At 36.0% G+C, this 63281-nt stretch overlaps 3 protein-coding genes across 5 annotated transcripts; 1 reads left to right on the forward strand and 2 right to left on the reverse strand.

The window, feature by feature from the left end:
* Positions 1-3542: 3542 nt before the first annotated feature.
* Positions 3543-7452, reverse strand: LOC126817421 (probable RNA-binding protein 19). Its single transcript, XM_050544384.2, has 2 exons — positions 7360-7452; positions 3543-6573 (listed from the first exon to the last, which is right to left on the reverse strand). Exon 2 carries the CDS (start codon positions 6481-6483, stop codon positions 3769-3771), a length of 2715 nt encoding a protein of 904 aa, XP_050400341.2. The 5' UTR covers positions 6484-6573; positions 7360-7452; the 3' UTR covers positions 3543-3768.
* Positions 7453-7527: 75 nt separating this feature from the next.
* On the forward strand, positions 7528-14481 carry LOC126817422 (methylthioribose-1-phosphate isomerase). 3 transcript variants are annotated; one of them, XM_050544385.2, is made up of 5 exons: positions 7528-7725; positions 9800-10035; positions 10727-10896; positions 11493-11894; positions 13309-14481. In XM_050544385.2, the coding sequence occupies exons 1-5, from the start codon at positions 7588-7590 to the stop codon at positions 13512-13514; spliced, it is 1152 nt and encodes a 383-aa protein (XP_050400342.2). In that variant the 5' UTR covers positions 7528-7587; the 3' UTR covers positions 13515-14481. The 3 variants fall into 3 exon arrangements, with proteins under 3 accessions (XP_050400342.2, XP_050400344.1, XP_050400343.1); XM_050544387.2 differs by lacking the exon at positions 7528-7725 and adding an exon at positions 8364-8558; XM_050544386.2 differs by lacking the exon at positions 7528-7725 and adding an exon at positions 8640-8791.
* Positions 14482-22038: 7557 nt separating this feature from the next.
* LOC126817946 (uncharacterized) lies at positions 22039-25647 on the reverse strand. The gene is made up of 4 exons (XM_050545119.1): positions 25626-25647; positions 25481-25513; positions 24256-25243; positions 22039-23080 (listed from the first exon to the last, which is right to left on the reverse strand). The coding sequence occupies exons 1-4, from the start codon at positions 25645-25647 to the stop codon at positions 23077-23079; spliced, it is 1047 nt and encodes a 348-aa protein (XP_050401076.1). The 3' UTR covers positions 22039-23076.
* Between the last annotated feature and the right edge of the window lie 37634 nt (positions 25648-63281).

The raw sequence follows: 63281 nt of genomic DNA on the forward strand, positions 1-63281 counted from the left end.
TCACCAGTAAAATCCTGAGGAAAAACATCGAGATTGAACAACATCGAGATTGAACAACCCGAGCCCTCTACGCTTGCGATCCAGCGCCTAAATCACTGAAACTTAAGACAGACACGACAAAGTTAATATGTTTGGTTCTTTTTTTGGAGACCAAGTGGGAACTTGGACTTCTTTTTTTAAACACGAAAGCCTTGGTGTAGACATACACTTGCCATTGACAATACCTTAAAAGACATATGCCCCATTCTTTGGAACCTTAAAATAGGCGAAAATAGGTCTGAATGCACATACTGATATATATGAAGGTATAGAAAGTGATTTATATTCAACTTTTACATTTTTTAATGTAATACCTAATCAATTATGTTTGGTGAAATACGGGAACAGTCCAAATTGAACGTTTGAAGAAAATATTCGAATATATAGATCGTGATTTATCTGTTTTATTTCGAAATAGATCAGTAATAAAATTCCCGTCAAAATATTTGAACAGAGAGCCATTTAAACTGGCAATTTCTTATCAGCTCTTATCTCTATTTATTATTTCGAGGAAATTAGCTTCTATGTGGCAACAATTTTTATGATTTTCTTTCTGTTATTCAATCATATTCCCCTCGCTCGAGGAAATATTCTATTTATTTAACTCAGGGACTAATCTTATTTTTGTCTGAGTGAATTATCTGGGCAGCACAAATGAAATTCTAGAAATTCAATTAGCTCTGTGATACACCAAGCGTTTTCAATCAATATTCTGTTGCCGTAGAAGGTTTTTTTTAAAAGTTCTCAAAACAAACGCTTCTCGCTTCGATGCCGAAATGATTAGCTCACTCGTGGAATTTGTGAAAAACAAAACCATCGAAAAAAAAAAGCAACGTTAAGTTGTCATTTAATCTCCCTTGTATTACATGGTGGATATTGCATTCCCCTCTCTCTATCCAGATAACAATCGATAAAAGTGAATGAATTTATGAGTGAATGGTCGGTTAAATAAGTCAGTTTTATATTTATCATTATACAGATCCGAGTCAACACAGACGAACCTATTAAATCTTGAGAATATATAGATCATATATTTTTATGATTTATATTTTCTTTTGTACTGAAGCTTTATTTTTAGAATGTAACATATAGTGGCTAATATGGTGGAAGATCGTCTATCAGAAATAGTAAATTAAATAGCCATCGCTCGTTACAGAAATGGACACTGATCACAAAGATTTCGTTCTATTTTCCTTCCGACGTAATTTCAAGCCTTACATGATTTTCGTCCATGAATACATTTTGGTTCCTGGCATTCCTCCGGGGATTCGTAGATTAAACAAATAACTTATAATTGAAAAGTAAATCATATTGAAACACATGTAATTTAAAATTCGGAACTTGTAAATCAAAACCATTAAGTTAGAAATATAGATTTAAGTAAATGTTGTTTTGGGAAGGTAAAAATTAATTATAAGAAAAAAATGGAAATGAAAAATGTAACTTACCCATACTTATTGGTATGAAAACCAACTGAAGAATCAGAATATATTCCATTATTGGCACCGCCACAACTGAACTTTAAAATGTCTATTTAAAATGCTAGCATCAAGTGTGAACACACTTAGAGTTGGTTCTAAAGAATATCGCCGTGGAATCCATCGCCTCAGCTAGTCGCACAATCAATATGAATTGTCGGATTTTTATTGCGACTATGAAGCCCCCTGTCTCAACTGAGGTCGTTAATTCTTGTAGCGGCTTCGATTCTCCATATAAAATAAACTGACATCCCGCCTCTTGTCTGTATACATTGTATATATAGTCGAACAAGGCGATTTTATTTTGTTTTGCGAAAGAATATTTACAGAAAATAAAGAAAGATATTTTAAAGTATAAGAAGCTGGGTGTCTGTAATGAAGACGTATGACTGCCAAAATGCCTGTCAGATTCCTGACGTCCAGTGACAATCTGCGCCGTTTTGAAGCAGATCCTAAGAATCTTTTTGTCAGATTTGGCCCCGCCAGACTTTCACCTGTTTCTAAAAATTAAAAAGGAACTAGCCGGTCGTCATTTTCCTAGTAATGATGACGTCATGTCAGCTGTGAACGACTTTTAGGGTGGCTGCAGAAAATTTCTTCCTGGCCAGCATCTAGACCCCGAGTTAAACATGCATTATGCAAGAGCTAAATCTGTCTATTGAAGGTCTTTCTTTGGGCCTGAAATGTTATCTAAATTATTAATTAACCTATCCAGACCATAATCAACTCTAGATGGCATCGCTAGCCTGCGAACTTTAGTGGATTATGAGCCGATTTACTGCATAACTTTCCTTCACGATATAACGATTAACTGGATAATCGAGACTATGCTGTTTATCGTACTGACTTTAGTAATGATGATCAAGGCTAGCCGGAAATTTCAACCGCTTAGTTCTCGGTTCATAGTGGATCAATTTGAATGAAATTTTCAGCAAATTGCCTTTACATTATCTAATTTTTAACTATTATAGTGAGAACTGCCAACTCGTTATCGAATCTCCCATAATGTATCTTTAAGCATTCTTAGACTTATGTTAAGAATTTACTCAAAATTGTTCGCCTTATTGAACTAAAATATAGTCCTTTGTAAAACTTTTGTTGTTTTAAAGTATCAAACAAAGTTTCGTGTTTCTGGATCAAAGATATTGCTCATAAACAGTGAATACAAGTTGAGCAAATTTTAAACTTCAGTCTGAGAATGCATTATGACCTCGGGGCTAGGCAGTGCAACATCGTTGCCAAAAGTGTCTACATCTAGAAGGGGACTTTGTAGAAAAATAAATGGAAACCACCGACTTTAAATAGGTCTTTCACAGACCGGCTTAGAACTTTCTCGGTTCATGAAATTCTTATTATTCTCTCTACCATACCACCCCTCTTTTTAGTGGCGATTTCTATTGAATGTTTGGCCTAGAATCAAAGAAGATGGGTTGAATTGACATTTTCTCTCGGGTTTTGGTGAACATTCATGATTTAGAAGCGAATAACAGAGCATGATTGTAATTGTTTGCTACTATGTTATTTCCAATATCCCTGACCAACCCCATCCATACAAAGGGCTGGACAAAGAGTTTTAGTATACTTATGTTAAAGTAAATACTTTATTAGTTAGTTATATATTTTCCCAGTTAAAATATATAAGTAGTTATGTTGGAAGACAGTAAAAAAAAATACTAATGAATACTCTATAATTAAATTGAATCAAAATATCGATCTCCTCACTATAAAATCAATGATGCCTATTTTGGGCAGGGTTTTCAAAAATATTTATTGCATCAGTTATAGACCTACATAAAATTTATAAGAACGTAAATTTAAGTAGTTTTCTTTTTTTCTAGAAAACTAATTGATGCACTACAAGGTTTTCGTCGAGCTATCGCATTAATTTATTCTCTCCATTTTTTTCTTAAAGGAGCTAAACCTCTATTGCTATATAATTATAGACGAACTATAAGATGGTGAAAAGTAAATGGTGGTCTGCCTTCCTATGCCAAATAGAGTTGTCTCCCTTTAACTAGCCAGAGGTTGGATTTTTATTTGATTTATTCACATGAATATACATGTGCATTCAAATTTACATTATATTTAAGATTAGCAATGTTTATTTCATTAATTGTCCTGGAAGTGTATACGGTAGACTAATCTTAAATAACAATTAATTCAAATTCCTCAAGCAGTCACAGTACTTTTCACAATTTGATAAATAGGCTAAAGATAAATTGAAGGAAAACATAATGGTTACTTGCACTATTTAACCAGTTCGTTCTAATTTTTCAATAAATGTAGATTTTTTCAGTTTTTTGGCCACAGGTTCATCATAATATTGTTCTGCAACTTTGCGCCGCAAGTCATCAATATTCTCTTCTGTGTCAGCCCACTCTAACACCAGACGACGACCGTATAAATGAGTACTGTGACACAGGGCATTAAAAGCTCTCTTAGCATCCTCTTTACTCAGAAAATCTACAAAACCGAAACCTCTATGTGTTCCAGTTCCACTTAGTTTTTTGGGCAGACGCACAAATTTAATCTCCCCAAACACTTTAAATAATTCTGATAGTTCATGAACCTTTGCTTCAAATGGGATATTTCTCACAAGGATTTTTGTTGTGGCTTTTTTATCCTTTTGTATTTTTCTGTCTTTGATATTGGAATTCTGTGTGGCTCGATTGGATCTTTTTAATTCTAATTTATGACCGTCCAATTCCACATTCTGCAATTCTTTCAGAGCTTTCTCTAGGGAAGATTTCTGCTGGAATTGTACAAAACCGAATCCCATGGACAACTGTTTACCTGGATTTTTTACATCCATTTTTTTGGCAATGTTGGCTTTAACAACTTTACCACATTTTTCAAACACAGCAGAAAAGTCACTATCTGTAGTTTCAAAATTCACATTTTTTATAAAGAGTGTTGCACCTTCTTCTGCTTCGTTTTCAGAGTCCTCAACTGCTTCATCTTTCTTGCTACTGCTTTGTGCCGATTCATCTGCCTTGTTACCGCTTGGTGCAGTTTCTATGTTACTTTCTTTGATGGGTGAAGGAGAGGGTTTAAACACTTCCACTGGCGCCCATTCCAAATATAGCGGTAAGTGATGAAACTTTGAATAAGCTAATCGAGTAAAAGCAGCTCTGGCATCATTAGGCTCCAAGAATTCTATTAAAGCTGTAACACAACTAGGAGGTAGTAACAAACGTCCAATATTACCAAACTTAACAAATAATGTTTTTAGTTCATCAATTTTTGTACCTGCTGGTAAATTTTTAGCTAATAAAACAGTTTTACTTCTTGGTGCATTAGCTTGACTAAAACTATCCAAACTAACACCATTTTCTATTAAAAATTCACGTGTTTCTGCAACGATTTGGGTTTCACCTAAAGCCATTCTTACACCAAGACTGGCTTTACCTTCAACATCTAAAATATTACCTTTACTGGTTCCATATTTCTCTGCCATTACATCAGCTACAGCATTGGCACCAAGGAATAAAGAATTCCAATTATGGGAACTTTTAGCAAGCTTCTTTTTCTCCAGCTCCTTCTTCTTCTTATAGGTGAGTCCATCTGCATCTTCAAACTCTTTTTTCTCTTTACCAGGTATAATGTGTAACATGCGTCCCTGAAAGATACTTCCATCTAATTTACTGTAAGCAGCTACTGCATGCTCAGGCATCATATATGTAACTAAGGCAAAGCCTTTTGGTTTATTCATTAATCTGTCCACTTGTAAACTCACTTCAGCTAACGGACCAAAAGGCTTAAACACCTCCTCCACTTCTTCTTCAGTACAAGAATAGGCTAGATTTCTTACAAACAATCGACCACTCTCTGCTATTCCTTCTTCATCTTCTGTTGTTTTAAAATTCTTTATTTCCCATGGCCGAGGTTTTTTCACTTCCACGTCCACCATTTTTTCTCCCACTTTCTTTATGATTACTTTTTTGCCATTGATGAAATTTTTACTCCTTTTCTGTGCTTGCTCCATGTCTTTCAAAGTAAAAAAATCAACATACGCAAAACCAATGTTCACACCATTTTCACTTTTTTTAATGTCTATTTTGCCAACTTTAAGCGGTTTGAAGAACTGGATAATAGTATTGGCACCACAAGCTCCTTTAAGACCTTTGACTAGAACTGTGTATCTTTTTTCTTGTGTATTTGATGGAGCATCTCTTGTGTCCATGTTCTCCCTTCCTGTCTGATTTTCATCTTCTTCCACATGTTCTTCATTGATCTTGTCCTCCTCCTCATCATCACTTAAATCAGACTTGGACATCTTTGCTTTAAGGTAGTCCATATCTGATATTTTAGCTTTTGACAGTTTATTTTTTTCTTTTTTTAAGGATTTGTCCTTTTTCTTTTTTTGAGGAGATTTAGTTTGTTCCTCATCTTCTTCTACATCTGAGACATCTTTTGTTTTATCAAGCTTTACTTCTTCTTTATCCTTTCTTAGTGGCTTTGACTTTGTTCCAGCTTCAATGGTGTCATTTGTCCAGATAGGTCTTTTGTCAGCATTGTCATGCACTTTGAGAAATTCTTGAAAACCCTCATCATCTTTGAGGTCACCCAATAGATCATTTATTCTTCCAGCACGTTCTTTTTTCTTCAATTCATCATATTCCTTCTTAGCCTTTTCAATATAAGCTGGATCATTTCTTTCGATACGCTGGAAAGCTGAACTGTCTTGTGAATATTTACTCCACGCTCTGGGCTTTTCTTCATCATTCACTGTTGTTGCTATGCTAACCTCAATCTGATCGGTATTTAAAAAACTTCTGTCTAAAAAACGTTGTGCTGCCTGAGCTTCTGCTTCTGTTTTATAGCCAATAAAAGCAAATCGTCTAAATAATCCTTCTCTAGTATATTTAAGTGTACAGTCTGTTAGAGTTCCATGAGCACCAAATAGTTGACGCAATTTACTTTCTTTAACCCGTTTAGGGAGATTTTTTACAATTAATCGTGACATTATTACGGTAATTAAAGTTTAATGTTTATAAACATGATTGAACTAGTATAACAGCAAGGGTACTTTCTTCCTGGGTTAGGATAACTTGTTCTGCAAGAAGACAAAAAAAGAAAATTAATTTCAATTTATGGTATCTTAAACATGACAAATTTGTACTCTGAAAAATATGGTAGAAATACATTGTATTTGTATTACCATTCAAATAAAGATACAGTGACTTTCTCTTACAAGTAGGCCTACCATTATATGTAATTCAGAACCAAGATCTGAATGTGACCACCTGTGACAAACATCGGTCAGTGAATAACGAAACACAAGGTCAATATTGGTAACCTCAAATTCAACTCATTTTTCAATACAAACATGACTCAATGTAATCAAACAATTGTAAAATCAGGGCAGTAGTAAGCGATACAGCATAAAACCTTAACAGACAAGTGTGGCAATTTCACTATCTTTTAGTTAATCACCCTAAGTTACTAAGTAACTAGCACACTTTTTCAATTCAGTCTAAAGTTTGTGACATATTTTATTGCCAATATATATCTTCCTCAATTTATATCTATCAGAGTTGGTGTGAAAGTTTGACTAGGAACTGTCCAGTTCCTTGTGCATGGTACTTATGTGAAAAAGCATAGTTACTACGTAGGCCTATGTATCTATTTTATAACAACTTAGAATTGATTTTTCATGCTGCTAAACTCTGTGAAAAATATTAGAAGTTCAAGTGCCAGTGGGGTTTCATCTCTATCATTCAATTAAGTGTAGTACTAGTAGGATAATAATTGATAAATGAGCCTTTTATGATGTTTTAACCACCTGTGGTACAAAACGGTTTGTTCTACGTATATATTATATATCATTTTTTATACTAACCTATAGAATCTAGATAGTATCGTATCTAATTCGGTCAGAAGAATATTAATATAACTCATCTAACCGGAAGATATGGATCCACGTGTTTGGATGTTTCCGGTTTATGTAGTCTTGAACATCGAAACATAAAATCTAGAGAAATAATGAAGGGGAGGACAATCAAGTCTAGTTTACAATACAGGTCAAGGTCGATTAACGGTACACGCGGACAATCGATGTGGTAGAGAAATGGCAGGTGCTTTACAAGCTATTCATTATGAACGGGGGAAATTAGAGATTTTAGATCAGTTACAGTTACCAACACATTCTGAATATATCCCCGTTCAAAATACAGAAGATGGATGGGATGCCATCAAGCAAATGAAGGTTGTTGAATGCTTTTTTTGAATACCACTCTCAAGTGGTGGCCCGGTCCACACGAAAGATCTGGTAATAAGTCGTCCATACAGTCCATACAGTCCATACTATCGTTGGTGGAGTCGTCCACACGGCATCGGTTCACTCCTCCACACGACTTAGTTAATTTCGGGATGTAGAAATACATTGGTTAAGTCGTCCACACGAGATTGTGTAATGTTACGGACGCAAGAATTATTCATAGTCAGTATAATATGAGTGTTTGATATGAGTATAATTTTCATTATGTCAACTGGCAGACTATCGCCAATCCAGAGAGGTCTCATTTATAAATAACAAACAACAAAACAAATCACTTTATTCAATAAATATTCAATAACAATTTCATTAATAAATACCGTCACTACACAACCACTAAACGACTCAAGAGGTGAGTCACGATACACTTTTCTTCCTCAGTTCATATAATTCCCATTTTATAAATTTTTTACCATGTCTAAAGCATACGCTTTTCTAGTTACTATACTTGTAACGTTAAACTGTGTGTTTAACGTTACAATTGATACTGATACAGTCTAAGACTCCTTACGCAAGTTCAAATAGGTTCAAACGCACAATTGTCCACACATATCATTACAGTTTGTATTGGAATAAGTAATTCTATGACAAATAGTGAAGACTGGACCACTAAAATAGTTACCGAACAGTTTTTCTTTGTGGTTATGCGTTCTACATTTGCATAGAGATGTTTCTTGTAATGACGTATTACGCAAGCCGCCATGACACCGGCCAGTTGAAATTTCGCGTACCAGTTGGGTTTCATCAAATCATATAATTATGCGGTAAGGCTTCACCTTTATTTCAATGGGAATTGATTTATTATATGTTAAGCTATGTGCAGTACTGTTTTGGGTCAGTTTATGTGTAAATTAAGGGAGCTATAGGCCTGTAACCTTTTTGTAGTCATTTGACTAAAAGACTTGCGCAAAGGAACTCCGTAGGACGAGCCACTACTGTGGCTGGAGTAAGGCGGAAGACATCAGTAGTGGAACCATTTCTAATGCTTTTCATGCAGGTTGGTTTCACTTTAACAGAATTGCCCCGTGATATAACAGATCAAAGAATAAAATTGCATGTAGCCACTTGTTATCTTCAGTTGTTCAGACTACCTGGCACCTCAAATAACCCAAGGTTAAAAGAAAGGTTAAAAGAAAGCATGCAGTGTCCACCTTACAACAGGTTCCATTGATTTATGATTTATTTTAGACCCCTATGCACAAGAGAATTATTGAAACAAAATTGAACCATATGTTATTACCAAAATGACCTAGTTTGTGTCGAGTGAATGTTAAAACCGATTTTTCTTTCTCTCTTAATTGAGAATCATATTGCCAAGTATATAAAGTTCAATAATAATAAACATAACAGAATAAAACATTTCAAAGAACGAATAGTAATAATAATAACAAAAGTCAAACATATAGATGTTACACATATTTGAAATCAGTGAAGTACATGTATGCTACATATTTTGATAATACAATTAAATATAAATGAATTAGAAATATAAACATTATTTACATAAATCATTCAATAAATGGACATGAAGATGGTTATCTACCCTTATAAAAACGAACGCAAAACGAAGGTTGTTTCATTAATAAGCTGGTTTGTAAACTGTTTTTTGATTGGTTCGTAGAGTTTAGCTACAATCAAGACCAGGGCAGATAATTTGAAATCGTGGAAACCCTATAGATTAATCCAGGGTATAGTGAAGTAAAACGGAATGAGACCACTGGGGATACAGAGGATGATTATTGGGTAGAATACTACTGTTTTTAAAAATATATATCGGCCCATTTTAAGTTGTCATACAAAAACAGAATATATAAACGGTAGATCATAATTATATCCTTTATATAGATAAAGATTCTGGAATGATTGTTGTGTGTCTAATGAATCCTGATTATCAAAATAAATGATCTTTTTAATATCTAATTTTTAAATCATGTAGATCTGTATTGTTTTGTTAAATTCAAACACAATAGGATCAAAGTACTGTAATATGTTTATATTATTAAAGGTACGAGGAGCTCCAGCAATTGCTATTGTAGGATGTCTTAGTTTGGCTGTAGAGTTATACTACATGGACTTTAAATCACGGAAAGAGATAGCAGAGTATGTTTCCGATAGATTGAAATATTTGGTAACAGCTAGACCAACTGCTGTTAACATGGACGAGGCTGCTACAAAAATATCATCAATGATAAAAGATATGGCAGAAGAAAGCGATTTGTCTATCAATGATTTCAAGGAATTGTAAGCAAAAATAACTTTGATTCCACTGTGTCCCTCCCTCCGGGTATTCAAATATATTATCAAATGAACTAACATGTTTAGACAGATACTGATGTTTAATTACTAAATTTTCATTTATTCAGCCCAAAATGTCTCTGCTTCAACAATAATATTGGTCAGTTGTGTAAATGGTTACTGGCCTGCGTCTCACTATTTGTATTTACAGTTCATGCAATAGCTTCTTGGAAATGTTTTAATTCACCAGTTAACAATGAATTGTTCATACTTCCAATTTTTGTTGACTGTCAGTTTTCTTCACAAATATTTATTAGATGTACGGAAAGCTCTGTATGATCTTTAACAATATATAGACAATTCATACTAGTTGGCCCATCGAACTAATATTCATGGGAATCAAAAGAGGTAGTTTGGGGTTTTTGGCTGGCATGATCATGTCTAAAACTTTATGATTTTCTTTGCGCAATCAAACTAGACACATGGGCTTCTTAATGGTCAATTTGGCTATTCTATGCAAGGTTGGAGATTTAGGTAGTTGAATGGTCTAAAGTTTGTACAGCAGATAATATGATCAATCCCATGTTTGTTTGTGAGATCTTCTCTGGTGTAACTTTCTAGCCTAGGGTCTCACCAAGTCTAATTCAACACTGGTTATAATCAACATGGACCGTAATTATATAAGTTTGTATTTCAGAGCCATAGAAGCAGCAGAAATAATGTTTGAAGATGATGTTACTATTAACAAAGATATTGGATTTTATGGGGCTGAGCATATCATCAGCAATACAGAAAATTTAAACGTTCGTATTTTAACTCACTGTAATACAGGTTCCCTAGCAACGGCAGGATATGGTACAGCATTAGGTAAATAAATTGAATTTTGGAACATATTATATACAAGTATGTGACAGGATTGGTGGGGATTAATATGTGGACTACTTCTAGTATCTAGTGCTTCCACTTTCACCATTTCAGTTTTATTTATTTAAAAGCATATTGAGATTATAGGTTGGCATTAATTTGATCAAACATAGGCTACTGTTTAAACTGGTACAAGGATAAACTAGGTTAACTAAATGACCAGTCCATTGTTAAATTCTCTTGGTTTGTATGTTAATGAGTACAGTTAGTATTAATTACTTGAGATTTTATCTACAATAAAGTAATAATATCATAATTTTGATTGAAACGTAGCCCAAACATCATATATACTACTAGTTAATTTGACGTTATCTTTTTGATTTGCTCATGGGTGTCTTTAAATGCAGTTGTCTCCCTTTAACTGCTGCCAATGTGGGTTCTTGCTACAATTACTGTACAAGGGTTTTATTATGTCTTAAATCCACCACCAGCCACCAGTTGTTTTGTCCCACTTGAGAGAGCTGTTAATTTTATGTGTATATATTTCTCCTCCTGCAATTTTATGCTTGATTTCAATACATATTTTTGTATTTTCGCAGGAATTGTTCGAGCACTACACGAAAGAGGCAAGATTGATCATGTTTATTGTACAGAAACACGACCCTATAATCAAGGTGCTAGATTAACAGCATATGAACTGGTGCATGAAAATATTTCAGCTACGTTGATATTAGACAGTATGCCTTCCATGTTGATGGCACACCATGATGTAACAGCTGTTGTGGTTGGTGCTGATCGTGTGGTTGCCAATGGCGACACAGCTAATAAAATAGGAACATTGCAGTTAGCCATTGTTGCGAAATATTTTAATGTGCCTTTTTATGTAGCATGTCCTGTAACAACATTTGATTCGTGCAAAGCTTCTGGGAAAGAAATAGAAATTGAAGAACGTCCGCATCATGAAATGGTTTCTATCAAAGGGCAAAAGATAGCGGCAGAAGGTAGGTCACAGTGAATTTCCCACAGTCATAAGATAGCTACTGTCTGAGCAATAAGCAATTCCAGAGCCACTACCAATTATTTTGTGTGCACAGCAGTGCTTCCACCTCCTCTTCGTAGAATTCCTACTGTCAAGCTTTCATTTACATGTAAGCCATATTAAACACAGGTTCCTGAAGCAATGACTGTGAGTTTTACGTTATCTCCCTTTACTGCAGACATGCGATCATGGCGATACAGACATAATCAAATCAAACATTGAATTTTGCAACTCGATTATCACAGGTAGACATTTTAACTGAAAAGTGCGAGATTTGGGATTTGCGATGATATTTTCTATCAAGGAATCAAGCCAATTGAAATTAGTAATGCAGGGTATTATGTGAAGGGCTTGATAACATGTACAAAGTTAAAGGAGCTAAATCGCTAACATTTGGGACCTTGAAATTGACACAAATGGGTCGCAACACATATAATAATGTAATATGAATGTATATAAACTGATTTACATTCAATCATTTCCGATTTTACTCTAATTTCAAATCAGTTATGTTCGTCAAAATACGCCAGAAGCCTCAATCGAATTGCAATCTCTAGCGTCTGGTTAGTCCAGTCTACACCGATAGTATTTATTGCGCATGCTCTCCAGTTAAGAATATGGCGTCACCGTTTAACACAACTTGTGGAATATGTCTAGCCTCACTCTTTGAGTGCCTTGTTTCAAATGTCGCTGAAACGCATTATGGTACACAATTACACAATTCGTGTACCAATGATAAAATGTTTATTTTGTCTTAGATATTGGTTATCATAAGCCCATCTTTTCTCAGTAAGATCACAACATCAATGTTGATTTAAATTGACAGATAATTCATGTTTGCAATGTCAAAGACTCTGGATGATACTGAGTTAGAGACTTTAAAGTGAGTTCAAGCCTCAGTTTTTCACCCCTACTAAACAACTAGAATCTGTCCACCACTGACATGCAAAAACACTGTTGAAAAATCACGGAGGAACTGTCTAACAAACATAGGGATCCAATTCGGTGAGCTCCTGGTCTATAGTGAGCCTCTGGTAATGAAGACAGGCATACGCCATACAGTGCAGTATGAGGGATATTTTGCCTGGACAGCAGCATTACAGCCTACTCTTATATCGAATGCCAACTGCCAAGGGTTCTTTTAGATGAACGGCAATATGTACATGGGACCTTGGTTTTCCATCCGACCCGAATGACTATACTTTATCCCTCGCCATGCCCACTATCCTACGCTACTTGTAAGGGAGAACCACGCTGGAAAATCCAGATGAACTTTCGCGGCCAATGCAGGGATCGAACACCCGACCTCCCGGTTAGCAAGCTAACGTCTTACCTGCCGAGCCACTATAAATGTTATACCAATTGCACTCTTTCAGGAATAAATTGTTGGAATCCTGCTTTTGATGTAACACCAGCAGAACTTATTACTGGAGGAATAGTAACAGAGTTTGGTGTTTTTAAACCTTCAGAAATTAAAGAAAAATTGGCATCCATTTTAAGTGAAAATAAGAAAAATAGAGGTCCAGGCTTACAACGCAGATCATCATACTCATCATTGAAAAATGCTGTAAAAAGTGAATAATATTGAAAAGCGCTTAAAAAGTAACTTGATTATAATTGTATTTCCTCTCTATTGAAGCTTTAATTGTTCTGTCCGTCACACTTTTTGGGAAACAATAACTCTCCTTCTAATTGAGCTAAAATGTTCAAACTTGGTGTAGGTGTTTATTAGGTCGATGCTTTGGGACACAATAACTTCAGTGATGGAACTTGGTGTATACTTTCATCAAATCAATACCGTGACTAAGTTCGATAATGAACATTTTCTGCTGAGGGTAAGCAGAGTGATAAGCAATTTGATTGGTTCAGACTTTCAAACACAATAACTCTCCTTCTAATTGAGGTACAATGTTCAAACTTGGTGTAGGCGTTCATTAGGTGAATGCCTTGATGGAGTTCGATGATGAACATTGTCTGCTTACGTTAAGCAATTTGATTGGTTATAATTAAGTGAGACCTATATGAAACTCATTATATAATTACCTTGACTAAGTTTGATGAGAATTTTCTGCTTAGGCTAAAGATCGATAAGCAATTTGATTGGCCAAGACTTTGGAACAACAACTCTGCTGTTAATTGAGGCAGTATATATAGAATGATTAAACTTAATGTTGATGTTCATTAGGTAAATGTCTTGACTGAGTTCAATGATTAACATTTCCCGCTAAAGCTAAGCGGATCTAAGCAATTTCTTTGGCTTTGATTTTATCTGATACAGAGTGATGAAACTTAGTGTATAGTTGGTAATCATTTGAAAAAAATAAAAGTGCGATTAATTGATATGTGTCATCTATTTATTTTGGGATTTCGATGAGATGGGGGGGGGGGGCACATTAGCCTCATAGTTGGCTTGTTTCATTCCATTTTATCCGAACTTGGTAATTATTCTCTAATTATATTAATTACAGTATTATTAATTTGTGGCCAAGATACAGTGGTTAAACCTGTAATGGTCTTGTCATTATTTCTTAATAAAGCATCTCACCAGCTACCCTTGTTAATAGTGTGCTACCAGTATATATAAGATACAGGGACAATTCTACAGGATGGAGACTCTTAGTGTTTAGTCTAGATTATCGAGTGATACATCAAAACAGTAATAGTTGCCTCTCGTTCTGTGCATGATCTGCTAAGGATGAAATCCAAAGAAGAATTTCTACTACAAAGAAAGCACAAATAGATGTTCAAATGATTTGCCAAACCATTCATGATCAGTTTTTCAGTTTAAATTTTGTCTATTTTCTTTTTAGTATATTATTATTGTTCGATTTATATAGGGCTTCTAAGGGCATTTACAAAAAACACTTTAAAAACATTTTTGAAATAAATATGTTTTTAAGTTAGTCTTAAATCCTCAAAATGCTACGATCACCTGAGGAACGAAGTTTGGATCTTCGGGGAGTATAGAAATCAAAGAGTTCTTTTAAATAACTGTGTGCAGTGTAAGAATAATTGATTTAAGCACATTCACAAGAGCTTTAAATTGAACCCTCACTCGAACTTGAAGCCAATGGAGTTTCTGTAACTTAGTCGACATATGATCAAATTTTCGTCTTCTAGTTATGAGGGTGCAGCATTGTTTTGCGCTATTTGTAGTCTGTTTAAAGCTGTCTCCGGTGCTCCTAATAGAAGTGAATTTGCATAGTCCATATGCGATGTTACTAAAGCTCTAACAACACCCTGGCAAGCATCAGTATTAAGATTAGAGCGTGTTCTCGAAATAGCTCTCATTTTTAGATGCATTTTCCGTATGGTACTATTGATTTGGGGAACTGGCATGGGGACATAAACAATAATTCATTCTGTAAAACTGGCTAGTCCGCTGCCGATGTTTGGTTGACTATCATGGTAGTGAAGAAAGGAGAAAGACAAGATGAGATTAATTGTTCTGTTATGTCCCTTTAGTTTAATCAATAGGTAAACAATATTTTTAAAGATACATGCCATGTAAGAGATCATCAAGAAAGTCGAGACACATTTATTTGTAATGAGTGCATTGATTGATTAGATTAGTGAGCTGTATTTGTCCGTCATAAGCTTGTTCCAGATAACTTCCAGCCTAAACAAGGGTTGCTCATACAGTCAAGAAATCCAGTGTATGTTGTAATTGCTATACATTCCGAAGTTGACCAAAATAGGGTTGACAGACTAGAATCTTTAGAATGGAATGAAATGAGGTTTACTTTCTCGTCATCACAATACTGCGGACATTTTGAAAGAACAATATGGCAATTTGTATTTCTATGCTCCCTAATCTATGTGTGGGGTAGAAGTTTTCCAGGACAGAAACGTTTCCACAGATTCTTCTTTGACTTTCAATTGTCAATGGTTCTTTTACAATGCATGTATGTATGGTGATTGGCGATATACATGCTACATACCTTGTTATCTACAAATATTTGCTTTCTTATGGAGTCGTGCTTCCTCATTGGGTAGCTAACCAGGTGGTTTTCCTTTAGGGATTTTCTTCATAGTTTTCCCTTGCCAGTGGTGCAGAACAGCGGGCCTGTCAAGGAAAACCATCTAGTGTTTCGGATGGAACGGAAAAACGAGGCCCCTTTAAAGAACCCTTGACAGCTGGAAATTGAAATAAGAGCAGGCGGTAGTGCAGCTGTTCAGGCTCGGAGTTCACAAAGCATTCTCAGACTTAAGATATTTCTCATAAACAGAGCTGGAAAATTGAGTAAATTCTTAACTTACGTCTGAGAAGGCTTCGCGAACTCGGGACCAGGTCACATTTCCACCAACGCACACTGCTTGATGTATGCCCGTCTTCATTATCCCAGTCTTAACTGACAAATTTCGAGGGATTGAGGGAAATAAACTTTGCAATATTTGATTCAACATAGTGTCCCTGAGTAAAATTTATGGTACATGCAAACAAACATCATTAATTTTCCCCTTTGAAAGATTTACGGACATGTCTGCATCGGTCAAAATTTCAATAAAATTCCTATAGAATGTGAATAGCGTACTATTTGCTGTTCTGATGTGTTAGTTCAAGAGTTAATTAATTAGTTCATTTGTACTATCTATTTATTGTATATCGAAGAGGCATATCCATTCAAGTTAGTCAATTAATACATTGCTTTTCCACAGATGGGGTGTGGGGTGGGATTCTGGTATATATAGTCTTAAGATGGCCCTGGTTGGGAATCATTGCCCTGGTTTAGAACCATATAGTAGATCTATATATACTCTTAAAAAAGTAGGGGACATTGAAATGCAAATACCTATGCAGGTTGTGATATGATAAATAGGCATAGACACTTGACATGCTTTGAGAGTATTTTCACAGATGAAGAACTTATCGCCCCAACAGAACCACTGAGCTCGTTCAGATCATCCTAGAGCCACTACTCAAGCCCAGGATCGATACATTCGTACACAGGTCCTGCGAAATCGAGGACAAACGGCCAATCAGCTTTCTGTAAACTTGTACCGAGTTACAGGAATTCGAGTTACACCCCAAACGATTAGAAATCGGCTACATGCAGCCCATCTGCATGCGCGACGACCGCGTGTTGTACCTCCACTAACTCGCCAGCACATTGCAAACAGGCGTCAATGGTGTAGGCAGCGTAGAAATTGGGGTAATCGTCGATGGGCGCGTGTAATGTTCTCAGATGAGTCAAGATTTACTCTGGATTTCACCGATGACGTACTCGCGTTTAGAGGCGTTTAACGTCAGACAGCATGGCAGATTCGGGCGTGGGTCTGTTATGGTGTGGGGAGGAATCACCATGACTGTCAGAACGGACTTGCATATTGTTGAAGGAAGGGTCACTGGTGTGCACTACCGTGACCACATCCTGGCACCGATAGTTCTGCCCTTTGCTCAACGTGCAGGTCGAGGTTTCATCTTTCAAGATGATGATGCCCGTGCCCACCCCGCTCGTGTCGTGAATGACTACCTCCAGCGTCACCATATTGTCCATATGCCTTGGCCAGCCACGAGTCCTGACCTTTCCCCTATAGAGCATGTCTGGAACATGATCGGGAGACGTGTTCGTCGACGGTCAACATCAACCGACAACACTGCAAGAATTGGCCGTACAGTGCATGAGGAGTTGGTCAGATTGCCCCAAATCGTGACTGGACGGTTGTTTAGGAGCATGCCACGACGAATTGCTGAATTTCTGAGGATTGATTGAGCAATTACTCATTAAGGCAAAAATGAAAAAAGTCCATTTTCACTTTTGACAGTGTATCTCTTTGCGAGTGAAATGGGGCCGTCAGATAAGCCGCCCATATGAACTGTTTATGTTCATGTGTAGGCAATTGGCCTGTTATTAACATACACTGGTTACCTCTAATAAAATCAGCAGTGCATTTCCGCAGTTTTGTATTGTTTCTGAATATCCCCTACTTTTTTTTGAAGAGTATATATATATTCAACCTGAGAGGAGTAAAATCAGACTATCCAGTGTGGATGATTGGATACAAATGTAATTAACTCAAATTGTTATGTATAATGTCGTGTGAAATACTCTTCCCTTTTCAAGATGTGTTCAATATCTAAGAGATGTGCTGTTTTAATGTTTATGCCTTTAACTTTATATTATTGTTTATATGTATTATGAATAAACAAACTTGTAAATCGTAAAGAAATTAGTATTTACTTGTTTGCTAACTCACTTAAAGATGTAAGATTTGGATAAATAGTTGAAAGTTATCGCTATTATATCTTAAAAATATATAACGAAAAAGGAATATATGAAAATTCAGTCAATTTACTTTATTCTGTGACTGTTACAAATTTTGTTAATGAAGACGGGCATACGCCAAGCAATGTGCTATTAGGCATTTTTTTTCGAATTCCATTTGCCAAGGGTTCTTTTACGTGCACACCAACGTTACGCAGGACACGGCATCTCATTTTTTAGACCTATCAGAAGGACTAGACAAAGTTTAAGAGTTTAGACTTATATAAACAATCTGTCCTGGCGCGGAGTAGGCCTTGTCAATATCAGCAGTTTCTTTTTAATGAAGCTAATTTATTAGACATCTTCCTGAAACTCAACAGTTCAAGACCAGTCTAAAGACTTCAGGAGATTATTCTCCCAACGTTTCCAAGCAAGTAATTGTTCTTCCATAGATGCGAGTTATAGTTTATTGCTCTATCCAGTTACTAAATGCCTCTAAAGGATTATGTCTAGTTATCTTTTGATTAAAAAGACATTCCCGGGCCTGCTATGTTAATATCATGCCAGGACGCTGTTCTGCAATCATTAGGTCTACATCACTTGTAATTCAAACGTCGAGTTACTTTAATTCAAATAAGTTTATTGAATATACTTGGGTATTGACATCTTTACACATCATTCAACAAACGCAGACGACAGTTTCCCGCCTAATATCATCAGGAAGACACTTGTGTTGCTCCAATAGTAATGAACAGAACAGTTTCAGTAGCCCACACACTGTTTGCTTTAACCAAAATGTGTCTACTTTGATATTTATCTTCTGCGTGTTTTGTTTAACTTCTCTATTATTTCAATATAATTTGATATAGAAGTATATGGACTAAAGAAGATAATAGCCCGAAGATCCGCCTACTTATTAGATAAGTATTAAATTATATGCGATCATGCAAAGCTGGTACAAAATGCCCATTAATCATACAGTCGCTTTCCGTATCATTCATTATTCATGTATTATTCATGTTTATATGAGAAAATAGCATTTTTAAAACCCCAGACGAACGGACGATTTTTATACGCCAACATTTTCACGTGGACGTGTGACACTACAGTCATTTAGGAACTAACTTTGACTTCACGTTGTGTATAAAACTTCAAGGATCAATTGACTGTGGAAAACTTTGTTAGTTAACTATGTTTTTATATCTTTATAACATCCATAATGCAAAGGTTACATACAGGAAACTGCACACAGCTATGGCACTAAATATAAGCTAAATATAAGTTCTTTATCACTTAGCCCGTGTTCTGTGGCGAGAGCCATTCCAGCCTCTAAGCCGAAGAGGCCGTGGGTATGATGTTCCCCGGGAACTCCGAACGACATCTCTCCTGGACCTCTAAATGATGTCTGAAGACCTCGCTCTTTCTTATATAGAAAGTACAGATTTGTCAGCTATTAGGGCGGGGCAATTACCATTATTGGGTAAGTGTTTCGCATGGGCACCGTTTTACGTCATCATTATTCTATTGGACAAATCTGTGCACGAGATGACTGGACGATAGTACCCTACTTTCAGCAATTGATGGTGGCAGGAAATGTATGTGAGTTAGTCTAAGAAAACTTGAATCTTGTAAAATACCTAATTATCCCATTTCTCGTTTTCACCCATTTGTTTAACCACTTCAAAATATTAAACAGAACACCTTTCATAGAGAGAGAGAGCGTCCCAATGCGAAAAATATTGAAATGAAAAAAAAAAAAAAAAAAATCGAAAGCGTATTTTAAAAAAATATAAAGAGAACTGTTTATAATCGAATCTTATGTTGTTTTAATTTAGTGGTCGTGGAAATGTAAACTAGAGATGTTATGTTAATTAAGGATTATTTTCTGAAGCAAACCTTATTGAGAGGCTGTTACAAGACTTTAGTGGGGATAATTTAGGTAGCAATATTTTGTACAGTTTGAATTTAATAATTAGACAATATTCTAGAGCAGCATGCGGTTTTCAGTAAAGCTAAACTTGCTATAATGAAATGCTGAGGCAACCTACTCATTAATTCGAAATATCTGACTTTTCCCGACCTTAATCTAGACACACTTTGGTGAATGACCTTAGACTAACATTAGATTGAGCTCAAAAAGGTTGTGGGGTGTGGGTCGCCACCCTAGAGGAGAATTTATGAGACCAAGTTTTTTTGCTGGCTTTCGATTCTGGGTGTTGATCGGGTGTTTCAGGGGGCTTTTCCGAGATACGGGTATGAGTGTAGCCAAGTAAGCCCCCCCCCCCCCCCCCCGAGACAAAGTCCCCTCAGACTCAGTCCCACAAATTAAAGGCTTCGTTACATTATACCCCCCTTTCTGAAATTTTTTCTCGGCTACGGCGCTCGATTCCATTATGTCATCATTCTTCCATCCCTCTGTGGTCTTATTTTATCTCATCACTATCACCGTCTCTGTCTTCATTAGCCCAGTCGGAGCAGAACAGTAGGACGTAAACCCCATTTCATTTCATTTCATCGCTATCATTCACGGTTATATTTCTGTCAACTATCACAAAACAGGCGGGATTGACAGGCAGGCCTCAAGATTATGTCCTATTTCCTATCCTCTCGTTCACAAGAATTTGCTCCCATGAACTCAAATGCCAGGAAATTGGCTAAAATTTTCAGATCCAGTATACCCAAAAATTAAAAGCTCAGTTACAACGGATGGAATTATCTGTGTACTTTCCCAGTAAAGATTATGTCATAATAATTAATGGTTGTATAGGCCCACATACGGCCGGATTTAATTGCAAAGGCGTGGTAGATGTTGGCTGGCTGGCACTTCTTCATCGATGATAGCTCAAGATAAATAAAACACCCAGGAACCTTTTAATTTTTCGGATAACATAAATTTTCATAGTCTGATGGACATTAAAAGTAAACTGTTCGGTGTTGTTCTTCCGATGGTTTGACATTTGCATGAATTGATTTCAAATCTAGTTGTCATAGTGGCAGATGTCATTATATCTGGTGACAAACAGTGAAAATTACAACACATACGGAATTTCGATGACTGTCTGGGGCAAATAACACTAAAATTGATTGTAAATGGCATGTTTGTTCAACAAATGTCTTATTATACAGCATGATAATATGACTTGAAGACGCTTTTATGGAATAATTAATTAAACATTCTTTATTTATTATTTGATTTGGAATATAACCTTCGACATATCTATTGGTCATAGAAAAATATGGATACTCCTCTTCGTAACCTATTTCTCCCGAATTGTGTCTTCATAATGTACATCACAATAAAATGACTTATAAACTCTTTAATGGTAAAAATAAACATCCTTTATTTATTATTTGACTGGGAGACAACCTTCGACACATCTGTTTGTCATAGAAAAATATTGATACTCATCTTTCTAACCCACTTTTCCTGAATGGTATTGACGTAAGAAGTGTACTTTATAGGAGTTTGGTAAACCAATATTTCTCATGGACCGAGAATTTTGTCACGAATATTGCCCGAAACTTTTATTATGATTGTTATTGGCCTAGAAATTCGGTGTATATGCCTATTTCTCAAAAAATGAATAAAGTCATGCAGTTATGAAAGGCCTAATTATATTCTACAATCAGGTTTTTGTTGTCTTGATATTTCGAGGTATAACCATCGTGTTGGATATTCTTGACAAGTCTTCCTTAATTGTTAAATAAAGAATCTTTCTAATTCTATAAATTCTGGAACAACTTTGAATGAAAACTGGCATAATAATATAATTATATTTACAATATCCTTTGGCTGACGTGGAAGTCCAAGATGCCCATACAATTTTAGGTAGGGTTTTATACAAAACCTATGGCCCTGAGTTTTAAAACAGCGTGACCAATTACATATTAATTAGAATGTACACCATAAGCCAAAAGTTTATTAAAAGAAAGGCAAACATTAATTACATAATACAATATATACAAATGAAATAAAATGAAAAGGGGTTTAACGGCCTACTGTTCTGTTCCGGCTGGGTAATATATACATATATAGCATAAGAAACTCATTTAATGTCTTCGGCGTCATATATTTCTAAATACATGTACAAGACTAATGTATTATTCTGACCATGTGTGCTATTATTCGGACCACATGTGCTAATTAATAAAGTAACAAGGTACCTATAAAGTGTTCCGTTAATCTGACAGTAAATCTTATAAGTGTTTCCTACATATCTATTTCAATATTTTAATTATTTTACAAATATAATACATGTTAGCCTGAACAATGTGCATAACGCTTATGCATTTGTGAATAGTTTTTCTTATTCTGGTATGGTTTGCAAACATGTTTCACCTCTCGCCCAACAGCTTGGTCTGAATATGGACCACGGATCTGTAATGCCTTTTGGAAATAACATTTTTGATTATAAACGGGAAGGAGAAGTAAACATCGAATTTATAGGCACGTTTAAAAGCACAAAGATAGGCTAATTTCCTTATATATACTTACAGTAAAGGCACTATTATTTACAAATAAAATCTACCTAAATGTAAAAAGCCGACTAGTTTGGATATTAGAACATAACATTCAATGAATCAATATGGTCATTAGTGTAACAGGAATCACTACATTATAATTTTGATTAAGAAGGTTCTTATTTGACTTTTATTGGTTCTTACAGATCTGTCAAGTAGGCCCACAGGGCAATACATTCTCCGACGAGTACATGGGTAAATTGGGAAAGGAATGGGGTCAAGCCGCAAAGACTATTTTCAACGTTTTACATTGATGATCGATTCTTTGTCATTAAACTTTTTCTTACTGTGATTGCAACTTCATCAGAAAAAATAGTACTGGAAAGCTTAAAGTTTGTCTCACAAACTATTCATAAATGTAAACACATGTAACACAAGCGAACCTTTATGCTCACCTTTATGATCACCAGGCGACCATCAGCTGAAAAAAATATAATAGAAAATGTATGAAAATGTAATTCCTAATATTTCAACATTTCAATTAAGCTTCAAGTAGCATCTTATATTATGTATGCCACATTAATTTTTTTTTTTAAAAAAAAGGCTATTATTCGATGTAAAACTTTCGCATGTCGTTATTAAAATTTCACCCAAACATCATTTGACGATGAGACATAAAATTGCCATTTATTATCGGAAAAGATGACAAATAATATAGATGCAGATCAATCCCATTATCGAACTGGTCACCTATGGAATCTTGCATGAAATACTACAATAATTCCCAGGAGTTTGATTCTGACATGTTAATTTACTGGCTTGCAAATTTATTTTGTCGGATTAATCAGTGCCGTTTTTATTAACTATTTTCCTTCGTGAAAATGTGGATTAAGGTATGAACAAATATTGATTTTAGTGTTGACGACCTTGTACACACTCGTTTTGGGTATTTTCAGATTTAATACTAACTACAAAAAAGTCAGTAAATCACCTAAATTAAAGATGGCATTGCTTACTAGAAGCAATGGTCTACTTCATTTTTTTTTAAAACGTGGAATACGTGGAATGCCCACAATATTTTGCATTCTCCAGATCTAATCGAGTTTAGATCTGTATTAACATTCATCAATGAAAGCCTCGCAGAATGATTTTAAGTGTTTAAATGACCCTTGAATGACATTTATTTATTTGAGTAGGAGTCAGTGACATTTGTGAACACCGCGTAAACAACTTAATATAAAACGATATCTAATAATATCAAAAAAACTATATAAATTCTTTAAGATATGCTAAAGCCCAGCCCACACTGTTGATTCTCCTCGTCCATGCATAAAAAGGAATTTTTACATATGCCATATTATTGTACTTTTTGTACCAGAAATATTACTTAAACCAGCGAAGCCGTCTAGCGTGTGGGAGGATGAAAGCGACAATATGCATATTTCAAAAGAGTAGGAAGAAATATCGCATTATTGCTTTTTTATTTTTTGTCGGCGTTGATCAAGATCTGTCAAAAAAAGCAACACAACTTGTCATTTTATATTTTCAGAATTAACTAAGCTAAACCCTCTTATGTTATTTATTAGTTGTATGCATTGGATGATAAATTAATGGCCGGAACGTGAATTCAGATGATGAGTGCACAGAGCTACCTACCATTTGTTCGGAAATCGATACAAGTCGTAACATAAATCTTCTGGAAAATCACAACGCTGTTTAGATGGAATAAAAACAGTTCCTCCCTTTTCTCGATTGCAAGTATAATGACGTTGTATCGCGTTAGATTCGCACGTATAGTACACATCAACCCCATTCTGAATGTCCGGATAAAACCCATCCAACTTGTTGGTGCAATCAGGTGGAATCATACACATGTTCGAAACGTCTTCGCCACCCACACATGTAATATTTTTGTCACAATCAAACGAAGCCATTGTTAAGCCCCGTTCACACAAATAGACTTTGGTACACACAGACGGATCAGTCACAAATCCATCGTCTTCGTGGGTGCAAGGGTTGTCAAATAAACCGCATGGTTTAGGTATATCTTTACTGGTGTCGCAATTCCGTGTTTCGGGGTTGAAAATCCCTGTCGGGCACATTGAAATTCCTTTTAATTTTCTATTCTTACACTCAAAATAATGTGTGCATCGACCAAACATATCCATATATTTTCCATCTAGAAGCAATTCACACAAGTTGGGCATTTCAAGATCGCCACATGGATAAGGTACGGTAGAGGGTCCCTGACAGGTTGAAGTTAAAGGATCGAACATTTGTTCATTATCACATCGGAAAAAACCGGCAAAATCAAAATTCTTACAAACATAGAAAATGTCACATCTCCCATATTCATCCGCGTAGATACCATCTCGTCTGCTATCACAAACAGGTCTCCAGCCGCCATGCTGTCTCGGAATACTGTAAGGCGTTTCACAAGCTCTAGTTAAGGGTGAAAATACTGCACTTTTATCGCATGCGCCCTGAAACACCGTCCTTTCTTTGTAACATTCTACGAAGAAGGGTTTCCATTCCAGATCGGGCCAGGGGTTTAAGCCATCGGGTAGCTGAAGACACGAGGCGTATCTTACCCAGCAAGGAATGCAGTGAGAAGTTTCATGACAATGATTGGCTCTGTAGTCACCTTTAAAAGAAATGAAATAGAATGAGTGGGGTGATTTATAATAAAATCAACCTGATATTGTCGATAGAAACAATTCACAGTTATGTCAAATAAAGAACAAATTTTGCAAGAATTGACATGCATTATTTATTTGCCGCCTTCAGCTGATTTACCGAGTTCGTTTTATGGTGCAAACACACCACACACACACACACACACACCCTTTTACACCGAGAGCAATATGAATACTATACCTACATGGTGATTTGGGTTCATAACGACCGCGACAGGCTACATTATTTATTTGTTGCCTTCAGCTGATTTACCGAGTTCGTTTTATGGTGCAAACACACCACACACACACACACACCCTTTTACACCGAGAGCAATTAGAATACTATACCTACATGGTGATTTGGGTTCATAACGACCGCGACAGGCTACATCTTCAAAATCTTCACATTGTAACGTTACAGAGGAGAAAAGTTGAGGGTAAGGGCATTCCATGATAAAACCATTATAGAAGGTCTCCATCACAGCATCTGGGTGAGCACTGCAATTATAATACCAAGCACAATTCTCAGGGTGTGGATCCAAAAGAACCTTTTCAGATTTACAAATCATTGGATCCACTTCCAAATCTGTAAAATAAAAGCAATCGATATGTAAATATCGTTTAACTGTTAGAAACTAACCCCGGTGTAAAAAGCGTTCTAAAACACGTTCTGAACTCCTACAAATAGTTTTGGCCAATTGTTCACATTTTGGCGTTTGATTTGTCTACATAAAAGAACATGTTTAGGAGATCAAGTGAAAATTTGGAATTCTCCATTAATCATGGCAAAATAGGTCCCGGAAGAATATTTCAAAGAAAAGAAGGTGTGTAAGGAAAAAGAATTCTGGGTAACGTTTTTCATCGAAATTTAAATTAAACTGCTTATCTATTTTAATTAACTCAAAATGTTGCTTCCAGCCAAAGAAAATACAATATCCTGTAAATAAAATTTAAGTCAAGATTTTCCGGTACCGCAATGTCCAGTAATTATTTATTTATCGATATTGTACCTGACAACATTCACAGTTAATAGATTCCCACTATCTTATATCTTTCGGAAAACATTTAGGATTTATTTTCATCCTGGTATATTGATTAAATGACGGTCTTGCAATCTCGTGATTTAGATTAGCATCATAATTTCAGTGCTTCTGTCCTGAAGCAAGACAATTCAACTGAATTGTAAAGTCGGGCGAGCTATGAAAGTACGTATAACTAAGACCCTTTAAAACAAGTTTGACTACGCCAAGAACAACACCGTGTTTTTCAGCGAGATTCGTCAAGTTGCGGCCATGGACGGTTGATTCCGGTCATGGACAGTTGTTCCCGATGACAAACGAACTGTTCCTAAAAAGAAAAGAGGAAGCGATAGGTTGGTTTTAGAATGCTATAATGCTAAAGCCGAGACCGAGAAGGGTCTATGGCCAAGATTTTTTTTTGAAATGGGTAAAGTGTGTCGAGTTTTGTTCGATGGATTCTTAGCAAATTGATTGAACATCTTTAAGGTATTGTAGTCAGGCGCGGATTTAAGAGAGGGGGAGGGGGGCGTTGGGTCTATGGCCAAAGTAAAAGGTATCGGATTTTGATCAATGGATTCTGGGCCACTTGACGGAATATCATTAAGGTATTGTAGTGGTGATACAAAGTAGCACCGCAATCCCATTCTGTGTTAAGACAGTCAGTGGCAGATAAACAAAGACGAACGCCATCATACAAATCGCCGGTACGGAAATCACCGAGACTTTCGCGTAATGGAACAATGAGCTAGAATAGGTTATGGAGAACGTATTAAAATTACCTTGAATGTAATTAATTGCTGTATGGTATTTTTAAAATGTAATATTACAATTATTTTGAGATTTTAGAAAATCTTGCGTTATAGCCTACAATTACCAATTAAGACACACAATAGAAATCATGCCCCACCCATAAAAAAATAAAATTACAACACAATTGATTTTATGTCTATTGGCTTAATGTTTTTCTTTCAGTAACGGCACAAACTTGCATGACAAGAAAAAAAAAAAAGAAAAAAAAAAAAAAAACAATAGGAGAACTTGTGCCAAATTCAACTACCTTCGTATATTTTTTCCTAAAAATAATCTTATCCGACTTATTGCCTAAATATTTGCGGTGTTTGATTTATAGATGTTGATTTAATACATGTACACGTTGCACTAAAAAATAGCCATTTGAAAAAATCACACTGTCACTTCCAATACAAGTTTCTGGGGTATAAAAACTGAGCTTGATGGTCTTACTGCCAACCACATATGCTAACTTCCTTTAGAATTGCCAACTTTTTATATCTGTATTTGTCTTGGTGTCATTAAACTCTTGAATTAGACCACATCTTAAATGGTGGCGGCACGTCGTTATGTTTGCTATAAAATGTGTTTTCGCTATTTTTTTGCCAGCCAAAAGTAAAATTCATTTGCCAACAGATAAAAATAAAAATTTGTATAAACCTAATTGGTAGCCTATAAATGATTTTAATTGTCAAAAGAAGAAAGGATTATTCAAATAGATCAATTCTAACCTAAGTTATGTAATGGGTTTAAGGTGTATTCACAAGGGTCGTGTTCATGAATTGGTGCAACGGGGAGTCCAAGGTGGAAACAGCGTTAAGTCTGGCGGGAAGTCTGGGACAATACCTGGGGATTTTATAAAATCAGAAGCCCTGGGGTAAGATTTCTGCTCATTTATTTCATTCTGTATACTTGATAAATACCCAGTACTTTTGTTTATAATTTGTTTTTTAATTTTTGAGTGGGCGGGAATAACTAATATATTACTATACATATGGTAGCCTACATGTAATATTCTCAACGGTATTCAATGAGAATTAATTAACAAGAATAGAAAGGTATTACACAAGATTAAATAACATATTATATTTGAAAATAGTCGCATTATTGGAAAATAATAATTCCATCGAGAGTCATTAACACAAAAGTACAACAAAATTAAGTAAGCTATACAGTACACAGCCACCCTACTAAAGGTAAGCTGCACAAAATGGGTTTCTAAGATCTGACAAATATTGATGTATTTTCAGCTATAGAGATTGGCATTGTAAATCAGAATGTCGTAATAGAGGGACAACGTGCCAGAATGAAAGTCAAATTAACACCATGACCAAATAGTTATAAAAATGTCACCCGAAGTTATTCAGAACGATCAATTCTAAACGGAAGTTTAAATTAGTTTTTGTTGATTTGCATTGTCATATAATATATACTCTTCAAAAAAAAAGTAGGGGATATTCAGAAACAATACAAAACTGCGGAAATGCACTGCTGTTTTTATTAGAGGTAACCAGTGTATGTTAATAACAGGCCAATTGCCTGCACATGAACATAAACAGTTCATATGGACGGCTTATCTGACGGCCTTTTCACTCGCAAAGAGATACACCGTCAAAAGTTAATGAGCAATTGCTCCACCAATCCTCAGACATTCAGCAATTCGTCGTGGCATGCTCCTAATCAACCGTCTAATCACGATTTGGGGCAATCTGACCCACTCCTCTTGCAGTGCCACGGCCAATTCTTGCAGTGTTGTCTGTTGACGTTGACATCGACGAACACGTCTCCCGATCAAAGAAAACATTACCCGGGTGCATGACATGGTGATGGCTGATCGACGATTGACCACATATTGCCAGTGTTGTGGGCATCTCCCATGAGAGGGTTGAGCACATTATCACCAATGAGTAGTTGGGTGCCAAAGCTCCTGACTACAGATCAGAAACGTGTCAGATTCCTGATATCCCGTAACAATCTGTGCCGTTTTGAAGCAGATCCTGATATTTTTTGGCAAGATTTGTAAATTCATTCTAAACAATGTTAGTATCCAGAGTCACCAGTTCCGCAAAAGTGATGGCTTCAGTCGTTTGGTATTCCAAGGGTATTCTGCTGATTGGCTATCTTGAAAAAGGCAAGACTATCAAAGGAATACATTATGTTGGCCTACTGAGACGGTTGTGTGAAGCTATCAAAGCTTCAGACTTATTGACCATCCACCTCACTCACCCGATTTGGCTCCGTCAGACTTCCACCTGTTTCCAAAAATTAAAAAGGAACTAGTAATGACTGTTTTTTAAGGTAACGGAAGAAAATTTCTTCCTGGCCGGCATCCTGGCCTTGCAACATCTTTGACAAAAGTGTGTACACTTCGAAGGGGACTATGTAGAAAATTAAATGGAAGCCATCCAGTTTGTACATGTTTTCACAGATAGGCTTAGCATGTTTCAACCAGCCTCGTAATACAGTAGTTTAAGTATAATAGTACACCCATTTCATCTTTTGTTATGGGCCGTGTGGTTTGTTAAGTCTCTTTAAAGCAACGTTACTAGGGCGATCTACCCCGTTTGACCTTCACACTCTTCAGTATAAAGATGATCCCAGACAAAATGTACGTACGGTACTACTAAGGGTGGAAGCATATCTAGGAATTAATAATTTTACCAATTACTCCAGTATACTGGTATCGTCTAAAATCGTGTGACATTTAACCGTGTAAGGAAAAGAAATCCAATAAGCGCAAACTGACAGTATCTTATTTACAGTGTACAGGCAATAATTGACAGTGATCAGAACGTCGATAATGTTGACGCATTTTACCTGCAACACGAGTGTAATTGTATAACGTCATTTAGTAAAATGCAACGGGCTTTCTCATACAATAATTAATTGGAATCTTATATTATAAATCCCTGACATAAATTAATTGGAGAAAAAGAAAAGAAGAGGTTGTAATTACTACTTATGTCAATGCGCACCGTTCGTGACGGTATTTATTTTCCTCCATATCCATTATGTCATGCCCTCGTCTAAATTAATTTTATTTACGCCTCTTAAAATTTTCAATTATTTCTAGAATAACCCTCGGGGATTATACAATTTCGTTTATTAGTTGACATTTCTGAGCTTGAATTAAACTAACAAGTTCTAAAAAGAATGGTTAAAATATAAACGCTTTAAAAAAGCAGGTCCATATGATATATTTGGTGGATAAAGAAAATTAATTCACGATGAATGACATTTCCAAACATTAATCCAGACCACAGACAACTATCTCATGAAATGCAAACGTTTAATTTCCATGTAGGTTTCACCACAAGCCCTTTAATTCCACACTTATATACTGGGTCAAGTTACAGTGGTAAGTCATCGTCGCGATTATCAAGTCATTCGCCCAATAAATGAAGATTCGATTATTCGAATTTCATAAAGAAATCATTTCCGAACGGCTCAGTTTTTAAAAAAAAAAAAAAATAATAATTTAGGCCGTCAATGTAATGCTACGTTCCGAATGTCGCGAGATGTATTACGAACGTGACGATTGGACATTCTTAGCTGATCGTGGAATCTTTATTTACTTCTTTGAAATTTCACGTTTGGATACGAAGTGTGAGAGAGAGAGGGAGAGAGGAGAGAGAGAGAAATGGGGTTTAACGTCCACTCAACACAAACTAGGTCATTTCGGGACTGACATATGGTTTAATTTTATTTACATAATTCGCTTGCGCGTAGGGGTTTTTAGCAGTGGGAGGAAACCGGAGGACCAGGAGGAAACCCACAAGGTTGGACAGGCGACCCTACTCCTTGCCACGTACAACCGGGGATTCGAAACCACGCCATTCGACTCAATGACAGACTTTATGATACAGCGCGCACACGCTAACCATTCAGCCATCCAACCCCCCCGGATACGAAGTGATGCGAGCTGATGCGTTCTGGGATGATTTGGTAGGCTTTGATGCGATATGGACACGATTTGTCAATTTCAGGTGACACGATCTGTCACGATCTGGTGTCTCGTTCAGATACGATCAGATAAGTTCCGATAGGAGTGTCCCTATTGAGTCCACGATCTGGTACTTGCAGATACGATCGGATACGTTTCGATACGATCATCAGGATCCGATGCGCTCTTTTCGAACGTATTGTGAATCGTGATTGTCGGGACCTAGCATTAGGTAACATCTTAGAAATTGTTAAAGGGATCCAAAATTTAATTGAGTATTCTAGTTGAATATAATAACGTGGATGTATCCAGTGAAGAAAGGATTTGCGCAATGAAAAATGTGCGTGATTCACTATGACCATAGGCACTGATTAAGATGTTATTGTGAGATTAGTAAACGTCGAGGATGCATTGACATTACATCAGTAATTAAAGCTGCAATTTCATATTTTTAAGTTATATTTTTAAAATTTATTAAAATAAAGCCTTAAAATAGATGGTAACCATAAACCCTCCTACCTTTTTAAAGAATAATCCTATTAATCCTATAATTCACTATTGCCAGCTGAGAAATTGGCAAATATATCATTTTCAACTTCAAATTCCAACGTTTGAAGGTAGCTAATGCATGGAGGCAATAGGAAAACAAGGGAGGTAATTGTGTTATTATTTCCTGTGTCAATGAATTTTAAGGGTGGGAAATAATGCCAATGGACGTATAATAGTGAGTTGATAACCTATTGAGCAAAAGACATTGAAATAATTATGTTTTGACTTTCTTAGAAAATATGAAATTCTCGCTTTAAACAGATTGGACTTAGTCAGACGCCGATTAGTTCACAAGACAGTCTCATATTTCACAGAAACCAGGTTTAACTATTTAAATCAACTAATAACTAATATATTGCTATACATATGGTATATGTATACATATGCCAAAGTATGACCATAACCCATTTACCTGAAATTGAAAGAAGTGAAAGTTTTCATTTCTCAGTAAAGTGTCACAGGGCTTCAGGTACTACAAAGTTTTTCACATCGAATTAAAACGTTTTATTCACTAAAATATATCGGGAATTTCTACTTTTTTAAAAACACGTAAGCACCGAGTTTGACACACGCCCGGATTCGACCCCTTGAATTCGATTGAAAACTATGTGGGGAACATAGCTAGTTCAATGACATTACTTCGGCTTAATGCAAATCCGATGTCTAAATATAGGAGCAGCATCCCAGGCAAAAATAATTCTCGAACTTCTTTTTGTACCACACAACCCGTACCTCAACAATGTAACATGCGAATCAATCAATGTCACATAACACTGTTGACAGGTGAACGACTTGAACAAACTTAGTCAGTTGACAACAAACATTTTAATTGTTCATATTGCCAGATTTCCCGTTTTGTTAATAAAACAAATATGTTCCATCAAAAGACTGATTATCAGGTGTAAATATTATATGTGTAACAGATGACAACAATAAAGAATATATAACTGTTATAATATATCTTTGTATATATTTTTTATATAATATTAGTTAAAGTATTAATTGACCGATGTCCGAATTGATATCTCATTAAAGATACATTATGGGAGATAAGATAAAAGGCTGGCAAATCTCACTACATGTATAAAAGTTAAAAAAAAACTAGATAATGTAAAGGCAATTTGCTGAAATTTCAGTCAAATTGATCCACTATGAACCGAGAATTGAGCGATTGAAATTTCGGCCTAGCCTCGATCATCATAACTAAAATCTGTACGGTAAAAACATAGTCTCGATCATCCATTTCATGATTAAATTATGAATGCAAGTCGAGTAGCAAATGGGATCATAATCCAGTAAATATCGCAGGCTAGCGATGCCATCGAGAGTTGATTATGGTCTGGATAAGTTAATTAATGTCTAATTAATAATTTAGATAACATTTCAGGCCTAAAGAAAGAACTGCAATTGGCAGATTTAGCTCTTTCATAATGTATGTTTAATCTTTCAAGTCTTTTAACTGTTTGGGTTTACCCTTAATGTAACAATATATATTACGTAATTATAGTTAACACACGTTCTTGCTATGTCGATAACATCTTCTGTATTTAAACATCAGTTTCTGATGTGCAATTTAACATTTCTTATCAAGTATTATTACATGTATATAATTATTTTAATCATAAGCTTGTATATACGTTCTATATTCTTCTGTAAATTTAGTCTGATGACAAGCTCGCCCTAGCGATACCTATCACTTTATTGTGACCTTTAGCCAGTTTTGGACCTTCATTTATTATAAGTACAATATTCCAAGGTGTCGTAGTTAGTGCTGGAATAAGCTACAACCCTCAGAAAACAGCACTTCGGCAATTGCTCGAGAAAGTGGATAGCGTATTTAGTTACTCATATTTTCCGTTGAACCCTCTTAGCGAGTAAAGTCACGACATGGATATAGAACGCTGTTTTCCAGCAGCAGCTTTGGCCGTCCTCGGGTTTATAGTGACGTTACCAGTAACTTGGAACCTGAGACCGGTTTACAGTACCTCAGAAGTATATTTAAGTAAGCAATTCTACTCATCGTAATCCAGAGAAGAAGCATCGTACTTCAGCAAAGAAAGAGCGTGATCAAGAAAATCTTACTAGGTAAAGTGACTTTCAGCAGGTATATCGTTAATTTCTTCTAAACGAACTGATACAAATGGGCACAGGATGCCTAAAACTGTTGAAGTGGCCGTTGAGACCGACTCATTGGCTTTGGTTTCGGTGGAAACAATGTGTTCTGTAGAAAATGTGAATTAAAGTTGTCAAACGGACATCGGAGGACCAGCGAATACAGACAACGTTTGTCTAAATGTTTTTCTGGCATTTCAATGTAAATTTTACATTATGGCCATACTGATATTTTGCTTCCCTTGTTTTAACGATTTTGTTTTTAAAATCCATATAAATTTGCTTTTAGGGTCAAAAGCTTCTCGAAGTCGAAGGGTGTTGTTATGGTGTAATTTTGTATATATTTTATTATATAATTTTAGTTAAAGTAGTAATTGACCAATGTCCGAATTAATGCAACGATATGTATTATGTAATTATAGTAAACTAACACACGTTTTTGCTATGTCGATATCATCTGCTGTATTTAAACATCTGTTTCTGGTGTGCAATTTAACATTTCTTATCAAATATTATTATATAATTATTTTAATCATAAGCTTGTATATATTTTCTTCCAAAACTTTAGTCTGGTGACCGGCTCGCCCTATCGATACCTATCTCATTATTGTGATCTTTAGCCAGTTTTGGACACTCGTTTATTAAAATTAAAATTTTAACTATTTATTCCGAGTTATCGTTGTTAGTGTTGGAATAAGCTACAAACCCCAGAAAACAGCACTTCGGTAAAACGTACAGTTATATTCAAATATTTTCATACATTCCATGTAACAATACACCAAGATACTATAAAGATGTCGGAACCGTTTCACAAACCATAGCAAGATTTTACTTGCGGTTCGTGAAACGGCCCCTGATCTGTAGAAATAAAATGGGGTTTAACGTCCCATTTTTCTGCGACAACCGGGATAAAGATGACTGTTGTGCACCATGCAGTGTGATTTGGGGGAAATGTTGCCCGGACAACGGCGCTACAAGCTACTCTCATTTCGAATTCCAGCTGCCAAGTGTTCTTTTACGCGCGCATCAGCGTATAGACCGGACAATGTTCTTTGGCCACTACTCCACCCTACTCCTCTGACACTTGGAAACCACGTTGGTTGAACAGAAGAACATTGTCAAGGGTTCTTTTACGCGCACACCAGCGTGTAGACCGGACCTCGGTGTGTGGTCCCATCAAAACGATTAAATACTGTTCTTTGGGCACTACTCTATCCTGCTCCCCTGACACTTATAAAACACGTTGTTTGATCAGAAGAAACAGAAAGACACATTACGTCGAACAATTACTTTGCAAGATCTATAGTATTTCAGATGGTAACAACTGTCACAACTAATCTCTGGTTTAGGTCAAAATAAACTAATTATTTGGGTTAATCTGGTGTGGTATTTCGGTTAGCGATACCATAGCCTCCATAGGGTTAAAATTTCATATCGACAGAGTATGTTTAGTCGGTCTGTTTACTTATTCAATTTCTTTTTGACTTTTACTAGCAAATGTATTTATAGTCGATCTGTTTAAATTTTTCTTTGACTTTTACTGTCAAATGTTATATTTGTACATCGTTGTTGTTAGTTAGTTGTATTTTACGTCCGCTTCCACCGAGGTGATATCGCAGACAAATTTGTACATCATATTATCATTAAATTTATATTAATCGACCGTCCTTCTTTTCACCCAGATCAAAAAGGACTTTTAAACGGGCTTGATGTGCGCTTATTATAGGAGTTATTGAATGATCCAAATGCAAAATCTATGACATTTCTATGCCTATAACAATTTATTTGAACATTCCAATATCTTAATCTTTATAATCACAAATAGTCCAACGTTCCACAATCATCTGATACAAATATTGAAGGTGGTTGGCCGCCTCGAATGTTTTCTATGCCCAAATCTATAGGCCGTGACGTCGTTTTGATACTCGGTTCCACTGTTTACTACCTAATCCTTCCGCCTCAACATCATAAATATTCACAGAAACCTAACAAAAAGCGATCCGATATGCGCGAATATCAATAGGAACCAAGATCTTTGGTTATAAAGATATATTTCAAGTTTCATCAAAATCGGATCAAAATATTATTGCGTCCTCTAGAGGTTCCACAACCTTATTTGATATACCATATATTTACACTATTTGCGTACGAAGTGTGGCCATTTAGTCCGACAGTTTTGGCCCGATTTTCACGAAATTCGAAATCAACCATGATTAGGGTGTAACGGTGATATATTCAAACGGTTTTTTTTAAATCAGAAAAATTGTGACCTCTAGAGGGACCACAAGCTAAAAACGCGATTTTTCGTACAATCAAGGGCCATAATTCAGAAAATTACAATCCGATATGCGCGAATATCGAAAGAAACCAAGATCTTTGGGTTATAAACATATATTTCAAGTTTCATCAAAATCGGATCAAAATTGTGACCTTTAGATATACCATATTTTTACACTATTTGCGTACGAGGGTGGACATTTTGTCCGGCAGTTTTGGTCCGATTTCCACGAAATTCGAACTCAAGCATCACCACAGTGTAAAGGTGATTTATTCGAGCGGTATTTTTTTAAATCGGATAATAATTGTGACCTTTAGACAGACCACAAGCTAAAAACGCGATTTTTCGTACAATCAGGGGCCATAATTCAGAAAGTTACGATCCGATATGCGAAGCTATCGAAAGGAACCAAGATCTTTGAGTTATAAACATGCATTTCAAGTTTCATCAAAATCAGATGAAAATTGTGACCGCTAGAGTGTCCACAAGCTAAAAATGTGATTTTTCGTACAATCAGGGGCCATAATCCATAAAGTTATGGTCCGATGTATGCCAATATCGACAGGATCCGAGATCTTTGAGAGGTAGACCTATATTTTAAGTTTCGTCAAAATCGAATAAATTGTGAACGGATGGACAGGGGCGACGACAATATACATCTACATGAAAATGTGGGCGTATAAAAAATTATATAATACTAATTATCTCATATTGATCAACTCATCTGATCGTTGTTTGTCTTTTCTAAAGACTAGGCTGAACTAGCCGAATTTTGACATAATTTTCCATACTGGTTGACGTTAAAGATATTCAGATTTAATTAGCGAATATGTATGGATATCTTCCCGTTTTATATTTTAGGCTGATGCAAAGGCCGATGCGTTGAAAAGAATCAATTTGGTTCAAATGTAAAATCAAAACTTGCATTCTATTGTCGCCCTCATTGTTTATTCATCCCCAATTAGCCATCACTAGTTCTCAAAAAAATATTTAAAAAATTATTCACATCTAATTTGCGAACATGTATTGATGTCTTCTCTTTTGATATTTAAGGGCGATTTTTAAGGGCGATGAGTTGAAAAGAATCAATTTGGTTCAAATTTAAAATCAAAACTAGCATTCTGTGCCAATCCTATTTCTTTATTTTTTCTATTAACAAATTCCATCGACACAACAAAGAATGGCGCCAGAAACAATCATTGGAAAGCTGTTTTAATAGCAATTGTAATATACACACACCTACACCAAATCAATGACAACTGCTCAACAAGTATGTCAAAAGACCGGCCATGTCAAACTGCAATGCAAATTAATGAATAAAATGTAACTCAATAAAAAAACTAAATAAGGAAGAAATGTGTCTGTATTTGATCAGGTGATTCGGAAATATGTCGTCCTATTGCTATGAATCAATTTAATTTCAATTTAATTTTTACCACAGATAAAGCAACATGTGACAATCTCTTGTTCAAAAGCAGGAGTGAGGTTCATCATGGAAAACACAAACTGGAAGTAACGAACACTGTCCACCCTACATTTTAACTCTCACACCCTTCCGCCTCAGAATCATGAATATTCACCCAAACCGGTCAGAAAATGTATATTCAAGCCCTTTTATTCGATTCTACACCAAAAAGTTAACAAAGATCGCCATCCAAAATGCGGGACCCTTGTTTTGTGGTGACGGCGTAAGAATAATTGGTGATTGATGTCCAGATGAAAGACTAGAGATAGCCATTTGTCATGTAAATTTCAATACTTAGGATTATGTTCCCATCACCACTACTCAGTGGCTTTTATAAAGTCAATTAGTCCCTTTTATCTTGTTTTGTATATTATAACCCCATTGTGACATAGGCCTTTGATCTTGTTGTTGTTATGAATGGTTTCAACCTTGTTATTGTAAATTTGTCTGTATATGTTGCTTGAAATTTTGTTATATTGTATTAGCTTGAAAACGCTGAGAGAATACTCTTCGAAACGTCACCTAAATAAATCAGTAGCTGTATGTTTATAGTTAAATCAGTAATAAGTATGTTTATAGTTTATTTTTCTGACCAGTTACTAAATGCCACTTAGAGAATATTCAATTTTATCGTTGTTCTAATAACATGGAATATTTCATATACCATTTAGAATCCCCCAAAATGAATGAAACTCCTTCAAATATACCATTTAGAAATCCCCCAAAAGAATGGAAACCCTTCAAATATAAAAGCACAACCACCATGTGGAATACAATCACTGGTTTGTACGCGACGATAGTATTGTTTCCAAACACAAATGATAGTTAATATGTAAAATGGGTTTATCTAACATCAGCTTCGAGGTGTTGAGGTGATATCACAGACAAAATAATAAACTAATAGGTATAGTAATACAAAGCGAATTTTCAATTCGTACACATACCAATTATTGCTTATCGAAACAAGGAGATAACTGATTGGGGTTTAACATAGGGCAATCTTTCATTTAGACCCCCCCCCCCCACACACACATACAACCAAAGGGATTGAATCCCCAATAGTTTACCTATTCTCATCGTCAGAAAAGGGACCCCCCTCCCTTCAATTATATCATTTAGAAACCGCAATAAGGAAATGAAATGAAATGGGGTTTATTTCAGCCTACTGTTCTGCTCCTAAACTGGGCTAAATAAGACGAGCATACGCCATACAGTGTGCTATGAGGGAAATTTTGCCCAGGGCAGCGGCACTATCGCCTACTCTTATATCGAATACCATCTGCCAAGGAATCTTGTACGTGCATTCCAATATCAAACTCTTTAACATAATGCTACAATTTAGAAAACCCTATCCCTTCATATGGGTGTATACCATTTTAAAACTCAATATGGAATGACTACCCCCCCCCCCCAACGCTCCTACCTGCCCCCCCCCCCCCCCCGCTTCCCGCCGATTAGATAATTTAAAAGGAGTGTGCAATAGTTCAACCTTTATGGATGACGCGCTTAATAAATAAAATGAAACGAAATGTGGTTTAATGTCTTGCTGTTCTACTCCGAAGAAGGGCATACGCCATACACTGTTCTATGATGGGAAATTTACCCTGACAGCGACTCTACGGCCTACTCTTATATCGATTTCCAGCTGCCAACTATTCTTTTACGTGTACAGGGGACCTCGGGTCGTCCCATCCGAAGGATTCTTCGCTGTAACTTACCAGGCCCTTTGTCCTACACCACTGACAAGGGTGGGGTGGGCGCGCCAGTTTAGCGATTGAACGTCACACTCACTGAGCCACCGTGGCCCCTGACGTGATTAATACGGCTGTGTGTTTGAAATTATACTACGGCCGACGAGGTGTAGGTCACCGGGGTTAAACTACCTGGTGCTAACATTAGGGTTAGGGTTAAAACATATGTGGCCGAAACATCACACATTTATAATAGTACTATACCTGGAGATGGCGATGGTTGTCGGGTAGAAACCAGATTATGCTTATTTATACTCTTATATGAACACTCGATACCGTTTTCCCAATCAGTGCCAGGTTAGTTGTAGCTGTTGAATTGGATAGATAACATTCATTTTAATAATAATGGATATCCTACCTTCAGCTTTAATTGTTGTCGGATTCTTGAGATTATTTATAGAGTGATGCCTGTGCTTGGGATGCCAGACTAAAGATGGTTTATTTCCTTTGACCATCTTGGGTGGAACGTCAAATGGTAATTCGTTACAATCATCGAACTTGGAACCAATCTTCACACAAATATCAGATTTTTCGGAAAACACGGTCCCTTTTTGGCATGGCGGTAATTCTGCCACCATTCCATGCGAGCAGATAAATGACCTGCTACAATTTGAGGGGTGGCGAACCAATGTTTCATCATTTTTGAAACTGCAATGAACTTCAACATATTTTCGACCATTATCGATAACGTCTGGTAGCGGTTCTGGTATATATCGGTAATTTGAAGTATTAAGCGGAAGACGATCTGTGTCAAAATAGTCGTCCCCACTATCTTCTGAACAGTCAACAAAAACGCCCCATATTAGTAGAATCACGGGTATAAAAGTCAATCTTATAATCATTGTTAACGCTAAGCACTACAATCCCACATGCATCGAAGAGTAACAGTTACAAAACTGACCCTAATCAGAAAGAGTGCCATCTACGTCTTTACCTCATGCGGGCTTTGTTTACTATCGGATGTTTTGAAGTTTGACATCAACTTGCAGAAATCAAATTGAACAAATAAGTTCTTATTGACATACAATAGGAAAACAGGTCGACTGTTTGAACACCAATCGGCAAGCAAACGTCGCGTGTTGCATCTCGATCAAGTAGTGCGAGTTGGTCTAAGGAACAATTCGACCTCCGCGCAGCTACACCTTTTTGGCACCTTACGAGAATGACTGGCACGTTCTGTTTACTGTTATACGGCCGCAAAAAATTCCCATGCTCCGTTTGATCACATTCTTAATCCTTTTCGGTTGTATTACGAGGAAAAAACGCAAGGGATGTTATACGTCCATAGTTTTGTAATATACGCCAGCTGAGAAGAGAGATTTTATGGAATGATAGTATTACGCTGTTGACCCTGTAAACACACCTTTGTATGCGATGCGCATTTCAGACAACCATAGAGGATGTTGTATATGTGAACATCATCACAAACTCCACAATGGCCATCTAAATATAAACCGTGTGAAAATATTTACAATCATATTTTGTTTTCTGGCTTTAACTTTCTGCATTTTTAAAGACACAACTACACAACGTCCTTTCTGTCAAAGTAAAAATAATCTTGCACCTGTTTTTAGGACACAAATAAATTTTTGTTTGACCGTAGTGAAGTACATGCATTGTGGGCTAATAGTAAGTTATTCTCGCGGCATTGAGCCCAAACAAGATTAATGATTTTATTCATAAAAAAATGTCCGTTTGAACATACTTTTATTAGAATTGTTCAACACGTCTTGGATCGGTATCAGTGACGTATAGGATGTGGGGATCACGGTGGCTAAGTGGGTAAGACGCTGGCTCGCTAGCCTGGAGGTCGGGTGTTCGGTCCCTGCATTGGCCGAGAAGGTTCATCCAGATCTTCAGGCGTGGTTCTCCCTTGTTAGTGATGCAAGACGGACGGCCTGACAAGGACAGCAGTCTAGTCGCTCGGATGGGACGAAAAACCAAGGTCCCGTGTACACATTGGCGTTCACGTAAAAGATCTCTTAATAGTTGGAATTCGATATAAGTGTAGGTTGTAGTGCCGCTGTCCGGGTAAAATTTCCCCCCATAGCACACTATATGGTGTATGCCGTCTTCATTAGCCCAGTTCGGAACAGAACAGTAGGACGTTTAACCCCATTTCATTTCATTTCATTTTGCATAAGATGTATATACTGGAAGAGCCCAATATGTGTCTAATGCCTGCGTCACTACTGGAATTTAAAGTAAAGATTTACTGAATGAGAAAAATGATGTTAACCGTTCATTTAATAAACTAGGTCATTTCGGAACATTTGATATATGTTTATTTCAACAGTTCCCCGTTTTAGACTACTGCCCCCCCCCCCCTTCGTATTATTGGGTGATAAGATATCTAATTGTAGCATTACTGGACTAATTAGAACGCTTGTGTTATTCCATAAACGTGGTCATAGTTACTCTCCGTGAAAACTAAATTTTGATAAAGACTTAAAATTTGGCCTTTCTTTACAGATTTGACCGTCTAACGGAGAGCATGTCTTTGAAAAATCTTATGAAATTATCGTTGTGGTAAAGAACAAAACGATTTGTATTCTAACATTCCCCCATCAATATTTAACACCATTAGACTTAGGCCCTTCACCGACGTGGTTTTTCAAAAATTTGATTTTCTATTTCTATACACCCTTTGAATTTGTTTATAGTGCAGATCCCAACAAGACATAACGAAATTGCGACTAAAACTCTGTATAACGAATGTCGCGGATATCTTCATTACTCTAATGTAACATTCTAATCCCGGTGGCTTATTTGTAACGAAATATATAATTCCATAAAATATCTAATGTCATTGGTATTCGTTTCAGAAATAATTTTGTCAGATCCCGAAGCGAGCAAGACGGTCTGTAATTTGTAAGAAATATTGTAATTATTTTGACAACTGAGTGAATGAACAAGAATCAAAAGGTCACTGGCTAACGAAGCACAGGAACTAAAATCCGATAAGCAAATTACTTACAAATTAGCTACCCATACGTTCATTAAATACAAGACATCGGGTTCATTGGATAAATTAAGAAGTGCGACATTGCACAAATGTGGTTAGGACATTCGGTCGTACTAATCACCGATAATGAACGACGAGATCGTGTTTTTATCAATAGCGTCCAAAGTACTGCTTAAATGATCGAAAGATATGTTATAGATATGCATATTCTACACACCATATCCAAAGTATAAATGATTTCACAAACAGTTGGCAAAATTAGGGATAAAATATACATTTGTAAAGCGACGTAATACCGACAAGGAGACACTATTATAGCTTACAATAAATAAACTATCTAAATAATCCACAGAAATAATTTCAATTGTTGGTCACACTACTTTGAGTCCTATTGATAACTTGGAGTACTTATGGTTTTTTAGCGGTAATTAGACCCTAAATTTGGGGATCGTACTAATCGACAGCATGGAGATAGAGTACTCATTTTACAGATACTACAGGGTTCCCGCCGCTTCGTCAAACATTTTTTCAAGGATATTCAAGGATAAATATACGTCAAATTCAAGGATTTTCAAGGACATTTTTTAGCCTAAAGTTACAATTTTTCATCTTAAAAATAACCAAAACATTACCAACTATCGTTATAATCTCATATTTAAAAGGAATTAAAGACATTTGAAACAAAATTAAGGATCTCAACTGAAATTCAAGGATATTTTCCTATTTCCGCGAAATTCAAGGATATTCAAGACCTTGAAAATGAAATTTTAAATTTAAGGATATTCAAGGATTTTCAAGGACCGCGGGAACCCTGTACTACGCATCATCTTAACCGATGCACTAGGATCGAGATCAATGTCGACTTCAGTCTGAAGATTTAATTTTACACGGGACTTCGATTTTGACTTAATTCTAGAATACACACTACTTCGTGCACAGTCCACGTTACTACTTACGTCTAAATAGAAAGAACCATTAGATTTCTGAGCAATAGTGTCCCGGAGTATGAACTGACACGACCAGTACAACGCACGTTATTGCATGTTGTATTTATGTCGTTATTTTATTTGACCAATGCGGCTTCAGATTTATTGAGATAGAAATTCACTTCAAATGGGGTGTTGCTAAAACGATGAACGAAACGAGAAACGCGACGGGATGCTTAGCATATTGCCGTACATTCAGAAAAATCTCGTTTTGTTATCGAAATGAAATGGGGTTTAACGGCCTATGTTTCTGCTCCGATTGGGCTACGCAATACAGTGTGCTATGAAGGAAATTTTGCACGAACAGTATTGTTACGGCTTACTTTTATATCGAATTCCAACTTTCAAGGTTTTTTTACGTTCACGCTAATATGTACACGGGACCTCTAGACACTGTCCTTGTCAGGCCCTCCATCCAGCACCACAGACAAGGGAAAAACATGCCGGAAAACTACGAGGAATTTTCGCGACCAACACCGGGAGGCAAACCGAGACCACCCGGCTAGCGAGCCAGCGACTCCCGATTTGCTATCGAATGATTGGTATTTTAATAGCGGTCTTCCTAATTTGAAAAAGATTAAACAAGAAACCCTTGACAGTAAACTGACGACAATAAAACCAGATAATAAAATGTGGTTTGTAGACTGTTGCCAGTGGATTTTAGATATTAATTTTGCCCGGGGTCGGTATCTTTACGTGTTACCATTGTTACCATTTGTATCAGTCATGCACCAGCAAACGCTAGGTGTGGTATGGTACCATGCATATAACGGACAAAATAATCTAACGTTATTTTTAAAAACAAGTTCAACTTTGCGACTAGAAATACGTGGAGGAAAACGTGGTTTATAACCATGGAAATAACCAATCTAAGCGTGGTCATGTTAAAATGCCAGTCTGTGATGGATGTATATAAAATATTTAAGACCCCTAAAACAAAGAGTCCTTTTTATAACTTATTTTTATTACTAATTACCAATTAGCAACAATCTAAGAGGATCTTTCATTGATAAAAAACTGAAACAGTAAACGAAGACCTTCCAATAATGGCCATACAATACCTGCCACGTTTGTCCTTGATGAGCTCCGGTCAACGTTCGAGAAAACTGCTCTATTTGACTGAAACTAATTTATAATTAGATTGTGTTTTGTTTTCTGCCTGAACTTGTTATGACTAAACGATAAAATGGTTTAATTTGGTGTCATTATAATAATAGACATATCATCAATAAAATGAAATATGCAAATTATTTAGAACCGATGGCTTGTCATATATAGTGTCACATTATATATGTTTAGTTGTCCGCGTAAAATCAATATTTTGACATCGTTTTGAAGAAAACTATAGACCCCCCCCCCCCCCAGTGAACTTTATTAAACATAAGAAACTCGATTAAATGATGTATTTGAAAAACGCGCTCTAAATTAAGCTTAATCTCCATGCATACGCAGATTATGGCGGCCTCTAAAATTGAAGTAACCCCATACTCACGAGCATCTTTTGGATTAAGAGGACATTTATGACGCTGTGTCTCATTTTTCAAAGATATTTAAAAAGTATTCCTTCGAAAGCAAATATTCGAGTCAGGGCTGGATATAGCGTTTACGGGACTTATATAATAAGCGAATTGTGTTGTCCTCAATACCTCGAGAATATGAAGCAATTCGACCAGATGTCGCCTGTACAGCTTAAGGGTAGCAATTTAGATAATACACCAATTTCATCAGATTACAATGAACGTGTGATTAGCTAGAAAAGACCGAATCAATTTATCTGGCGACCAGTCTTTTTGTCCTACTTATTTACAAATCACAAGCAGTCAGTATGAGTTAAGTCATGAAGCGAAATGACAGTCTTGTTCTTGTTTCCTAAGTACATGCCATTTAATCGAGTGAAATATATAGAATGTAAGTAGCCCGGACCCCTCTTTCGTCTACCACTTCAGCAATGGCTAACACACTAACAATTATTTGTCTGCGACAATTCATAGCTCAAAATGACCGATGCGAACAATCACCAATTTGGAACAACAGTTGACTGCAACAGATTATCTGCGAAAGAGTCAGAAAAAAATATCTCCAAAGAACCACCGGTGATGACTGTTAAATCTGTTTCAAGATGTTCAAGAGTCATTGTTTAAGTATAGATTTTTAGAAATTAAGCTATTCCGATTTTCTATAAAATCATCAACATTTAACATATCCTAAACTCATTAGAACCTAGGACGTGTACCACCAAATTGTTTTTTGGAGTTTCAAACCCAAGCGCACTACAAAGAATTTCGTGATGTGCCTTCATCGCAAGAATACGCCTTGATTTATAACGTTTTAACTACAGCTGCGTCATTTTTGCACACGACTTTCATTTTTAACAGATGCAGCTCGAATTAAATGTATGTTTTAATTTTTATGAACTCCGATATTTGACTTAGTAACTGGGCCAGGTCAATCCACGTTATCTCTAAAATCGTATTTTATGATCCTATTGAAATCTGATTAGTCGCTGCTGTGAAACACCATAAAAGCGAACATAAGTCAATATCTTTACAATAACTATCTCAAAATGTATTTTCGAATGACGCGATTAAATTCATTACAACATCAATGGCATCTGTCAATGTTTAAAGATGGGTTCCCAGAAAAGTATTTATCGGGGGGTTATTTCCAATAAAAGTATGACAATTTTGGTATATATATGGAAAGTAGAGATATCCAATCTTACTAGAAAAATACTGGATTCCCCGAAAAACATTCATGGAGCGTATACAGGACAAAAATGTAAGGGTTCCCCTAATCAACAGCCCGACGATTTAGAACTTCTGCACGCGTGATGTCAAAGGTCACAAGCGAACATTGAGCGCTTGATGTACAAGTTGATAAACTTTATGAAGAGTTAGACGTACAATACTTTCTGAGATAAAAATGACGGAAAAAGACGCGGGTAGTGGATAATCCGAGAATTTAATTAGGATTCGATATTTGTAATAAATAGTAAGCGATTAAAGACAACATCGTCTTATGTATGCAATGAATTCTCCTCTGACTCCCAAGACGTGACGTAAACATGGCCTGGTTTGATCGAACTTTAATAGCAGGGCATTCCTTCGCAATAACAATGTTTGAGAAGGATTTGAAGCATAATTATGACAATTTAATTAGTTTCAATATGTTTTTGGTCCATATATACCAGTAAATCACCCAGTTTGTACGCGGGAACCCATCTTTAATTACCCTACTAGAAATCTGATTGATTTTGCTTGGAGACCGGCGTTCCCGCTCAATCTTCTGTGGATTCCAATGTTCATTTCCGTCTACAAAGATGGACTTAAGTGTTACGTCCGATCCGAACGACTAGACACACTGTCCTTGTCAGCCATACATCACGAGAGACCTGGCTATAGTATAAATCAGATCTTCTATATTGACTCACTTTTATATAAACCACAATAAGATATTTTCTCTGGATTTGAAAATAAGTTTATTTACAAAGAAATACAAATATTCTCTCATTGATTCACCATTAAACAAATATTTGTTTATGTTTCAAAACTCGTTTACTTTGAAATACTTGTCACTTGACAAACACGCTATCCTTTCTACATAAAACGACATTGTATCTTCTGTTTAAAGCTTTATAATTTGTGCATGGGGTAGATTTCGCTTACTCTTTCCAGAAAAGCTGATGCCACTATTCATTTGTGGGAATTCACATTGCAAACATTTTGTTTTGTACATTTGTATTAGATAGGGTAGAAAATTATTTTCGAAACTTTTTCATCAATAAAGACATATCCCAATAATCGCCTTAAAAGATTGTATTCCTAATTATTGACTGTATTTTAAATTTGTTTGTAATTAGTAGCTCGAATAATTTTACCGATATACACTTTTCTCCATTTAGTCGAGACTGCAGTTCGTTTTCTTGCATTGGTATGGTAATGACACAAAAAAAAAAATACTTATACAACTCTCTTGACGGATATTCAAAAAGTAAAACGTTACATTCTTTTCTTTTTCAAAATATTCGATAAAATAATATTTCAACGGATAAGCTGTTTTCATTGGAGTCTACCTTAATTCGATGAAGTGATGACTGGGTTAATAATCATGTGGATAACAGATGCGCCACAACGTACTCTCTGATCTGTACAGCGATCAAAAGTTGGACAGGCGGACTGGCGTGCGGCAATATACGATCGCATTAACACGTGCGCGTATAAAGGTCCGTTCATACTACATCCGTATCCGTATCTGTAAATACGTGCGTGAATACGTACTGGTATACTTTAGTTACTTTTAGAGAAAGGGTTCAAATAGAATCCGGCACGTATTGCGCACAAAAACAACTGCGTCCGTTAAGCCGGATTGATTGCTCCCAGAGCGTATTTTTGTAAAGTGCGTCCGGCATTTCGGCTAGTGTGCCGAGCTTGAGCCAATCAGCGAGTACTTTCCACTTATTACATCATCTCCCCATACTACATCCGTATCCATCAACGTATCCGTATCCGTATCCGCACCCGCATCCGTATCCGCGTTTTGCCGTTCAAATAGAAAACATGAAAACGTGAGGCTTTCAAGGCTGAATTGTCTGTCAGAGATTGAGTTTCTATTTGGGGAGATGATGTAATAAGGGAAAAGTAATCGCTGATTGGCTGAAGCTCGGCTCACTAGCCGAAATGCGGACGCATTTTACAAAAATACGCTCTGGGGGCAATCAATCCGGCTTAACGGTCGCAGTTGTTTTTGTGCGCAATACGTGCCGGATTCTATTTGAACCCTTTCTCTAAAAATGACTAAAGTATACCAGTACGTATTCACGCATGTATTTACAGATACGGATACGGATGTAGTATGAACGGACCTTTACACTGTACTTTTGATATCGTTGACTTCTGAACAAATAACTTTTACAAATGACAATATAAGACACGAATAGATCTAAGTTGTCATTTTATATACAAAATGAAATGAAATGGGGTTTAACGCCCTACTGTTCTGCTCCTATGCTGGGCTAATGAAAACGGGCATACGCCATACAGTGTGCTATGAGGGAAATTTTGCCCGGTCAGCGGCACTATCGCCTACTCTCATATTGAATTCCAATGTATACACGGGACCTCGGTTTTTCGTCTCATCCGAAGGACTAGACAGAGGAGTGGGTCAGATTGCCCCAAATCGTGATTGGACGGTTGATTAGGAGCATGCCACGACGAATTGCTGAATGTCTGAGGATTGGTGGAGCAATTACTCATTATTAAGACAAAAATCAAAAACGTCCATTTTCACTTTTGACAGTGTATCTCTTTGCGAGTGAAATGGGGCCGCCAGATAAGCCGCCCATATGAACTGTGTATGTCCATGTGTAGGCAATTGGCCTGTTATAAACATACACTGGTTACCTCTATTGTTTCTGAATATCCCCTACTTTGTTTGAAGAGTATAAAACAGTTTCCACATTAGTTTCCACAAACAAGGAAGGAAGTAAAGTGCAATATCATGTGTTATAAAATGTATGTATCACTTTGACCCGAATAAACTCATCATAACATCTCATTACAGCATCCTTAATAGTCTATCTCAGGTTTTCAAAAGAAAAACAATATGCAGTTATTTAAAAGCAATAAGAAAGTTAATGTAGCGAGTAATAATGTGCTGCCATATGGAACTCGGAACAATCAATCATTCGCTCATTGACGTAGTTTTCCCTTGTGCTTGTGTTATTTCTGCTTTCTAGTCTTAAACAGATATTAATCACCGTAACCAAAATGGTCTTTAACTTATAGATATTTTAGATATTTACAAAAAACATGAAATGAAAATCCTGAACCAGAGCTTCGTGTCTATTTCTTCATGTGACACTACGGTGTTGTTAAATAGATGAATTATCTCTGACTTCCACGTTGTGTATATGATCAATTAACTCTAGGACACTGTGTTTTTATAACTATGTTTATATTAACTACAGGAAACTACAACATCTGTGATAGTACATTAGGAGCTACATGTATTATAATATCTACAATCTGAGTTAAGGGCAAGGTAAAGTGACACCATTTTGTCACAACACCTGAAATGGGGGGGTTCTGAAAAAGGGATTTACACCAGCTTTAATGCAAATATGTTGGTATCTACATGTGCCTGAGATGATACAGAACAATAAAAAATGGATGGAAATCCAAAATAATGACTTTGAAATAAAATATTTACCAAATAATGAAGCAAATTCCTAAGTCAGGACTACGCAGCTACAAGCTTCATAAAAAAGAACACATTAAAATTAAACTGGCTAAAAGTTGCTCAAATAACCAAACTCCAACCATCAAGACTTGAAATCTGAAAAAAAAATATCAAAAATTAGTTATAGGACCTCAAAGTTTTCAAATATTTTGTAAACAAAAGGCCATTTTGTTTCATGCACTACTTTCACTGCAGATGTATGGTGTACCACTAGTGGCACAGTGGACAGCAATATTGCCCCTATGATATGAGGTACACATTGTACAAATAGCCTTCATATTCCGGATATGACATCTAATTACAATAATAGCAGCCTTTTTGCAGGGATTTTTCATGACTTGAATACAGGGCTATATTACAATGTACGTATGTCTGCTAAGGCTTATTACATGTATATAGTTATACCATAATGATGAATGTATTATTTGTGTGAAAGGGAAAGACAGAGAGAGAGAGGTTTAATGTCTTCTGGACACAAACTAGGTCATTTCGGGACTAACACATGGTTCAAATTTATTTCAATAATACGCTAGTGTGTAGGGGTCTTTAGCAGTGGAAAGACCTGGAAAAAACCCATGAGGCTTGACAGGCGACACGACTGCCTGTCACATACATTTTGACAACTGAAACTATGCCACTGGACTCAATGACAGACCTTGTGATCAAATGTGGACTTGTTAAATGTGCACATTTTGTTATACCCACCTGTTATTATATTAAAGTCAACAAATCCTAAATCACATTTCAGTTCCTGGCCTATATTTATGAAAAATAAATAATGTAAAGGTGTATTTTTCAATTCATTTTCTAAATCCAGCACATACACAAATTCTCAATATACATGTACATGTGTAAAACATTCAGCATTATTTGCAAACTTTCCAATGGGAAGTGATATCAGATGTTCTAGTTAATTAGATGCTGACATACATGAATCACATCCATTCACATATGTACAATGTTTCTGTCTTCTAAAAGGCCTACATAGATTTGTAAACTTGCCAACAGGGTTTGCGTAATATTAAAAGTGATATTTTGGGCATACCCTGCCCATGCACAACACTTGTCACTTTGCAAAAGTGTAACTTAACTGTCTAGATAGGAAATGTTTTTGATTGGCATGTATTTAATGGTTGCTTTTAGTATGCTAGATTTAAAAAAAGACAGCTACCATTGTATACATTAACCATACTCACATATTTTATTTGACTAGGAATGTTTAATGTTTTTGAAGGTTTTTTTCATATAAATTGACAATACGTACCATTTTAAAGTTTTTTTTTTATCATAAATGCCACATAATTTTTAATGCTGCTTTAAATTCCATAGAAATCATAGTTTTCCTTGTTTATCTGTCAAATTACACAAGTCTAACTCAATATCATCCAAAGTCTTCCACCTTGAAAATACAAATTATTTGTCAGTTTAAATCAACATTGATGTTGTGATCTTACCGGGAAAAGATGGGCTTCTGATATCCGATATTTAAGACAAAATAATCATTTTACCACGTGTACCATAATGCGTTTCAGGACCTTTTGTAATGAGGTATTCGAAGAACGAGGCTAGACATATTCCACAAGTCATGTTATTCTTATCTGGTCATGAGTATGCACAATAAATACTATTATTGTAGACTGGAATAACCAGACGCTAGAGATTGTCATTCAATTGAGACTTCTAACATATTTCGCCGAACATAATTGAATTGAAATTTGAGTTAAAACGGAAACGATTGAGAATGTAAATCAGTTACAAAATTATATGCGTTGCTACTCATTTGTATCAATTTCTAGGTCTCAAATATTAGCGATTTACCTCCTATAACTTTAAAGCAACAGGGCCACCATCATCTGTGTAGATTATCTTGTCCAATTCTGTAAAATAAGAATAAAAATTACAAGGTATATCAGTGAAAAGTTTATATGAAACAAATCCTAAATAAAAGACACATAATTATAATAGTATAATTATTATATAATAATTTTAAAAATGAAAAACCCAACAAACCATGTCTTAAATAAAGTAAGACATAAAAAATAATTTAATAATATAGGCCTAGGCTAAAACTTGATAATTTTAACTTATCGAGGGTTTAGAACATAATTGTGATAAGTCATTATATCAAGCATTGTGACTTATCACAATTATGTTCTAAACCCTCGTTATATATAAACCCATAAAACTTATCACTAGAAGAAATTGAAAATATCCAACAATTAATTTTCAAGTTAATAATAATGCATTTTGGCAAAGTTTTAATTTCAAAAAGCCCAAATGATTAGGCAAATAAATTGAAGACTGTCGTCTTTGGCATGTGCTACCTGTGGCGTTCCGTAGTCCCAAACAAAATACAGGATAAGCAATTAAAAACTATTTTTTTTCCAAATTGATACCACCACAACATAAGTTGCAATGCAAGAATGCAGTGTGTACTTACCAACATGAAAATAAAATTTATTCAACGAATTTGAGATCACTTGACGACGAAACCACATGTACCAACTTTTTTGACAGTTCGTCCCATCTTTCTAAAAAAAAACCCATATCTCCAGAGATCGGCTATCCGATCACAAATGACATCGATGCTACATAATGCCACAGTACCTTTCAAATTTTCTCCTTACAAAACATTTCTCTCAAAATATTCACGAAATAAAGTTTTTGCCAAATTTCTTAATTGTTGGCTTCTGGAGACCGAATGACACCTTCTAGAAATTCTGCAGCGAATGGCAATATTCCGGCAAAGCCAATTTAAATTCCATAAGTTACACTTCACTAACAAATTGTAATACAAGCAACATATTCTTACTGATATGTGTCAAATAGTATGCCACATAATATGACACTTATTACAGCAAATTATAAACTTGAATCAAAAACTCATTGAACGCGGAGTAATGCCTGTAAAGGGTGAAGGTCGTTTGAGCGGTGTTCGGAACTACAAATTGTATATAATGGGTGATCAGAAAGAAACTGCAACGGTTAGGGTTTTTAAAAATATATAGGTATGTAAATAATTGATTTCCCTCGATTTGTATTCCGTCAGTAGGTTCGATCAACCTGGCGATTTTTCGTGCTTCAGTGATATGTCAACAGAGGGTCACTGGAGAAGAAGGGCGAGGCGAAATAACAAAATGGCTAAAGCACATGCGAGTATGTACCGACGGATTGAAATACGTATTACATTAATAGAGAGAGGTTAATTGAAAAAGCGGGTCTCGACGGTTGTTGTACACACCATGGGACAATAGTTGAATGTGATAAGTAACGTCAGAAAGTTCAAATAATTCTTGTAGGTGTAACCGCGTTTGTTGGACATTTTGCGATATTTTCACCATAAATTTACGCCTCAGTGATCACAAGATCTGTTTAAAGGGTCAGTGGTAGTAAAAAAATGGTCTGTGAGTAATGTTTTTTATTTTAGACTTTTGTATCCAAGGGCCACTGTTCTGGTTTTTGAAATAAATTTTTCATCTTTTCAGGTGTTGTGACAAAATGGTGTCACTTTACCTTGCCCTTAACAAGCCTAGAACTCAGATCTAACGATTGAAACACAACATGTTGATTCTGTACCGGCCTCTAAGCCGAGGAGGCTGTGAGAACGTCTTTCTAAGAACTCTGTATGCCTGTCAGTATCCCGGCCTATAAGCCGAGGTGGCTAACGGTATATCTCTCTTGGAAGCCCACATATAGTCTGTTTTCCAGACTCTCAGCCGAGGAGGCTGTAGGAAAGTCCTTCTGGGTATACTAAATGTTGTCTATACCCCAGCCTCTAAGCCGAGGAGGCTGTGGGTACGATGTTTCTCTAGGAACTCTGAATGATGTTTGAAGGGAAATTTAACCTCGCTCTTTCTTATATAGAAAGTATAGACGCGTCAGCTTTTAGGGTGGGACAATTACCATTTTTGGGTAAGTGTTTTGTATGAGCACCGTTTTACGTCAACATTATTCTATTTAATTGGACTAATCTGTGCACGAGATGACTGAACGATAATACCCTACTTTCAGCAATTGATGGTGGCAGGAAGTGTCTTTGAGTTCGTCTAAGAAAGTTAAATCTTGCAAAATACTTACTTAGCCCATTTCTCGTTATTACCCATTTGTCTAACCACGTCAATATATTAAACAGAGCGCATTTCCTACAAATAAAATAACCCCTATAGTATTACAATCGTTGCAATTGTAAAAGTCAAACCAATAAGGAGTTAAGCGTTTTTTGGTAAACTTTAAACATAGATCAAAATAAAAGTACAATACATACACTTTGACGATATAAATAGAGCAAACTATTCTTTTTGGCAACGATTTTATTAAACTAAATATGTATTAAGGTAAAGTCATATATCTGATAAAATCCGACACAGTAAGCTTCACAAAAGATTGATAAAAGACTACACAATAAGCTTTACAAAAATTGATTTCAAGACAAAATGAATAATCGAGATATAACCTCAGAATATTATATGGCAGTTTCTTGATATAAAAACCAAATAAAGAATTATCGATTTAATGATTAGTGGTATCGGATTGAAATATCACCAACGAAGTATAATAACTGAAAATCTTTTGTTACGAGTTACACAAACCGACTCAGTTTTAATATTTAAGAAAAGGTGCGCGAAAAATATCCAGAAATAGCTCTACTGTTATCACGTACCCAGGCTGTTTTGCGAATCATGCTTTATCCGATAATTCTATTTAACCAAACAATTTAGCTGTAAAAATATAGTTTACACTTTATTATTCTGTTTATTGAATTATTGGTTGTTCTTAAGGGCGTATTTAAGTTTTTTTTCTCCTAGAAACTTAATGTTTGCACAAGAAACTGTAAATGTCTTTGAAATCCATAGTTCGCTGTTTCTTTGCCGCTGGGAGAATTTTTTATTTTATAAAATGTTCTTTCAGTATGTCGAAAATAAAATATAATTATTTTCTCCGCAGTGTTCGAAAGGTACCCTTTTTAATATCCCTTCGATCATTATCCCACAAAATTTTAGGGATAGTTCGTGAACTTTGTAGCATTTTAAGCAAGTGCAGGATGGACAGTTTTACTTATTTATGGAAAAAAGTTTTAATCTTGAACATACCATGAATTTAAAGGTCGCATGCTATTTTTCAAATCTGATTAAAATCGGTTGTTTTTCATTTCATGTTTTTTTTTTCCAAATCTGATTAAAATCGGTTGCATTTCATTTCATGTTATTTTTAAAATTTGATTTAAATCAGATGTTTTTCATTTTACTTTTCGTCTTCTTTCGTTTTTTTTATTCCTTATTTTATATTTTAAGGGACTAAATTTTATCTAACATCTGAAAAGTTGCACCTTTGTGTCGTATTCTTACTTTGATTTGTTACAAACCAAACGGTTGAAAATGCAAAATGAATATATTGAAATATTCAGTCAAATTACTTTAATTTAGGCGAAGGTATGAATGTTTAAAGTTTTGACAAAAATTAGCCAAATTAGTCTCGATCGTCCATACGGCGTACATTGTCTAATCCATTTAATATCCCAACCAACTTGTAATGTGAATGTTTAAATAATAATTTATATATTATAATATTTGAAGACAGTGAAAAGACCTGCAATAGGCAAATTTAGCTCTTATAATTACCTGATACATCTTTAATGAAAATTCCCACCAGAAAGTACTTATACGGTATCAGATTGCTATGAAGGGACGTGAGTATGATGTTTCATTAACCATTTATTTAATTAATAACAGGTGCCCATTTCCATAATGGCCAGCTATCTATTGTCTATAAATAACCTTTCTTTGGTGCGGATCAGTTGAAATATGAACAGCTTCGTCGAAATTTTCAGCCCTCAGTTACCTGTAGCAATACTTGCTGGAGAATCTTTGGTAACAAGCCGCGTAAATATACACACATTTTTTCGTTATCAGTTTTAGTTAGGCGACAGCACATGCTCTCTATATCAATAATGTAGTCTTCTAATGATTTCGTTGGCAACTTTCTTCGCTCCCAATATCTAGTTTCCAATAACCAAGTGTCTGACGTGTAGTAAATAGTTCTCAAAACTGTAGGAAAAGTCTATGGGGACTGGCCGTAAACTGGTGGGGAAGATGGTGGTTAAAGCTAATCCCTTTAAACACAAGAACATTGCTGGACCAACTGATCATCCCGCATTCTGTGCACTTGAGCCCAGGCTTGAAATTTCTGTCTTCGGTTAGGAGTCCCGAAAATGACAATCTGATTAAAACACAGATCCTATTTCGTTTCGTTTTTTATAGTTCAAAATTTCGTTTTACTTGTCTTTACTACATTAGGATCTGGAAGAGTTGTTATGATTGACGTGTTCTGGATGGTGTGAGGGATTACCCAATGAAACGGTCTGTTACAGCGAGCTTTAGGTGTGTTTTGCACGGAACTGTGAGTAATCCACTAGAAACTTCAATGCTGATTGGATAATCAAATGTCTGACGTCATAGGTCAAAAGCCGCTGGTATGACCTCTGATGCGACCTATCGCTACAACTTGTCAGATCTTCATGTAGTGTAGGCCATCGAAAGTATAAAAAAAACGAAACAAAATATAGATCTGTATTTTAATCAGATTGCGAAAAGGGTGGAATTCTCCAATCACCCATAACCATTCTATTTCATTACAAATGATTCCTCAAAACACATCATATTCTTAAAGTCTTAGGAATACGAACCGAGGCATTTCTACCATGTGTGGCATGTGTTGATGTCTAAACACACGCCCGGGGGTTTGGGATCTCATCTTATAAAGTAGGCAACAGCAATCTGACATACGACATTTCATTCCATCCAGGGGGGTTGGATGGCCGAATGGTTAGCACGTGCGTGCTGTATCATACGACCTGTCATTGAATCAACTGGCGTGGTTTCGAATCCCCGGTTGTACGTGACAAGGAGTAGGGTCGCCTGTCCAACCTCGTGGGTTTTCTCCGGGTCCTCCGATTTACTCCCACTGCTAAAGACCCCTACGCGCAAGCGAATTATTGAAATAAAATTAAACCATATGTTAGTCCCGAAATGACCTAGTTTGTGTCGAGTGGACGTTAAACCCCATTCTCTCTCTCTCTCTCTCTCTCTCCATCCAAATTCTGGGCTACAATCTTGCCAAAAGAGCGCGGGAATCCCGCTTTACCGTATTACCAGGCAATCTTTATCTATATATATATTGCATTACTATACTACATTAAATATGTTTTCCATTAGTCCGTATAAACTTTTGGAAAAAATCTATGAACCCCAAGTGACTCACCTTAGAGTGTGTACAAGACGAATCAATTTCTTGATATTTAAACAAAAGTAAGAAAATCAATCCAGAATTTATTTTAATTGGGGCTATTCTCGTGATACTAGTTATAAAAACGATTTTAAGATATATATAAAGCAATAATATTATTATAGATGTTCTGAAAATTCTCGGGAACTCAATATTTGTTATATTTTTGGATAGGGGACCAATATGACGATAAATACGGCGATATTAATAAGGTATATCGCTGTTGTGATCTTAGCAATGCTTTTACAGTGAAATGATCATTTTGACCGTGTTGATATTGCTATTCTGAACCTTTTCCTAATTCCATTCCCATGTAGTATATGTCGCCAAACCGTGTGGCAATATTTTGCTAACATGTATAGACATATTATGTATCATCTGCTGAATTGTGACAAATTTGCAGGGCGGACTTAACCATCTCTGAGAGAGAGAGAGAGAGAGAAATGGGGTTTTACGTCCACTCGACACAAACTAGGTCATTTCGGGACTAACATATGGTTCATTTTTAATTCTATAATCGCTTGCGCGTAGGGGTCTTTAGCAGTGGGAGGAATCCGGAGGACCCGGAGAAAACCCACGAGGTTGGACAGGCGACCCTACTCCTTTCCACGTACAACCGGGGGTTCGAAACCACGCCAGTTGACTCAATGACAGACTTAATGATACAGCGCACACGTGCTAACCACTAAGCCATCCAACCCCCCTTAACCATCTCTCATATGACGATCAGAGACTTTAAATAAAGGAAAATCATACTCTCAGAATATCACTGATCCGCACCAAAGAAAGGTTATTTGTAGACAACAGATAGCTGGCCATTATGGAAATGGGCGCCTATTACTAATTAAATAAATAGTTAATGAAACATCATACTCACGTCCCTTCATAGCAATCTGATACCGTATAAGTACTTTCTGGTGGGAATTTTCATTAGAGATGTATCACGTAATTATAAGAGCTAAATTTGCCTATTGCAGGTCTTTTAACTGTCTTCAAATATTATAATATATAAATTATTATTTAGACATTCACATTACAAGCCCATAAATTACTCTCTAGAGCATCGGATGGTTGGGATATTAAATGGATCGAGACTAAATTAGCTAATTGTTGTCAAAACTTTAAAGTTGCAATTTCATATTTTTACGTTATATTTTTGAAATTTATTAAAATAAAGTCTTAAAATAGATGGTATCTATATATAATCAGTCCCACCTTGTTAAATAATAATCCTAACAATCCTATACTTCACTATTGCCGGTTGAGAAATTTGCAAAAATATCATTTTCCTCTTCAAATTCAAACGTTTGAAAATAGCTACTCCATGGTGGAGAATAGAAAACAAGGGGGGTTATTGTGTTATTATTTCCCATGTAAATGAGTTTTAAGTGTGAGAATGACACCTATGATCGTATAATAGTGAGCTGACAACCTATTGAGCAAAAGGCATAGAAATAATTATGTTTTGACTTTCTTAGAAAATATGAAATTGTAACTTTAAACATTCATACCTTCGCCTAAAATATTATAATTTGACTGAATATTTCAATATATTCATTTTTCATTACCTATTGTTAAAGATGCATTACTTAAGATGTAGATAAAGGGCTTGCCGTTCTTACTATAATAGTTCCAAAATAGATAATTCCAAATAAATATATTGAACATTTCATTCAAATTACTTTATTTGACAGAGATTGTTATTATCACCGGCCCATTACTTGTTAATCGAGACTGTTTTATTTTCTTTTTGATATAAACTGTTATAGTTAGATATATGGGTATCTAAGAATGATAACACTTCCACTTTGAATTAGTTTTTTTTTTAAGTTCAGATTATTATTCGGTCATATGACTATGAGTAAATCCTTTATTAATATTATCATTGAATGTTTTTTTTTGACCACATCTTTTAACCCTATATTTACTACATTATTTTAGTTAGTAATTTTATTTTACTAAGTTACCATGATTTATTGTGGATAGATTGTTTTATTAATTCCCCATCTAAGTATTTATGATTGGCAGTATGGCTTTAATCTATACGCGATTTAGTTCAAATATTGGTTTAATTAATTATTTGGATACCATACTAATTTGATTGAAATACTATGTTTTAATGTATGTATATTCCCTATGACTTATGACTGATGATGTAAAAATGGCATTATATGGCTTTAGTCACATATACAGTAGGGCGAGAGAGAGAGAGAGAGAGAGAGAGAGGGTGTTTAACGTCCACTCGACACAAACTAGGTCATTTCGGTACTAACATATGGTTTGATCTTATTTCAATATTTCGTTTGCGCGTAGGGGGCTTTAGCAGTGGGAGGAAACCGGAGGACCCGGAGAAAACCAACGAGGTTGGACAGGCGACCCTACTCCTTGTCACGTACAATCGGGGGTTCGAAATCACGCCAGTTGACTCAATGACAGACCATATATTCAGCCGCCCCCCCAACCCCCCCCCCCCCAACCCCCATTACAGTAGGGCATTTTGACACAAACACACGCCACACATTTTAGCAAACAATGACACCCTATACAGACATAGGCAAACCAGGCCTGTAGCCAGCTTGCTAGCTTCGGAGGGGCAGTGAAGTTTTATAGGGTGGGGGGGGGCACACCCGGCACACCCTTGTTCCCCTCTCTCTACGGGCCTGAGGCAAACAGTAACTGAATATCCGAACAATCACATATCACTAAAGATTCCCCCTCAACTGTAGGTCCTTCGATTTACAGCTTTTCTCGCTTATTCCCATCGTTTACATGTAGATGTGTTGTTGACTTTTGGTATGAATTTTCATTTTTTACTGCCATATTAGAGGTTAGTTTAATTAAAGTGTTACAGCTACTATGCTACTTCCAGTTTGTGCATCTTAAGATTTCCATAGTGAACCTCATACATGATGTTGAGCAAAACTGTGCCACATCTGCAGTAGAAAGCGTTCAAATCAACGGAAATTTGCGGAAGGCTATAGCCGGACAAAAAGACGATAGATAAATCTGTGGTGTAAGTTATTTATCTTAAATATTATTGAAAATAAAATCCAAGAATACAACAACGGAAGGATCTGCTGATAAAAAACCCCAACACTTTATATCTTAAGACTGGCGCTCCCAGGAAAATAACCACGGTAAAATAGTCATCCATTTCAGACACCAGACATACCAGCCTCATAAAATAATTAATAAAACTAACAAGGTCAAATTCATTTTTCAATTCAAGAATTCCTCTCAGATTATTTACATTTTACAACTTAGTTACGATAGTTCGAAAAATATCAGCACATCGCCGTTGTCGTCATTACGAATAACGCGTTATAGTAATCACATGGGAATGACGTAGAATGTTATAGCTAATAATAATAATAATAATAATAATAATCAACTAGGCGCTGTAGGCCTATGTATAACTTTTATATTATGTGAACATTTTTTTTTTCTTACTTTTAGTTATTTTTGTGTAATTTAGTTATGTCATCACACTATACGGATATCAGAAAACTCTGATTATAAAAGAACTGTAGTTGTAATTTTAATGGATATTAGATATTGGTAAATCATTTAATTTAAACACCGATTAACAAGAACAAAATGTCATTTTTCTATATCCACCGAGTCACCCTGAACGTAAAAGCTTGCTCAAACATATTTAACCGAAGGGTAATTGGTTCAAAATTGTGAATTAGAATCTTATCGTATTATATATTATCATATTATTGCATCTAATACATAATTTTAGCTCAAAATGTGTTTGATATTTAAAGAAATTTCAAAGCGGCGCAGATGAAGCATCCGGTGTTATTATTTCTTTCTTTCAACTTTTTAAATGAAATCGATATTGCCATTAAGAAGCTAGCGTTATATCGTTTTACAAAGTCTATAATAAACAAATAAAAGATAAAATAAGTGAATCAAAGGCTGTTAAATGACACAATCTTTGTCAATCATATCGAAATACCGGCTGACATGCAATGTTCTTTTTAAAACTACGTAATAACCGTTTTTGTTTAATCTCAGATGACATGCCAACACCACAGATATGCGTCTATTTATAATATAGCACACTTTCATTGTTTGTTTTATTTATCCAGGGCCAGTGAGAGGCGTGGGGTGGGGGTGCAACTGTGGCAATTGTCCAGGGGCCCGGAGCCTAGAGGGGCCCGGGGGCAGGGGGCGGTGACGTATGATTTGACATGAGGAATATGGTCGCCTCCTGGCCCCCACAAAATAATATCTATATGTGTGCGCGGTGGAGGGTCCGTCCCAGTGCCACCTAGTAGTATTGGGCTGTGATGCCAGAGTCGATTTGTAGCATATCTGACAAACGCTAAATGTTTGATACAGGTGGAGCATTATGATTACGATTATGATGTCGAAAACCGCATTGAAACAGCGGGGTTTGTGCCATTTGCGGGGGGGGGGGGTGGCAAAAATTAAAAAAAGAGACACAAAAGCGCGTTATTTGCGGGGGGGGGGGGCAAAAATTCAAAAAAGAGACACAAAAGCGAGTTATTGCGTCCCTCTCACTCGGAGGCATGTCGAGTATTTATATGTCTAAAAAAAAACCCTCTTGGTATAAATTAATAAAGAAATACATTGTTATTTGATGGTATATGAAATCCGAATATGAATTATTCGTTGGATAAAAATCACAAACGTTTGTCCATGGAATAATTTATATTCAGATTTCATATCAAGTCAATTAAATGTTGTCTAAACGCCAATCAACAAATAATACTAGGCTACTTTATTACAAAAACATCGGTGAACAAAGCTAACTGATTATTGGGTAAATAATAATTATAAACAACTTGACAATTCTATACAAATAACGTATGTACGATTCAACAATTAGTTGTGGGTGAAGAAATGTTTGTAGAAAAGTTCCCCCGTAACTTTTTTCGTTCGTGATGTCTTTTTTCTGTCTGTGCAATTTTAGTCGGATTTATTAATGACAGATATTAAAGGAGCTAAATCGCTAACATTTGGGACCTAGAAATTCACAAAAGTGGGTCGCAACGCATATAATACTGTAATATGAATGTATATAAACTGATTTACATTTAATGGTTTCCGTTTTTACTCCAATTTCAAATCAGTTATGTTCGGCGAAATAAGTCAGCAATCTCAATCCAGTGCAAATTTCTAGCGTCTAGTTATTCTAGTCTACATAACTGCATTTGATTTGGTGCAATGTGTGTAGCCTCGTCCCTCGAGTCTCTCAATACAACTGGGGCTGAAGCGCATTATGGTACACGATTCGTGTACCAATGTTAAACAAATTATTTTATCTTAAATATCGGATATCAGAAGCTCATCTTTTCCCGGTAAGTTTACATCATCAATGTTGATTTAAATTGACCAATAATTCGTGTTTTCGATGTCGAAGATTTTGGAGGATTTTGAGTTACGGACTTAGGTCCTTTAACAACACAACACTTGCCATATTATTATTTACACAAAGATAGTTAGATGACCCTTCTCAATCTGTTATTCGATTTAGATGGTTACCAACCAAATTTATTTGCACTGTTAATTCTAACGTATATTGAGATATTGTTTCGCTTTTCATTTTTACGGTCTATTTCAGAGTAATGAAGTCAAATCTACAAGTATGAAAGAAAGGCGCCGTACGATAGCTACAGGAAAACGAGATACAGTTGGCTACTTACAAATCGCGTTTCAATCATGTTTGACTTTTATGATACATTTTGCGTGACCACATCGTTCTTCTCATTACTCTATTACTCGGGGAAATTAGAACCACACTATACGTACCGAGTACCGAAATTTTTTTTTATCGCCCATCTTATGAGCCCTTAAAAGTAATTTTCCTGTAGTGTGCCAGGTCCCCCCCCCTCCCCGGTTGTCGCCAATAACATCAAAATTAATCTTAGGTTGTTTTTATTTTACAAAAACGATGGTTGCCAAGTAGTGACGCCATTACACTTGTGAAGTCATTCTGAAAAAAAAAATAGTTCCTGTCGAAGCCACTGAATATTAGCATGGGTTATTCAATGGCTGTATTGACTGACTAGATTCTATGATATTTGCTTGTATTTCCATGTAGTTATAGAATAAAATACAAAGCTCCTCGAGGAGTTTAAGCGTGATTACCCGGTGATTTCATTAGGCCGGTTAGTCCAGAAAGACAGGGCATTAATCCTTTTTTATCGTGGCCTATGCTTTGTGTTTTCATCCATTTAATCTTGCTCAAATATAACATTTATTTCTGATACATCGTTTGTTTTAATCTCACCTATCCATTAATGACTTACACGCAGTTCTCTCTTTGTACAAGATGCCCGAACACCTCGCTTAATAAAATACATGGATTTAGAACAAATGTGCCTTCGTTCGTCATTAGGCGAAGGAAAGTCGTTAAAACTCTATCCTATTCATCAAAGTATTACCTTTGTCAAGTTCTCAAAAAATGTTTACTTTGATAAGAACTTCAAGAGGCGGAACACCCGACGGCAGGCATATATGTCATTTAGTATTGCGCATCTGATAAAGATTGGGCTATTTAAATAGGACAGAAATACAGTACACAGTAAATCACTCACAAGTTTTAAATGCCATCCAACTCTACCGATCTCCAGAAATAACTTATTTCTTTGCCT

This window comes from Patella vulgata, chromosome 4 (genome assembly GCF_932274485.2).
Source record: "Patella vulgata chromosome 4, xgPatVulg1.2, whole genome shotgun sequence".
In the NCBI taxonomy this organism is placed as follows: domain Eukaryota; kingdom Metazoa; phylum Mollusca; class Gastropoda; family Patellidae; genus Patella; species Patella vulgata.

Bases quoted from the DNA above. Each gene is read 5' to 3' on its own strand.
- LOC126817946 (XM_050545119.1), bottom strand. From the start codon at position 25,647: ATGAACCCAAATCACCATGTAG. The intron at 25,514-25,625 runs GTATAGTATTCT...TAAATAATGTAG, and splicing joins GAACCCAAATCACCATGTAG to CCTGTCGCGGTCGTTATGAA. The intron at 25,244-25,480 runs GTAGGTATAGTA...TTTCTTTTAAAG, and splicing joins TTATGAACCCAAATCACCAT to GTGACTACAGAGCCAATCAT.
- LOC126817422 (XM_050544385.2), top strand. From the start codon at position 7,588: ATGGCAGGTGCTTTACAAGCTATTCATTATGAACGGGGGAAATTAGAG. The intron at 10,036-10,726 runs GTAAGCAAAAAT...TTTGTATTTCAG, and splicing joins ATCAATGATTTCAAGGAATT to AGCCATAGAAGCAGCAGAAA. The intron at 11,895-13,308 runs GTAGGTCACAGT...GCACTCTTTCAG, and splicing joins GCAAAAGATAGCGGCAGAAG to GAATAAATTGTTGGAATCCT.
- LOC126817421 (XM_050544384.2), bottom strand. From the start codon at position 6,483: ATGTCACGATTAATTGTAAAAAATCTCCCTAAACGGGTTAAAGAAAGT.